The following is a 72,089-nucleotide window of genomic DNA, read 5'->3' as shown; positions in this document are numbered from 1 at the left end:
GGTCAACTTTCTCCTCAATCCTTGGATCGATTTCCTTGTCAATTTCTAAAACCGTCCCATCCTTATTTTGTATGATAACGAGTGCTTGAGCGCTCGTTTGTTTCTTTCCCCTCAAAGAGATGCTGTAACACTCTCTCCCTGCCAATTGATCTCCCCTTAACGTTCTAACCTCGCTCGGAGTTGGGAACTTAAGGGCTAGATGCCTTACAGATGAAACTGCCCCTAGCCCAACCAGGGCGGGTCTCCCGAGAAGTACATTGTAGGCAGATGGTAACTCTACTACCACGAACTCCATCATCTTGGTCACCGAGACTGGATAGTCTCCCAAGGTCACAGGGAGTTCGATGGACCCCATACAGGCGGTTCCTTCTCCAGAAAAACCGTACAAAGTGGTTGCACAAGCCTTCAGGTCGCGAAGGGAGAGTCCCATTTTCTCTAGTGTTGCTTTATAAAGAATGTTAACTGAGCTCCCATTATCTATGAGAACTCGGCGCACTCTTTTGTTGGCAAGCTGCAGGGTGATGACTAATGGATCATGATGAGGGAACTGGACATGAGAGGCATCTTCCTCGGTGAAGGTTATAGGTTGAGTTTCAACACTCTGGATTTTTGGTGCCCTTGGTTCGGGTTCATAAGGAGACCCGTCCCCTGTCTTCAGCTCATTCACGTATCGCTTTTGAGCATTTCTACCCCCTCCTGCGAGATGAGGACCTCCCGAGATGGTTATTACGTCCTCTCCATCTATCGGTGGGGGCCTGTCTTCTTCCCGAGATCGGGAGTTATTATTCTGTGCCGCCGAAGGCGTGACTATTCTCTGGCTTACAGTAGTCTGTCCAGTACTCTGGTTTTTGACATACTGCCGGAAATAACCTCTCGAGATCAACCCTTCGATCTCGTCCTTCAACTGTCGGCACTCATCAGTTGTGTGTCCGGTGTCTCTATGGAACCGGCAATATTTGCTGGAATCCCTTTTGGACTTTTGATTCCTCATTGGGTCCGGACGCCTCAAGGGGACCTAGTTTTCATTAGCCAAGTGTATGTTTTCCCGAGACTCGTTGAGCTCGGTGTGCACTTTATATACGGAGAAATACCTTTCTCCTTTCTTCTTCTTTCCTCCTTCAGCCTCGGGGTTATTTCCCTCGCTCTTTTTCCTCTTGGAGGGATTCTCCGAGGTAGGCTGTGGAGCTGCTGGGTCAGCCGAGGTTGAGGCGGAGTTAATGTTTATCGTTGTAGTTTCGGTCTGCGAGGTCGCCTTGAGCGTTGACCTCGCCTCCTCTACATTGACAAATATCTGCGCCCGTCTGTTAAACTCGGTTATTGACCTTACCGGTTTCCCTTGCATGTCATCCCAAAGGCCACTTCCGGGTAAAACACCAGCTTGGATAGCCATCAGGTGCCCACTGTCATCCACATCTCGAGCTCAAGCGACCTCTAGATTAAATCTTGTCAGGTAGCTTTTCAGCGTTTCGCCCGGCTGTTGTCGGACGTTAGTCAAAGTGGATGCCTCTGGTCTGACTCCCATCATAGCTCGGAACTGCTTCTTGAAGTCTCTAGATAACTGATCCCATGAAGTTATCGAGTGTCTCTTGTACTTCTCGAACCAACTCTTGGCAGGTCCGGCCAATGATGTTGGAAACAACATGCACCTGAGCTCGTAACCCACGTTACTAGCTCTCATAATAGTGTTGAATGTACTTAGGTGGCTGCATGGGTCGGTTTTTCCTTCAAACGCTGGGACGTGAGGAATCCGAAACCCTTGAGGAAACTGAGTGTTAGAAATATTAGGAGCAAATGGCTCGAGCTCCTCATCAGAGTCCTCGTATCGATCATTCCCTCGTTCATTCTTTAAAAGCCTAAAGGCTTTTTCGAGTTGATCAATCCTTTCTTGGACTGGGTCCTTGGGTGGTGTCTCGAATTGACAGTCATTAATCATGATCCCAGGCTCGCGTCTCCGTGAGGGATCTCTACGCCCATTTAGGTGATTCCTTAGGTCCGGATTTGTCTGATCTCCCTTCCCCCTGCTCTGATTCAGATGATTCCGCAGGTCAGGACGATTCTTGTGACTTCCAGTATTTTTGCGACCTCGGTCGCGTTTACTGATGGACCTGGTCTCTCCGGACTCGTCACTGGTGAAACTCATTGATCGGTCATTTCGTGGTGGATTCTTCCCACGTCGCCTCGTCTCCGCAGTGCGAGACCGAGACGTCTGACTTCTCTCAGATGGTGCGCCTCTCCGCTCCCGGAATGTCTCCCTGTTTTCTTGTCTTTCCCCTGTACGCCCTTGATCCTGATTTCGAACAGGTTGAGCGTTTCTCCGGGGAGGTGAAGGATATCTTACGGGAGACGGAGGGAACCGTATAGGCGATGGTGGTGGCCGCCCTTGCCTCGGCCTAGAGGGTCCAGAATTTGCTCGAGATGGGTCACTCGCGTTCGGTGCACTACCAGGAACCTGAGTCCGAGCCTTGGTAGGAGCTCGGTTATTCTCAGTTCCTGCAGGCACTTCCACAGGTGGATTAGGCGGGACCCGAGCTCGGGTACTCCTCTGGGGCCTAGAAGGAGCAGATGGCTCTGCTGGTGCCGGAGGTTGAGTCGGCCTCCTTGTGGCAGCATCTTTCCGTGGATGTCCGCGGGGCCTCCAGGGAGGAACATGCACGTCCCTTGGAGGAGGGACTTGGTTTTCGCGCGGAGGCGGGGGCTGAGCCACCTGCGCCTCTGCGGCCATCCTAGTCAACTCCTCATTCCATTTGTTGGCTTCAGCCAGCAGCTGTTTCAATTGCCGTTTTCTAGTTCTACAATAGGAACATAACGCTCAGGATTGTAGTACATGTCCTCATCCCTTGGTTGTGGAGGTGATCCCCGGGAATCAGAGGATCCACTTCTTTCATCAGCATCCGGGTTCTCCATTGGTTGTTTTCCAAGACGCCTTGGGTAATTTTCTTCAGGAGTGTTCTGATTGTTTGCGGCCATGAATCTCTCAGGGATGAATGCTTAAGGCTCTCAATGAAAGCACCAAACTGTTGACGCCGTTTTTCGTCAACAGATAAAAGAAGAGCACAAAAACAATGAATAACGATGGACAAACGGAACAAACAAATCAAGCACACGGTTTTTTACTTGGTTCAACAATTAAATCTGCCTAGTCCACGAGTCTTTGTTATTAAACTCAAGATTATCTCTAGGAATTCTTCAAGAATAAATTCTCCAGAGTTTTCTCTCAAGGATCAGAATTTCGGTCCATTACAATGGGGCATGGCTTCTCTATTTATAGAGAAGGATGCAGAATACTATCCCACATATTTTGGGTAGTTACTCTTTTGTGAATAAAATAAATGCCTTTAAATGCCTTTAATCAGATAAAAAAGGAAACGTCCCTGAAGACCAGGAAACGCATAACTGACTAAATAATATCCCACGATTCTTGGGGATTTACATCAATAAATGAGGATTATATCTCATGTTTACAATACTTGTAGATATTCAAGGTGGTTATAGCGTATCTCCAAGGCTTTAGCATCTCAGGTTTCACGTCATTGTGCGAGCCACTGACATCTCCCGAGCTAACATTGCTTTCGAGATAGTACATCGAGCTCAAGACCCCTGCTCCGAAGTTGTTCCTCAAGATGAGGGTGTTCTCAGAGCTACCTTTCGAGATCGAGATCATTTCGAGGTCACCACATTCGAGATCATATATCATACTTTGCAGACTCGATATACCATCCTGGAGCATACCCCAATCCTTGCGAGACCATTTGTTGCGAACTCAGCTTTCGAGGTCACATTCACTATGGCTCGAAATCTGGGTATAACACCTTATAATAATTTCGTCCTCGAAATTCATTCAAACACATCAGATAGTAAACCTCGTACCTCTAACCATAATTCCCAAGGTTCAAGGCCTTTACTTTACTCCTCGATAACACGCTTACGAGAGTAACAATCTTGTTCTACAAAATCTTGTCTAATAGCCATACTTTCATTAATCCCCCGCATGCATCACAGTATTGCTGACACTTCAGGGTCTGCTTAGTTCACAACGATCACTTCATTGTCTTGTTTTTGATACCAGAAATACCTATAAGTCAACATCCCTACCAGAGTGGAGCCAGTTTATAGGCCCCTCCTGCCTAGCCCTTGGTACAACTTCAAATTTCTGCCGAGTCGGGAGTCAAACTTCCCCCTTCCTTTCTCTGAATATCATACTTTTCCTTTTCTACACTTACTTGGAGAGATACAAATCTCTCATCCCGGGTCTCTGTATTCTGAAATTGACAATTTACAAGTTCTTATGTCACTCTTGGATAGGCAGACACTTCTGCCTTAAGAATTCCTATAACCTCTTTGGTTTTTCCTTTTGAATGAACACTAAATCGTAGTATCCACTGTCTTTCATTTCTTTACTTCGCATAGTACCTTTTACTTCTCATCTTACCATGTCTTATATTATGTCACCTTAATTGTAATTCGATTTTCATCACCGTGACTAACTCATCAAGGACTACACCTTCTTAATATCTCAAGCATTCACATACTCAATGCTTAATTTCTTAAAATAACTGTTAATCTTTCAGATTGCCATTTCATCAGCAATCAACCAATAATTCTAGGTTCCCATCTTGTTCTCTTCATTCTCCAGTTCCTTCCCAAGACTTGGAAAAAACTATAGGGTCTCATTCCAGTACCATCAACGTTCTATCCCATTACCAGTTCACCTGAACCAATTACATTAACTCATTCAGCTAAGTTAAAACTTTTCTCTATCCAAACACCTTACTTATAGTCTAATGCGGTTCATTCCTATGATACACCACCATATCACTTTACCTTCCAATATCCAAGTGTACTAGATTCTGTCACCCACTCAATCCCCCCCGGTACAACGCACCCTAGGAGGAGGAACGATATCCATTCAGAATTCTCATTTCCACGTCAAACTCTCATTGGATCATTCATTTGATCTTGATATCTCAACTTGTAATACCTTATTAGGGTTCTTCCCTGTTTCCACCAAAGCCAGCACTTTGGATTCCATAGGCCAAAGAATACGTACTTGTTCACCACCACATACTAACGCTATACCAATTTCAGTCGTTACCTTGTCCACTCCGTTACAATATGTGGCATTCTTTTGACTGACACACACCTCCCAATTAAGAGATCCGCCTCTAGTTAAATTCTTCCCCTTGTACCGTCGAGGATTTCTAACACCAACCACCCATCCATTATATTTCACTAAATCTGGGTCTCAGCGTTATCTTTCTTACAGATGACCAAACGCTCATTACCTTTCGCTATGCATACACTGTCCACCTATTACACCAGGTAAATTGACCATGTTCTTGTTTTATCTTCTGCGAGACTCGATTCATCCTTTCATCGGTCTGAGCCTGGGCGTGCCCCCAACCTATGATGCACCCCTCACAGTTTCATATCTTTATTAAAAGTTAGGTCCTTTATACTGCAATTATATATCCCACTATAACTCGCATATTCCTACATCACAAAATGCTAATCAATTCCTACTCTGTCTTCTGAACTTCTGATTTAACACTATCTTTCAGTCTAACTTCGAGTTTTGTTGTTCCTCTTACTTCTGGTGTAGCTGTCTGCGAAGGCACTTATGTGGTAGATGACGCGTTTATAAGTCTTGTTGTGCTTCCTATCCTTCTAACATTCTTAAGTAGCTTCTCTGTGGCTTCAAGTCAAATCTCTTCATACCTGTTCCCTCTTCTTGTTGAAGCATTATTCTGAATATCCCTGGCGAGACCAAACTGACACTTCATGGAGCTTCACCTGGACCCTGCCTCCTTAATACTAACATCTTCACCGTAGTAGTCATTCACTTTCTACTTCTGACTGGGAGTAGTCCATCATACCTTCCATAAACCTTGAAGGAGATTTGTCCGTACTGTTCCTATATCTTTTGCTTGTAGAACTTACCCAAGTTACTGACGCTTGAATCAACTAGAACCTTTGTTACCAATTCATCACACCCTACCCCGGTATAATTCTTGAAATGTCTCTTTCCTTGATCCCTAGCTGGTAATAACCAGATTGTAGATCAATTCCTTGAGACATTGTCCTGTCTTGAAACTAGGTATTTAAATTCTTTATCCTTAACAGACGATGCTTTATTTGATCCACCCTGAAGTCAAGCTTCTTCGACAGCTTCAGTAATTCTTCCTGTCAAGCCAATCTCATCTTCCATAATGTCCCTGATACCGAACCTATCTGTAGCTGAGTTCTGAAGCGTACCCAATCCTTCCTTGTATATCTATTTGAATCCCTACTGAGCAGCTTAATTTCAATTCAATCCAAATAAAGTACTTCAAATGACATCGCCTACAATCCATGGTTGTCTCTTAACAAATTATCTCTCACCCTGGCTCAAGGCTTCCACATGAGAAGGCTTATTGCTCTCCCACGAACCACTCTTTTATTTGTATTCCATTTACCCTTCCAGAAGTATCTAACTTCTTCTTAACAAATATTAGTATCGTCAGTCCCTTGCACGGTACCCTTGAGGCATATTCTCTATATCTGAATCTTTCTTGGGACATTCTCAACACCGAACTCTTCCAGCTTGTTATAAAATCAGAAACGTGAACTTTCCAATTAACCGATCAACTTCGAGGAACTAACCCCAGCTTCAAATATAACAAGACATTCCAGTCTTCCATCCCCTAACCATGGGAAATCCATCCTAACATATCGAATCATTCCATGTAGAAATCGTGCCCTCACCTAACATCCTCCTAGGTGGCATCTCCTGCCTTTGGTGCATAACAAATAACTTCACTGGTCCCCATCACTATCCTGATAGCTATCTTGTCAAAACCAGGAGCCATAGAACTGTCAGGGGTTCTTCTACTAGATTACCGAGAATTTGTCCTTACTAAACTCCACCAATGGAAGCACTGCTGTCTGCAACTCTGGAACTCATGCTCTATACCTCATTTCACAGATCTTCAATAACATGGCCCTCTTTGCTACCCAAATATAGATGATGAGTTCTTACATCAGAGTGGCCCACACACTCTGGACTATTCCAGAGTTTAATCGTTAAATGGGTCATCATCATTTCCAACTACATCTGCCTATATGAGTTTCCCAAAACGAATTACCCAACTCACAAAACTCATTGACATCCTCTGTTGTCACCTTATCATTCCAAATTGGGCTTATAAGCCTACCAATCTCCACAACTCAAACCTTATCTTTATAACCTCTTTTATCAATTCACTATCTAAGTCCTTTCCAACCCATCATGCTAATTTCTCGATCCGAGTACCATTTCCAGGCATTCTTTTGCCACAAATACTTAACACAACCCCTTAGTCACAACCTCTCATCTCCATATAACCAATGATGGAATTAACTTCGCCCATCCGCTGACCAATTCTTAGGCAATCCAAACTATCCTAAAAATCAAGGGATTACACCTTTTAGGCCTTCCATAAAATACCCTTCTATGTCCATAATCTCACAACAAACCAGCACTGATAGCCTCACTGTCAAAGCATACAAAACAGCTCTTTTCCCAGAGAAGTCCGTTGTTCTTCTACCTAGTCTCAACTATTAAACCCCACAACTTACTCACATACTAGCGATCATCTGCTGCAGCTTTCAGGGACAGATGGAGGTCTCCAACTCCAACTATTATCTGAAGTCCCCCTATAAGACAATGCCAATTCCACTTAAACCATCCTAGGCACAAACCATTCGAGTTCATCCAGCACTACGGACTAGACTCCTCAACCCTGAGATTCACACTCTGAACCAATCCACAACTAGGTCCCAAATAACCACAGTTATCATGCACACATAAAGCATATTAAGCACAGATCCACAATACTATACATTTAGCTACCGAGTTCTTATTACAACCTAGTATACTCGCACTTTACCACGCTTCCTATAAGCCAATAAACAGATATGACCTATGAATTCAATTTAGGAAATTAACCACATACACTCAGTACGCAAACCATTTTCCAAATATTCATCCACAAGCAACAGCAATGCTAATCAGCACGCTTCAATCTCATCATGCAATAGTCAAGGGCCAGGCCCAATCAGTATCTCATGCTCCCTATTAATAAAGCAGATATCAACAATCATATTCCATTCTATCCATCTAAGCATATAACCATATACACAATTACCAAACCCTGAGTCGAGCTTGTCTTTCACGGCAAATGTACATGTCCAACCAGTCTTCAGGAACCCTTAAACCTAGGACGCTCTGAGACCAAGTTGTAACGCCCTGGATAGCCAAGACCATTACACTGTGTGTTTATGAAAGTGCAAGACTTGCTAATCAAGTCATTTAGTTAAAAATGTGTTGCTGAAACTATAATTGAGCTAGGGTTAAATGAGTTTGGCAACAAAAGTTTCTTTTCATATATTTGAACATTTTAGTACATGGGATCCCAAAAGTATTAACGTTTTAAAGACAATTTACAAAAATTCAGAACAAAAGTACAGCTACTAGCCATTCTAAGGGAAAAACAGACATTTAGGCTTTTCCCGTCCTGTGTCACTCCTCGACCGTGGCGGCCCATCAGCTGACTATGTACATTCAGCCCCAAAGCTCTCCATCTCAGGTCTAGTCCACTTTGCTCTTTCATTTACCTGTACCACGCAGCTCCTGTGAGCCAAGGCCCATCAAGAAAACACAATAATAGAACATAATCATCAAATAGGCAACCAGATAACTCATACAGTATACTCATATACTCAACATTCCAGATATTCACATTAATCAAGTATTCAACACACTAAGTGCATCACTTCATATCAATAATCAAACCACATATAATAACCAGGGTTAACGCCCTTAGGCCGCACCCTTTGCTTATCCCACTGACTCTGGCCCGCTTAAACTGAGCTCAATGAATATTAAGCTGTCCTCGGCTACTAGTGGTCAAGTCGCGCCCTGAGCGCAAGTATTATTTACAGCACCCTTAGGCCGTTTATCACATGTCCCATGGAATAATAGCATCCATGACATTATACAGATATAGGGAGCTCTTAGTCCCATCACAAACACATAACTGGGTGTAGTTTTCTTACCTTTGATTCCGCTAGCTTTATTCATTGAGAACAACTCTCAGGCAAGATCCCTTTCGAGCCCTAGCATTCACCTAGTCACAGCCACAAATTAGAATCATCACCAAACCTCAATTTCAAAACCCAACCTCAGGACCCATCCCGAGCCCCCGGGAATCCCTAATTCCACCAAACGGGGTGGTGCAACCAAACCCTGAGCCCCCGGGCAAAAACCATAAGAAATAACCCAAAAACCCTCTTCTGGAAACAGGATAGCGCTACAAAGAGGGCTCTATAGCGCTACAAAAAAAACCAAATTCACCAGAAAACCCAAGCCTAGCGCTGTAGATTCCAAAGGCTAGCGCTACAGCGCTAGTCACAGACCAGCAATACCCTATTTTTTTCCTTCTTCGATTTTCTCGTGCCAAAACCCCTTGGAACCCTTTCAAACCTCATCTATACTTCAAAACAAGCCTACCAATCACTACACCTCATCCCAAATGGCCCAACAACCTAAAACATAGCCACTTGCACCTTTAAACAAAGTAAACCAAGAATTGACTCCAAGACTCAAGAACTCAACCAGAAAACTAGAACAGCCTAGAAATTCAAGTTTTCAATCTCAGAATTTCTTACCTCAAATTGGGAATTCGACCTTGGGTTACCCTTAGCATCCCTCCAGCCTTTAGCTCCTCAATTCTTCAAGCTTAACTCCCTAAAATTCCCATTCAAAACTCAGTTCAAACACAACTCATCAAAACCAGCAAAAAATCCTCAAACTAAACTCTTTAAGCCTAACCTTAATTTGATGGTTAATCCCAGCTAACCCTCTACAAATTCTTCAAGGATCAAGGTTCCAAAGCTTAGCTATGACTCCCTCAGAATTTACAGCTTCAAATTCCTCTAGGAATGGTGAAGAGGTGACCCAACCAAGAGAGAGAAAGTGATAGCTCCGAGTGTTATGTTTTTCTTTCCTTCCTTCCTTCTTCTTTTCTTTTACTTTAGCTTCTGAGTCTATCTACAACTTCCACTAAATCAAAAAAGCAGAGTATAACCTATCCCTTAGTAAGCCAAATGACCAAATTGCCCTCCTAATACTAACTAAACCTTAAAATCACAATAAGGGCATTTTGGTCATTACTCCCAATTCCCGCTAATTCGTCGAGTGTCTTTAATATTTACCGCTTACTTCCCAATACCTAACTAATCGTCAATTATATTTCTCAATATCAAATAATCTCCAATATATTTCTCAAATTCCCAGATATACCCCAAGACTCACCCCGAGCCGGGTATAAATCCCCGTGGTGACTTTCCCGCTAAACCTCTTGCTAGGATCACCTCGAGCCACAAGCTACAAATATATCCACATAATAATGTGGTCTCAACATTTATCACAAATATTTACATTTATGCCCTCAACAGGCCAGAATTACAAATATACCCTTATACCCTAATCAGAGCCTACATGCGTACTAATACACATAGTCATGCATCACATTAATCCAAATAATCATATAAGCATGCATTTGCACCATAGATTCACATAACCTCCAATTGTGCCCTCCCGACACACTATCAAGGCCCTTAAACCTTATTAGTAATTTTTGGTTCATTACACTTTAACTTCAGCATCTTCATTCTCGAGCCTTGATAGATGGTCCGTTACAAAATTCTCACTCCCCTTCTTATATATGATCTCAATATCGAATTCTTGGAATAGTAACACCCAACGTATCAATCTCGATTTAGGATCTTTCTTGGTAAAGAGATAGCGAAGCGTTGCATGGTCTATGTAAATGAGGACTTTGGAACACAAAAGATATGGTCTGAATTTGTCACATGCAAAGACTACTGCTAACATCTCTTTTTCAGTGGTTGAGTAGTTACCTTGAGCATCATTGAGAGTCTTGCTTGTAGTATATGGCTCAAAAAACTTTGTCTCTTTGCTGTCCCAATACAGCCCCCACCGCATAGTCTCTAGCATCGCACATAATCTCAAATGCTTGACTCCAATCCGGCACAATAATTATTGGTGCTGTCACCAACTTCTCTTTGATAGCCTCAAACGCCTTACTACACTCCTCATAAAATTCAAAAGGTGTGTCTTTGTTAAGGAGATTACAGAATGGCTTGCTGATTTTTGAGAACTCCTTTATAAATCTTCTGTAGAAATCGGCTTGCCCAAGAAAACTTTGTATCCCCTTAACATTGGCGGGTGGTCGTAGTTTCTCAATTATTGATATCTTGGCTCGATCAACTTCAAGACCTTCCCTTGATACTCGGTGTCCCAAGACAATGCCCTCTTGGACCATGAAGTGGCATTTTTCCCTGTTTAGTACCAAATTCTTCTCCTCACATATTCGAAGGACCAAGGCTAAATGGTGAAAGCAATGGTCAAATGAAGATCTGAAAATAGAGAAGTCATCCAAAAATACCTCAATGATTTCTTCCACCATATCTGAGAAAATGGCCATCATACAATGCTGAAAAGTAGCTTGAGCATTGCAAAGGCCAAAGGGTACCCTCCTTTCAGTAAAGGTGCCTTAGGGGCATGTAAAGGTTGTCTTTTCCTGATCTTCTGGCGCAATGCCTATTTGATTATACCCTGAGTAGCCATCTAAGAAGCAATAATGTGAATACCCCACCAATCTATCAAGCATCTGATCAATAAACGGTAGTGGAAAATGGTCCTTCCTTGTGGCTTTGTTCAATTTTCTATAATCAATGCATACTCTCCACCCTATTACTGTTCTTGTAGGAATCAATTCGTTGGCTTCATTCTTGATAATTGTCATCCCTCCTTTCTTTGGTACAACTTGCACTGGGCTCACCCAATTACTGTCAGAGATAGCATAAATAATCCCAGCCTCTAAATGTTTAAGAACTTCTATACGTACCACTTCCTTCATGGATGAATTTAGCCTCCTTTGGTGCTCGATGGAGAGCTTATAATTTTCTTCAAATAAGATTTTATGCATACAAACTGAGGGGTTGATTCCTTTTAAGTTTTCTATGGTCCATCCGATCATCGATTCATGTTATCTCAAAACTCTTAATAACTTCTCTTTTTCTGACTCGCGAGTTTTGTAAAAATAATGACCGATTCTGAGCAATTGCTTCCCAAAAATTCATACTGCAAATGATCAGGAAGCAGTTTGAGGTCCATCTTACTTACACTTTCTATCTCCCTACTTTTTGCTTGTAGAATAGACTCCTTCGGTACAATCCCACTAAGGCTTGGTGTAAGGCCCTGGATAACTAAGACCGTCACACTGTGTATTTGAAATAGTGTTTAACTCACTAAACAAGTCATTAGGCCAAAAACGTGCATCTAAGAATTATTAATGTCCAGGGTTAAAATTTATGTCAAAAGGAATGGATATTTTATTAAAAACGTTAAGCTGTACATGGGATCCCATAAAAATGTTTACAAAAGTGTTTACAATCCAAAATGGTCATTACAATCCGTCGACCTAAGCGACAAAAATAGGGTTAAACCCTAGTTCCCCATAAACTCCTTGGCTGTGGTGGTCAAGCGGTCGCATATGTACACGTTGCCACCTAAGCTCTTCACTCAAGGCTGGGTAAGCTCTTCTTTCCCTTTACCTGCACCACATAGCACCCGTGAGCCAAAGCTCAGCAAGAAAAATTATTACTGCATGTATACAAGTATGAATAAATGATCATGGGGTGGTGTGCTCTGAATAGATGACTGTTAAGTCATCCTGGGGACATGTGCCCTAAGCCATGTGATCATCTAGTCACATGGGCCATTTAGCCTTGGCTCTGAGTAACTAGCCATAGACTAGCCAAGCACTTTTGTTTTCTTTGACCATAGGGTCCAACGAATGTATAGTTCTTTGTTGATTAGATCTAATCATATCGACCAGCGCTCGTTGCGCTATTGCTGCTCTTGACTCATAAGTTAATGCCATATGACCAGAACTCAACACTATTACTGTTCCTAACTCATAGTCAGAGCTTCACGACTAGCGCTCAACACTATTGTCGTTTCTGACTGATAAGTTAGTGCGTTTCTCAAGTAAACAATGCAACCAAGCATTCATGATGCAACAAATATCGATATATAGAGCACTCAACATGCTTCATCAATAATCATGTATGTCACATAATTGGTGCAGCTTTCTTACCTCAGACTCGAGCTTAAAATAAGTTAAGAATGACCCTTGAGAACGATCCTGACCTTAGGCCCTTAGCGATAACCTAATCATAATCAAATATGAAATCCCATCAATAAAATGAGTAATAAAAGATTCTTGGGCCATGTCTTAGCCCCCGAGACCTCGAATTCTACCAAACCTGGTAGTAGATTCGATCCTAAGCCTTAAAGTTTGAGAACCTGCTCTAAAAACTAACGTTGGCTCAAAAAGAACAGGCGGGCTGTGACCTGCCCCCAAGGGCCATGGTTCGCCCCCTAGAAAGACAGACCCCCTGTTTGGGTACCAGGGGCAGTCCACAACTTTTTCTTGAGGGTCGCGGCATGCCATGTAGACAGAGCCCCAACAAGGCTCTGGGGTTCACACAGGTCGCGGCGCCCAAGATCTCAGCCGCAACTTGACCCCGCAAACCCAACTCCCCTGCATTTTCTTCAATTCAAATTCATCCTAAAATACTTCCAATCAATCCCAAAATCAAAACCATAACTTACAACAACATTATCATCAATCCAACAACAAAAACCAAGCTTAGGAACCCTCAAAACACTATCAAAAACCCAATTCCATAATCAAACTTCCAAGCTTATAAACAACATAAAAACAGAGAAAAACTCAAAGTTCAAGCTTAGAATCATTACCTCAATCACTGAATTAACCCTAAGCCTCACCCAACCAACAACCTAGCTCAACTTAGCTTTGATTCTCCTAAACTTCAGGCTTCAAAATCAAACCGAGAGAGAGAGAATGATCGAACCCTGTTTTTCATTCAGTTCATTCCACATCCTTCCCCCTTTGTCAAGTATATCTAACTTTGACCTAAAATGACTAAAATACCCTTAAGGCCAACCTAATCCCTAAAAGCCACCCAAGGGCAATTTTGTCATTACCACCTACCCCTTTAATCATAATTAATGTTGACGCGATTTTTCGCCAACAATGTATTACGAAATTTAGCTGGAATAAACTAGTGCTTAAGGGTAAACCGTAAGAATAATAATCCCTCTCAAAGATATTTAAAGATGATATAGTAAGAACACTCATTCCTTTTTACGTGGTTCGGAGGTTAAAATCCCCCTAGTCCACAAGTTGATATTATTATTGTATGTCTCACTGTATTTTGACAGAGTATTTTCCTTACACAGAGAAAACCAAACCCCTTTTCTATCCAAGGTCTTGGTATTTATAGGAGAATGATCCCTGGGTAGGTGTTGGGGTCATCCCGTGATCACGTGATCCCTCACATCATCTTTGTGAAACTGATGATTAACATTTACATTTTATATTGAAGTGTGGTATAATCATTAGGTAAAATGGATCATGGATCACATGGTCTAAATCAGGCGTGTGAAGTCTGATTACGCACGTTTATATTGCGTATCCGGGAATTCGGGAGTAAATAGACACGTGATGTCTGTTTACGCACGTTTATATTGCGTGGTCAACTTTATAAAGATCCTGGGGTACGTCAGATCTCTGGCGTACCACGAGCTAGCATAACGTCAGCTCATGCATTTTGATGTTATACTCCACAAATAGTTCCAGGCAGTATGTTGCTTTGAACTCATCAGCTTGAGCTATTTGTCTAGGGCATCGTGCTATATTCCCCTAGATGGAAAGTGAACGAGTGGAACATCAATTATAGCCTTTTACTAGCCAGCTGTACCTGAGCTGCCAAAGAAGGTACGTGCTAATCTTCAGGGAATACAATTAACTTCTTTCAATTCCCATCACTCCCATTACCCGTTCAATCCTGGTAATGCACTAAGTACCAAATTACCCCTAGGCTCACCCCAAGCCCAGTAATTAACCCCATTATGACTAAACCACTAACTTGCTTCCTAGGATCGTCTCATGCCAAATATCTCAAATATATCAACATAATAATGTGGTCTCACCCATATATCACATACATGCACATAAATATACAAATACGCCCTCAACATGCCAAAATTACGAAAATGCCCTTCTTATAAGAAAGGGCCCACATATATGCAAATACCGTCATATAATAATACAACACACATATTCATGCAAATAATCATATAATAGCACATTAAATCAATTATTGCCCTCCTGGCCTCCTAATCCAAGCACTAAGCCATATTAAGGAATTTGAGATGTTACACTTGGACTAGCATCAAGAGCGTTCACGCATTCAAAATCTTCATCTTCTTCGCATTTCCCACTCTCCACATGATGTTCAAATCTTGTGGCGCTAGTAATGAGACTATAATCAAGGGGGTCCGAACTCAACTCTTTCCTCATTGTTTCTTCCACTAACACACCAATTGCTTCAACTCTGTGACAAGTAATTGTGCTATCCAGAAGCTTCAATGCTTTGTATATGTTGAACTTCCCTTCTTCATTATTAACTCTAAGCATAAGCTGACCTCCTTGAACATCGATAAGTGCATGTCCTGTAGCCAAGAAAGGGCGACCAAGTATAATAGTAATTTTTGGAATCGCTGAGGGTAAGGTAGTGGTGGCTGATATGGTGAAGGCAAGTCTTTCTTCACTGTCTTCTCATTCAAATTCTTCTTAACTGCTTGTTCTTCCCTATCAACCTCTCACTCAATTAGCTTGTATTTCTTCTCACTAGAACCTTCTTTACCCCCTTTAGTAGTCTTGCCACTCCTTAGTAAAATGGCTTTGCATTGCTCCTTTGGGTTTATTATAGTGTCACTTGGAAAATCCCCCTTCTGATTAGAACTGACATCATTTGCTAATTGGCCCACTTGAGTCTCAATTTTCTTCGTAGAAGCACCCATGTTAGTCATATGGGTCTCTATGTTGTTGAGTCTTGCCTCATTTTTATCGAACCTCTTATTAGAATCCATAGTAAAAGTGCCGAAGATATCTTTCAATGATTGCTTCTTCTCTTGTTGCTGTTGAGTATTGAACTCCAAAGGTGGTTGCAGAACATTTTTAGCATTGGCATAAGAGAAATTCTCATGGTCATGCAATCCTGGATGATAGTAATTAGGTACATTGTTGCTTTTTTAGTTGTTGTTGAAGGGACGGTTGGCCATATATTGAGCTTGCTCTAACTGATGATCATACTCTTGCGATAAAGAAACCGCTGCCACACTTTCCATGATCGATGCAGTACCTTGTGTTGATAGGGAAGCCACTTCATTTAGTAAAGCAGTAATCTAAGTATTCATCGATGTAAACTGGTTGACTTTTGTACGCCCTGAATATCAGCACGTACTTTGTTGAGGCAGCTCAGGTCAAGCGAACTAACAAAAAGCCATAACCAATGCGCCACGTGTTCACCATTCATTCGGGGAAATTCGGTACGATCCCCTAAACAAATAGCTCGAGCTGATGAATCATTTGGCAGCTTATCACCTGGAACCATTGTATAAACATGGCACCAAAAGACACGAGCTAACTTTAAATTAAGCTCGTGGTACATCAAAGGCCTGTAATACCCCAGGATCTTTGTAAAGTTGACCATGCAATATAAACGTGCCTATAACAGACATCACATGTCTGTTTAATTCCCGAATTCCCGGGTACGCAATTTAAACGTGCATGATCAGACATCACACGCCTGATTAAGGCCATGCGACCCATTACCTTTTGTTATCTGATTGATTAGACCACAACTCAGTGTAAAATTTAGATGTTAATCATCAATGTCGCATCAATGATGTGAAGGATCAATAGATCACGGGATGACCCCAATACCTACCCAGAGATCATTCTCTTATAAATACCAGGATCCTGGGTGGTGCAAGGGGTTGGATTCTTTCTGTAATGCAAATACTCTATAAAAATAGCAAGAGAGAGAAACAGTAATAATATTGACTCGTAGACTAGGGGGATTTTAACCTCCGAACCATGTAAAAGGGAGTGATCATTTTTCTCTTCGTTGTTGGCTCCCAACTTCCTTGAGTATTATCATTTTGTTATTATGGTTTATCATTAAGCACTAATCCATCCTAGTTATTCATATAATTCACTGTTGGCAAAAAACTGCGTCAACAGTTTGGTGCTTATATTGAGAGGATTTAGATTAGTGCTATCAAAAAAAATTTATCATGGTAGTCACTCGTTCAAGACATGGTAACGAGGCGGATCAACATGGTGGGTAGGAGGCTCACCATACCACCGTATCCAACGAACAAGACCTGGAGATCCAACAACGATCGGGGAAACAGCCGATGGGCCATGACGACACCGGGAGTACAACGCCCGTACCGCCAAATCCGAACTCGGGTTACCTGACGGCGGTGGAAATGGAAAACATGCAGTTGAGAAGCCATCTAGCCAAAGCAAATAAGGAAATTGAGGAAGTCTTGGCCCGGCTACCCCCTTTCAAAGCAAGACTCACAAGTTCTACCGGGATAGTCGGCCCAGGCCCAGTCGATCGGTTAGAACCTCAACCTTGAGTTCTGCGCCCATGTCGCACCATCACCAGGAAACTATGTTTGATGATTTTCCCAGGGTTCATCAACGAGTCAGCCAGTTAGTCAGAACTTTAACCCCAAGTTCGGCTCCACCATCGAATGCACTCAGGAGAGCTTGTGATGGTTCAAGGAGGAGATCTGGGGGAAGCTCGTGTGGCCAACCTACTCCGGCAGGCGCAGCGATCGGATTGCCAGAAGTAGAGGGCTGGAGGAGCTGGAGCAGAAAGACCGCGGGCTAGTTTGGTCTGACCTGGCGGAACTAGAATTGCATCACCGATCAGACATCCTCCTTTGCCGATAAGATATCCATCTCATTCTCATCCTGCTCGAGACATTCCTGCATACGGAAACTGTAGGAGGAATCTTCCTCCCATCGTTCTTTCTCATCGCCTGCGAGCACCCGGAAATGTCCCAGATCCTCACCCTCGACAGCAAGCTATGAGCTTTTCCAATGGGAACTATTGGACCAAAAGCCACCGAAGTGGAAGATCTGGTGGGGACCTGAGAAATCATCTAAGTTCGGCACAAAGCCCTCGAGCTGCCCCGCGGACCGATCTTCGAGATCGCCTTAACTCGCAGAGGGGAGAGCCAACCAGAAACGAAAGTCATGCTCACTAAGAGGATGGTCCTTCTGAAATACGTGACAACGGGAATGTCCCACCAAACCAAGCTCAAGCTTGGAGGGACAATAACCCGCCTAACGCGTACAATGGGATGGGAGCTGTTGAACAGACCCAGAACAACCCAGGGATCAAAGACCAAACCCTCGAAAGGTTAGCTCAGATGGAGGAACTAATGAAGAGGGTCCTATCAGAGAAGGGAAAAGACGAATACGACTCGGGGGACGAGATTGAGCTTTTTTCCCTCAACATCGCAGCAACGGCGTTCCCACCGGGTTTTAGGATGCCCCATCTATCCAAATTCAATGGGGACGGAGATCCGTTGGATCACTTGGGGATGTTCAACACCCTGATGATGGCCCATAATATCAGACCCGAGCTGAGATGCCTGGTATTCCCTTCGACTTTAATTGGGCCAGGTAGGCAATGGTTCAAGCAATATAAGAAACATTCTATCAGCTCGTGGAAGAGTTTCTCTGCCCCTTTCAAGAGGGCATTCCAAGCCTCTCAAACAGTTCGTGTCAAGTTGGATTCCCTGGAAAACGTGAAGCAATAGCCTGGAGAACCCTTAAAGGCTTATCTGAGTAGGTTTGCCAACGTTGCCGCTTGAGCTAGAGACGCGGACGAAAGTTCCAGACTCATGGCTATGAGAACTGGAATCCTTGTTGGGGGCGATCTGTGGAAAGAAATCCAGAGGAAAGGTGTCAGCACCGTGGATGAATTCTTGAACAAGGCCCAGAGATGGATAAACTTGGAAGAAGCACGAGCATCGGTCGCGGGAACCGGCCAAGTCTCTGACTAGCCCGCTGGAGCGGAAACGGACGTCGTAACAATGACTCAAATCGTTCCCCAGAATAACCAGGGGGGAGGAAGCAAGAGAAAGGGAAGTGGTGAGGGCGGCCGGCACGGTCCAAAGAAGAACAAGCCCATGGAGATGTTCAAACCGGTCTACGCGGCTTATACCGACCTCACAGACACTAGAGAGTGCATTTTCCTAGCGAATTCTACCCGCCTTCCCTGGAAAAATCCAGAGCCCTTGAAAAATTAGAAGGCAAAGAGAGACCCTTCCAAATTCTGTTGATTCCACAATGACATCAGTCACAACATCGATGATTGTAGGCATCTGAAGGATGAGATCGAGAAACTCATCCGGGCCGGACCCCTAGCTCAGTATGCCCAAAATCGGGTCACTACTAATCCACCCGCTAGGCAAAACATTCAATCAACTCAGGAAGTCCCAACAAATCCGACCGGTGCCCAGGTGGGTCAGGACATCCCTCCTCCAATAATAGGAGGAGAGATAACCACTATTTTTGGAGGCCCTCATCTGGCAGGCTTGAGCAGAGGTGCCCAAAAAAGATACATCAACGAATTGAGGTCTCACAACGGAGTTGAGTTTTTCCCAGAGTAGCACATACCTAAACAATAGCGATTGGAGAGACAACCAATTAGTTTTACCTAAGGAGATGCTAGTCATGTCTAGTTCCCGCATAACAATCCTCTAGTCATAACTGCCCAGCTTGCCAATCAGAGAGTTAGGAGGATACTAGTTGATAATGGGAGTTTAGTGAACTTGTTGTTTCGGTCCATACTAGAAAAAATGGGGTTGTCGGTAACAGAGCTGAAGGCCACCTCCATCATGTTGTATGGGTTTTCTAGCGAAGGGTTGGATGTGATAGAACAATCGAGCTGGTAATAACCTTGGGAGAGGGACCCCGAATTGTCTCCAAGCTCCTCGAGTTCGTGGTCATCGATTGTCCCACCGCGTACAATGCAATTTTGGGTCGGCCTACGTTGATGGCATTTGAAGCCATAACTTCTATCCGCCACCTCCCAGTCAAATTCCCCTCCTCTACGGGGATATATACGGTCTGAGGCGATCAACCCGCTGCTAGGGAATGCTATAGCATTTCCATGAAGGGAAAATCACAACCCGAGCAGCCGACGATGGCCATTTAGGGCAGAAGCGAGGAACCCCAGGAAGTGAGAACTGGCCCTGGGATAAAGGAATCTCAGCCAGCCGACGATGTAGGTACCACCCTGAGTGACGATATCAACCGTAGAATTGGTGAAGATAGGTCCAAGCTCCAGGCCATCGAAGAGCTCGAAGAGGTAAACATCGATCCTAAAGACCCTTCGAGGGTGGTTAGGCTCGGGAAAAACCTTGGTGATGAGAGAAAGGAGAAGCTGCTGAAATTCGTGCAAGGAAATCTAGACGTTTTTGCCTGGTCTCATGAAGACATGGTAGGGATCATTCCGAGCATCATCATGCATATCCTCAACTTGGACAAAAGCATGCCTGCAAAGTCGCAGAAACAGAGGCGTCTAGGCACGACCCGAATTATAGCCCTGGAAGAGGAAGTCGCTCGACTTTTAAAATGCGGCTTTATCCGCGAGGAAAAATACCCGATCTGGGTCGCCAATCATGTTCTTGTCCCAAAACCTAACGGAAAATGGCGGACCTGCAATGACTTCTCTGACCTGAATAAAGCATGTCACAAGGATTGCTTCCCCTTACCATGAATTGACCAGTTGGTGGACACCACAGCAGGGAACGAGCTCATGTCCTTCATGGATGCATACTCTGGTTATAACCAGATCGTTATGAATCCCAAAGACCAGGATCATACCAGCTTCATGACTTCAACCAACGTTTATTGTAACAAAGTCATGCCCTTCGGGCTGAAGAACGCGGGAGCTACATATCAGAGGTTGGTCAACAGAATGTTCGCTAATAAGATCAGGAAAACATGGAAGTGTATGTTGACGACATGTTGGTCAAGTTAAAATTTGCTGACGACCATGTTCTCGATCTGAGGGAATGTTTTGAGAACCTGAGGAAGTATGGTATGAGGTTGAATCCCCAAAAATGTACCTTTGGGGTGGCGTCAGGAAAATTTCTGGGTTTCATAGTCAACACTAGGGGGATAGAGGCGAACCCTGACAAAATCAGATCGCTACTCGAAATGCCATTACCCTGGTCGCGAAAAGACGTCCAGATTCTGACAAGAAGGGTGGCAGCCCTTAATCAGTTCATTTCCAAGTCTACCAACAAGTGTTTGCCATTCAATAACCTACTCTGGGTGAATAAAAACTTTGAATGGACCGAAGAATGTGAGCGGGCCTTCCTCGACCTAAAAACACATTTAGCCAAGCCACCAGTGTTGTCTAAGCCAACGGCAGGAGAGCCTCTTTTATTTATTTAGCCGTTACGGAAGATGCGGCTACCGCCGTTCTGGTCTGGGAAGAGGATTAGGCTCAAAAGCCAGTCTATTACATTAGCAAAAGCCTTCTTAGAGCTGAATCGCAGTATCCGTTAATTGAAAAAATGGCTTTCTGCCTTATCACGACCTCCAGAAAGCTTAGGCTGTATTTCCAGTCCCATTTATTCAACGTCATGACTGATCAATCTTTAAGGTAGGTACTATAGAAACTTGAGGCATCGGGACATCTTTTGAAATGGGCCATTGAGCTCAGCCAATTCGAAATACTGTACGTACCACGGACTGCAATCAAAAGCCAAGCCCTAGCTAATTTCATGGCTGAATGCACTGGATTCCGAGAGGAACCTGGGGAAGAACCGGTGCAGACTTTGTGGAGAGTCTTTGTGGATGGTTCATCTAACGAGAACGGGTCTGGGGCTAGAATTATTTTGAGATCCCCGGAGGAACATCGTTTCCACTCCGCGTTACGGTTCGGATTCGAGGCGTCCAACAACGAGGCCGAGTACGAAGCTCTATTGGGCTTAGAGTGGCCAAGGAGCTGAAGGCCAGGGCCATCGAGTGCTACAACGATTCCCAGCTCGTGGTAAACGAAGTATTAGGGGAATACCAAGCGCGGGGAACCAAGATGGCGGCCTACCTGGCCAAGGTGAAGAAGGAGCTGTCCGAATTTGAATACAGCCTAATCGGGTAGATCCCACGTGAGCAGAACGCCAATGCTAACGCTCTGTTAAAACTCGCCACCTCCAGGGAAGCCGAGACCTTGAGCCTGATATCGGTGGAATTCTTGGAAAGACCAAGCGTGGTAGAGGATACAAGGGAGATCGAGATGATCGATGCTAGGCCAACCTGGATGACTCCCATAGTCGAGTACCTTACAACAGGGAAGTTAGCCGATGAGCAAAATAACGCAAGGAAAATACAGTCATAGACGGAACATTGTACCTACGTGGCCTCTCTCTGCCTCTTCTACGATTTGTTCTACCAGAGGAGGCTAAAACTATTTTGCAGGAGGTGCATGAAGGCTTTTGTGGAGATTACGCTGGGGGGGAAAACCTGGCCTTGAAGATATTGAGGCAAGGATATTATTGGCCCACTCTATCAAAGGACTCAATTTCCTACGTCCGAAAATTTTACAAGTGCCAATGGTTTGCCACGATCGTTCGAGCTCCACCAATCGAGCTGAAGATGATCTCGTGCCCATGGCCATCGCGGTCTGGGGAATTGACTTAATTGGAGTCCTGCCCACGGGAAAAGGAGGAGTTCGCTATGCAGTAGTGGCCATAGAATATTTCATGAAGTGGGCAGAAGCAGAGCCCCTGGCAACGATAACGTCAAAGAGAGTCCTTGATTTTGTGGTTAGGAATACCGTCTGCCGGTTGGGACTGCGAAGGAAGATCGTGTCAGACAGTGGAACCTAGTTCAATAGCGACCTCTTCACCAAATTTTGTGGAAGACACGACATAATTAAGAGTTTTTCCTCAAGGCTGGGCGAGGCCAAGGGAGTTTGGCCCGAGCAGCTCTCGCAGGTGCAAGGGAGTCCGCCGGTTGGGACTGCGAAGGAAGATCGTGTCTGACAATGGAACCTAGTTCAATAGTGACCTCTTCACCAAATTTTGTGGAAGACACGACATAATTAAGAGTTTTTCCTCAGTGGCCTACCCCCAGGCTAATGGGCAGGTCGAAGTTGTGAACAAGACGCTCAAGGCAAGCCTTAAGAAGAGGCTAGGCGAGGCCAAGGGAGTTTGGCCCGAGCAGCTCCCGCAGGTGCAATGGGCGTACCAGACCTCACACCGAACTTTAACGGGGCACACCCCTTTTTCCCTAACTTTCGGAAGTGAGGCTGTCCTTCATGTCGAAACAAAGATAGCCACGCATAGGATGTAGACCTTCATCCATGAGCAAAATGACAAATTGCTCAACGCGTCCCTCGATCTGATTGATGAAAAGCGAGAAGATTAACAGCTATGGCTCGCGCATCATCAAAAGAAAATCACTCATTACTTTAATTCAAATGTTAAGAAACGTATCTTTGGATTAGGAGACCTGGTACTCCGAAGGGTGTTTCTAGTGGCCAAGGACCCCAAAGATGGTGCCTTAGGCCCGAGCTGGGAAGGGCCCTATCAGATCATCGAAATCGTACATGAAGGTACTTTCAAATTGCCCCGGCTTAATGGAGAAATGGTACCACGGACCTGGGATGGTATATATTTGAGAAAGTATTATCAGTTGTAACGACCCAAAATCACTAATATTGCTTAAGGGCCCTGATTAGTGTGCCGGGAGGGCATAATCGTCTTATGAGTGAATTTATTGATTCAATGCGTGCTTGTATGATTATTTGAATATAAATGTGGTTAAATACTGTGTCTGTGAGAACCACATTATTATGTGGGTATATTTGCAGTGAGCGACTTGAGGCGATCCTAGGGAGCTAGATAGCGGGAAAAGTCACAACGGGGCTTAGTATTTGTCTTTGGATAAGTCAGGGGTGTTTAAGGTGTCGGGTAGTTATTTAGACTATTGGGCTATGGAAATAAATATATGGAGATATATTTGAGGTTAGGAAGTCTAGGCGGGAATACTGGGGAATTTTACTGTTTTGCCCTCGGGGACGTTTCCGACACCCCGAGCCTCAGGATTGACTTAATTAGCCAAGTTAGGCTTAGCCAAAATAGAAGCAACTGGAACAAAAATAGACCGACCCTTTATTGTTCAGCCTCTTCTCTCTCAAGAAAATTAGTGAAAACCAAGGTGAATTCAGCTAGGAATTCAGTGATTTGAGGATAGAGCTTTGAGGAAATAACTCAATTTTAGCCAGGGAATTCAATCATAAACTAAGGTAAGCACTGAATTTCATTTTGAGTAATTGATTATAAGGTTCAAGGGTTGAAAACTAAGAATTCTTGGGTTCTTAATCTCAAGGTTGAATTAAGGTGGAAAGCTTGGGAGTTGGCTTGGATTTTTCTTAGAGAAGTGATTCCGCTGTGGAGGTAAGCTTGAATCCATAAGTTAATGATTGAATTCTGGTGTTCCATTACTAATTTTTGTGTTCTTAAGTTCTTGAGTTTCAGAAATTAAAAATGGGATTTTAATGAGTTTTAACCTAGGTTTTCTGTTGGATTATGTTGTTAGGGTCATGATAAAAGTGTTGTGATTGATGGGTTTTGAATTAGGGAGCTTTGGAATGGTTTTGGATGAGGTTTAGATGTTTGATATGGTGGGTTTTCTGGGCACGAAGAGAAGGGTCGCGGCTCTGTTCTAGAGCGCTGCGGCCCTAGGATGCAAAGGAGCCAGGGAAGCACGGCCAAAGGGAAGCATTGCGGCGCCCAAGGGCAGGGCCGCGACGCATGTCTGCTTCCATGGATGGCCTTGGCTTTGTTTTAGGGTAGGGCCGCAGCTAGGTTTCAAGGGTCACAGCGCTTAGGTGCATACTTGAACATTTGGGGTTTTAAAGTGCGGGGATCTGGTCTAGGGGGGCTCGGGATTGACTTCGCCACCGTGCTTGGCGGAATTCAATTCCCCGAAAGCTAGTTTTGTACCCGAAAACCTTTATATGAATATTAATGGAATCCAATATCTTGGTTGTGATTAGGTGTTAAACTAGGGCCCGGGAACAGATCGTGCTTGAGGAGCGTCGTTCGTAATCAGTGAACGTAGAAATTGAAGGTAAGAAAACTGCACCTAGTGGTATATCTTTAATGGGATTAAGGGTTCCCTAATGTGTATGCTTGAAAGGATGGTATCACGCCATGTAAACTAAATAGTGAACCAACAGCCTAAGGGTACCAAGGGTTACACTAGCGCACAGGGCGTGGCTTGGCCACTGGTAGCCGAGGACAGCTTAATATGCACTGAGCTCAGTTTAAGCGGGTCGGAGTCAGTGGGGTAAACAGAGGGTGCGGCCTAAGTTGTCGGCCCTGACTATTGTGTGACTTGATTATTATGAGACTTGAATGTTATCTGTGATTAGTTGCATCCTTAATTCTGAGTATATGCTGAACGGTTAATGTGGAATATTTATTGATTGATCATGCTTAAAGAATTGAATATTTGAAATTGATGTTCGTGTTGCGCATTATGTTTTCTTGCTGGGCCTTGGCTCACGGGTGCTACGTGGTGCAGGTAAAGGCAAGGGCAAGCTTGATCAACCCTGACTTGGAGAGCTCTGTGGGCCGAATGTAGATGACCAGCTGCTCAGCCTCCACGGTTGGTGTTTAGGTAGGGACGCGGGAACCAGAATTGTCTATTTTGCCTTAGTATGGCTAATGGTTGTCTGTATTTTGGGAATGTTGTATGTTGAGGCTCAAAATTCCACGCCCTCGAAGGATCAAAGGCACGCACTAAGGCCCCATAAGCACTTAATTACGTGATGGGGGCCGCGATGCCCTCGGGATCCCATTGTCCCGCACCAACCACGTACCCAGCGAAGCCACGCTGTAGTTACATCTGGTGGCTTCACTGGTGGTGGCCTCGCTGGTGGTGGCCTCGCTGGTGGTGGCCTCGCTGATGGTGGCCTCATTGATGATGGCCTCGCTGATGAGGGCCTCGCTGGAGGTGGCCTCGCTGATGGTGGCCTCGCTAGTGGTGGCCTCGCTGGTGGTGGCCTCGCTGGTGGTCGCCTCGCTGATGAGGGCCTCGCTGGAGGTGGCCTCGCTGGTGGTGGCCTTGCTGATGGTGGCCTCGCTGGTGGTGGCCTCGCTGGTGATGGCCTCGCTGATGATGGCCTCGCTACACATGGTGGCCACGCTAGTGGTGGCCTCGCTGATGGTGGCCTCGCTGATGCAGGCCTCGCTGATGATGGCCTCGCTGCACATGGTGGCCACGTTGATGGTGGCCTCGCTGGTGGTGGCCTCGCTGATGATGGCCTCGCTGCACATGGTGGCCACGCTGGTGGTGGCCTCGCTGATGGTGGCCTCGCTGATGATGGCCTCACTGATGATGGCCTCGCTGCACATGGTGGCCACGCTGGCAGAGCGTCTCGCTGGGCACGGTGGCCTCGCTAGTAAGGCACCTCGCGAAATGGTGCCCCAACCATGCCTCGGCCGCGCGCATGAGGTCCAGCACCAAGTGGCCTCACGAGATGGCGTCACGCACACGCCTATTCTTCGCCCCTAACACTTCAAGTGGACGTCTCCTCTAAGGGTCAACCATGACTTCAACATTTAGAGGGAAAGGCCTAAGAATAATTCAAAAGGATCATGTTGGTACAATCTTGTACGGGGTAAGACCGTTAGGACCGTACGCATGATCCTGACACTCTTGGTAGACGAGTAGTTGGAGAATCGACACCACTACCTCCTGCGCCACTACACCTGCCACTACCCATCAGACACGTGTACAGACAAGTAGTGGAGACATCATCCTGACATCTGCTCCTATACGGGATGTACGACCACAACCTCTGAAACCACTCCCCTGACATAGTACATATGTACCACTTGGTCTCTTGGACCACCATGTATCTAAGACCATTAGAGCCTACTATAAAATAAACTCTAAGACCACCTGAAAAGGGGTTGGAAAATTTTACTGTAGCAGAGGTTTTGAGTGTGAATGAAAGTTTGAATTCTCCATTATTGTTCTATCCTAGTTCTTGGGTTATTGTTCAAGTTTTTACAGCTTTCCGATTAGTGATCTGAATTTGATAATTTTTCCAACTTAACTTCGTTGACGAGTTCTCACCGTCAATAGTTTGGTGCCGTCTGTGGGAACGTTAGTTTCAAGCTACTGTTCCACCATTGTTTCCGACAAGAAGAAGATGCCAAGACGCTCGAAGCGACTGAGGGAGACGCGGGAGGTAGAAGTTCACTTGAACGGAGTCCAGCTGAAGGCCTCCATGAAGGACGCTCCTCCACCTAGGGACGTAGAGCCCTCGAAAGACCCTGAAGTTCACAGAGGTGATAGGGTGGCCTCATCGCCAGCCGCTCCACCTGGAGGGAGTCCTCCAAGAGTGCCACCGGTACACGCTGATGAGTTCCCTCCTCCAAAACCTCCGCAGGCACCGAACTCCGGCCGGCAAGACCCGGGCCCTTCTGCCCGTAGGCCTGACAAACACCCCCGGGTCCACTCCGTGAGCTCGAGTTCGAAATCCCGGTTTTACGAAGAGGAGATACGTGAGCTCCACCGCAAGAACCAAAGATTAGAAACCACTTTAGAAAACATGCAAGAGGTCCTTAACGGCCTGCTGCAGGGTAAGTCCAGCGTAACCTTGCCTAAGAGGAAGGAGAAGGGCAAGGATGGGGTGGAGACCACGGTACCGGTAGATGATGGGAGAACCCGACATTCAACTAGTAACACCCCCCGCGTGAAGCAACGCGATCACCCCGAACCGCCTAAGCAGGCCCCGAAGCCAGCGCCGAGGACCAACGCTGCCCATCGCCATGAGGATGAGGTCACCTCCAAAAGAACACCCTCAGACTTGCGGGAGGAGCTTAATAAGAAGAGGGCGGGCAAAGGGACCACGCCCCCTGTGGCGCCTCGAGAAGGCAAGGGAAAGGCGGATCTCAGCCCGTCCGCTTTAAGGGACACTTTCAGCAAGAGGAGGCAGGACCTAGACACGGAGATGAGGAGCTTGCGGAGCAAGATCGTCACCGCATCAGGCGGCCAGGCCTTTGAGGAGGACTTCGACCATGAGTCGCCCTTTGTGAGAGAAATTCATGCAATCCGACTCCCTGCCAATTTTAAGGAGCCCAATATGACCCCTTACGAAGGGAGCACGGATCCGAAATACCACCTGGATGCGTTTAATGATCTGATGAAAGTGAGAGGGATCGGAAGTGGTGCCAGGTGCCATTGCTTCGCCGTTACTCTGAAGGGACCCGCCTACAAATGGTTCAAAAGACTAAGGCCGGGGTCCATCAGGTCCTGGCAGCAGTTTTCTGACGAATTCCTCCAGCAACACCATGCCGTGCGAGACTACACAATGCCAGGCACCAGCCTGGCCAACGTGAAGCAAGGGGAGAATGAGAGCCTGAAGAGCTACATTCACCGGTTCAATATGGAGGCCGCAAAAGTGGGGTGCCTAACGCATCGAGAGTTAAAAATGGCCATTACCGCTGGAGTGCTCCCAGGAAGCAAGTTGTGGGACAACATGTTGAAGAGGGAAGTCACCGACTTAGATGACTTCTATGAGAGAGCACAGAAGTACATCCGTGTGGAGGATGGCCACGCAAACCTAAAGGCGGGAAAGGAGGAGCCCCACGCGAGGCCCCCAACTAACGACGGGTCGAACGTAGCAAAGAAGAAAAGGGCATACGATGGATCAAGAGATGACCACCAGAGGAAAACCAAACATGGGAATGATCACAAGAAAGTGGCTTACACTTACTACACAGACCTCACAGATACCAGGGAGCACATTTACCTCACCAATGAAGATCGAGTTCCTTTCAAAAGGTCCCCACCAATGAGAAAGGACCGGTCCAAAAGGGACCCTAGTAGATACTGTCGGTACCACAAGGATATCGGACATACCACGGCAGAGTGTATCCATTTGAAGGAAGAAATTGAGGAACTCATTCGCAGGGGACATTTGGGCAGGTATGTGCGCAAGGATAACCAGAGGCCAGAAGGAGGAGTGTCCCCGCCGCGGGCACGTGAGGTGGCCCCGGAAGTGCAAGGAGAGGTCAGGACCATCTTTGGAGGACCAGGATTTGGAGGCGATTCTAGGAAAGGACGAGACAGGTACGCCAAGGAGGCCCAACGAAGTCCACCACATTGCGTTTTATGTTTGGAACAACGCCCCCCGGAGAGCTTCAAGGGTGAGAATGACTCAATAACTTTCACTGAAGAAGATGCACAGGGGGTGCACTTCCCTCATAATGATCCCCTTGTGCTAACCGCCCAGCTAACTAACATGAGGGTACATCGGGTCATGGTGGATAACGGGAGCTCCGTGGACATCTTGTATCGACAGGCGCTGCAAAAGATGGGGTTGAGCCTCCGTCTCCTAAAGCCTTGCACTACGACTTTGTATGGGTTCACGGGAGATTCGATGCAACCCCTGGAGACAATCGAATTGGCCCTCACCATGGGGGAGCAACCCAGGCAAACCACCATAATGGCTAACTTCGTCGTGGTAGATTGCACCTCAGCCTTCAATTCGGTATTAGGGAGACCCTCCCTGAGAGAATTGAAGGCGATAACTTCTGTGTATCATCTAGCCATGAAATTCCCTACCCCTGGGGGAGTAGCATGTGTGAAAGGGGAGCAGAAGGAAGCGAGGGAATGCTATAACATGTCCCTCCACGCAGCCACCAAACCATCCATGTCAATGACGATGGCTGTGCATGAAGGAGCGACTCACACAAGTTAGATCCGCACAAGATGGGACAGGCTACGGAGCCTTTCGAGAAGCGCTACCAGCAAGGCTTCAGCTCTTAATGCCAAAAGAACCTATGTTTAGCTTGTTCTTCGTTATTGTAGTAAGAATCAAAGAGGCTGCCCTAGGTAGCCTCCTAGTTAGATGTAACCCCCCCCCCCCCCCCCACTTTTTTTTTATTTTCAAAGTTAGATGTAAACCGCGTTCTATGAATGAAACCGTTTGCTACTTCCTGTGTTTATTTTCTTCGCTGCACGAGCATCAGCCAAAGTGCCCAAGCACTTGGGGGGCAGGAACATGCAGCCAATAAAAGGGCCCCTAAAAAGGGACCTTCTAACGGAGGATCCTAAAAAGGACCCCTTGCCTTCCTAACTCCTAAGGGAGACCCTCTACCAAGAGGATCCTCAAAAAGGACCCTCCATCAGGAGGACCCCAAAAAGGACCCTTCAACAGGGATCCCAGGGGGACCCCCTATATCAGGGCCTTAAGCGAAGTCTTTACAAGGCATCTCCTGAGATCACAAGGATTAGCTACCCGTGTGAATATCAAGGAGGCCTTAGGGACTCACAAAAAAATATATGGTATCGATGATAATAAGTCTAGAGCGGCCACCAAGCCGTCTAGCCAATAATAAGTCTAGCCATTATATGGTGACGACAATAATAAGTCTTGAGCGGCCGCCAAGCTGCCTAGCCAAAAAGGATCCCAAAAGAGACCCTTGTAAAAATAGTACTATGCATAATGACGAGAAGGACGCTTCTCGCAACAAATAATAAGCACACGCAAGAAAAACATAAAAGGATAACTAAGACCCAAGGGGTCAAAATATCCTTATGAAAGCAACCATGAGGCACCAAAAGAGGTCCCAGCGAACCCTTTCACATGGGCTCCAAAGGACCTCCAGCCTGATAGATAAAAGAGGGGAACCAACTAAACCCCGGGCTTAAAAAGGCCTCGAATGCAATAGAACAAGAAATAAACAGCAACATATGTATTTATACATTAAAAAAAAAAGAGTTCTCAGGATAGTACAGGAGTTACTAATAGAAAAGTAGCACTGGTAATGATGTTACAAAATAAAAAGAAAACAAAAAAGGAGCGAGACTATTTCAAGGTCTCCCGTAGTGGGCACTCCACCAGGCCGCTCGGGCAACGGCCTGTTCGCCAAAAGAGGAGAAGTCGAAGTTGGGATCCTGCTTCCACACATTGTAAAGAGCACGGTCTATAGACTTGCGCTCGGTTATGACCCTCTCCGCCTCCAAGGAAACGACCTTCTCCTGAGCCGACTGTAGTTCAGCCCTAAGGGCCTCAACTTTAGTCTCCAGTTGAGTAACCCTTTCCTGCGACGCGGTCGCAGTGGCCTTGGCCCCCCGGAGCTCGCGCTCCAAGCATCTAGCCTTGCCCTTTATCTCCTTGATCTTGGCCTTCAGCTTCTCCCTCTTTGAGTCCAAATTGGCATACTTAGTCCGGGCCTTTGACAATTGGACCTTGGTTGCGCTAAGCTCATTTTCGAGCTCCTGGACCTGGGCCATGAGGTCGTCCCTCTCGGCAGTAGATGCAGAGAGGACGTCGGACGTGTTGGCATGCCGAAGGGACACGATGTAGATCTGCACAAGAAAGTCAATGGCGTCAGCAATAAGCAACAAAAAGGAAATCACATGTACATCTATACATAATATTAATCAACACAAGGTGCAAGACCTCACCCAGGCCGCGGCACGCCTTAGGATTTCCCCAAGATCTGGTTGGGTCACATTCCCTAGACCTCTCCAGTCGGAGGTAGGGAGGTCCGAGGCAATCTGAATGAAACGCTGGGCATAGGATGAGGCCATCCTAGTCACCCAAGGCTCCGCCTCCACACTAGGAACATCTGGTTGGACAGGAACGGATGACCCACTCGCCGAAGCAGGAGGAGGCGCAGGGAAAGGGAAAAACTGAAACCCTGGTGCATTAGAAGGGGGCTCCGCGAGGTCGACATAATCAGCATCCGGCAAGCCAATATCATGAGGGACCTGAGGGAAGGCGTCATTGCCACCAAGGCCAGGAGGAGCGTAACATCCCGCTGTGGCCTGCAGGTCCGGAGATTGACAGGCCATATCCTGGTCATGGGAATCGTAAGGAGGGCATCCTCCGAGGGACAGGGGGCGCTGATGAGACCCCCCACATTCGAGGGGAACATCCTCCATCTCCACCTCAGCCTCACCATCGTGTAGTGACGGCCCAGCCGGCATAGCCATAGCCTTCTTAGACCCAGTAATTGACCACAGGAACTTGGGGTGAGAGACCGGGGAAAATTGGTGGCGGTTGAGATTCACCACAGTAAATAAGACTGCTGCCTTCTTCAGGTCGGAGTCTATAGCAAGGAGTTTGCCTATGGCCTCCGCCTCCGGCCCAATGACTGAGGGATCAGTAAATTGCCCTACAAGAACCACGCCAATGTCAGTACAAGCAAGAGTGCAAAACAGTAAGTTCTAATAAGAAAAAGAGAAAGACCAGGGTACTTACTAGGGCCGGCGCGAAAGCCTTCACGAACCGAGAGAGGCCCCTCTACCAAGAAAAAGTCTTTTTTCCAAGGCCCTGTGTTGGACACTGAGCCCTCTATTAAGGGAAGATCACTGTTGGCCTTCTGCAGGTAGTAGAAGCCCTTGGACTTGGGCACTCCCATAAGGTTATACAAGGAATGCACCTCCTGTGCCGTCGGGGCGCGTTGGACATTATCCTTGAACCAAATGAAGAGGCAACTTAAAGTCAACCAACTGTTGGGCGACAGTTGAAGAGGGGCCAAATCAAAATAGTTGAGAACCGCCACGAAGAACGGGTGCAGAGGAATGGTGCCACCCGCCTTCAAAATCTGCTCACTCAAAGCCACAAAGCCCTTCTCAGGGCGGTCGGCCCAGCAGGCCTCCTGAGGAGCATGCAGGGCGTATTCTAGAGGAGCCCGGTAGTGCTTCACGATTGCCTTCAATTTTTTCGGAGACACGTGTGACACTAGACTGGACGCCAGTAGGGGGCGTCGTTCTCTTTCTGGGCGGACACCTGTCTGCGTGCTTTCGACATATCTGCAAAATCAAAAGAAATATGTGAGGAAGGGGCAGAACACTTAACCCTCCATTTTTTCTTCCTAGCAAGAGTTTTCCATCGAGGGAGCGATGGCGGAAGCACTAAGCTAGGATAAACTGAGACTAGGGGCTGGGGAGAGGAGCTAGCAGCCCCATGGCTGTCATCAGGCGAAGAGGGAGTAGGAGGTTCTGGCGGAATGTGTCCCTCCATAAATTCTAACTCCCACCGTAAGTCCAAAAGGGTCGTCCTAAGACACGCTATATGGTCACTAAGGCCCAGGGGTGAAGGTCCTCCATCTCCTCTCGACACCGAGTCAATTTCGCTCTCCACCACCCAAATTTTACGCCTAAGATCGGCCATGCACTCGAGGTGGCAGATGCGGGCTTGCCTTAAAGAGTCATAGTCGTGGTGAGGGTTGCCCTCAGGGGACTCTGAGTCTGAGGACAAGTCAATAAACTCAACCTTTGGGGGTATGTCGGACGGGCCGTCACTGGCCATGAAACCACGTCCCAACAGCAAAAAGAAGTTCACGTATAAACGAGGGGAAGGCTACAAAACACAAAAGAATAGGCTTAATACCTCTAGATGCAAACGCCCTAAATGGCCTACTACAGGGTATATATAGAAAAGAAAAAAACAACGAGGAGGAGGGGCGTGCATATGGTCAAACTCACTACAAGCTCAGACTAATGTACCCCATCCCGAGTACTACTAGTTTGGACCCGATAAAATAAAAAATAAATCAATAAAAGGGAGAAGGAAAGAAAATATACCTCAAGCGATTAAGAAAGCGGGGTGGGATCCAAAGAAGGTCAGGGAGCAAAAAGCACCACAGAGTCGAAAGTGCGTGTCTGCAAGAATGAACCAAAAAGATGTGTTAGCCATAAAATAGACACACCAAGAAATTAGCTCATATATAAAAAAAAAAAAAAAAAGATGATGAAACTATGGAAAAAGTGTGGCTATGGGGGATTGAACCCTTTACCTCTTGAAAGGAGAAAGGGTCTAAGTGCCACTAAGCTAAGGAGATGGAGCGAAAATATTAGGCCATGCATGAGGGCCAATTTATAGGAATCATGGCGAATAGTTTACAAGAGCACCTAAAGGTACTCTAATAGACTAGGGGGCAAGTGTTGAGGCTCAAAATTCCACGCCCTCGAAGGATCAAAGGCACGCACTAAGGCCCCATAAGCACTTAATTACGTGATGGGGGCCGCGATGCCCTCGGGCTCCCATTGTCCCGCACCAACCACGTACCTAGCGAAGCCACGCCTTAGTTGCATCTGGTGGCCTCGCTGGTGGTGGCCTCGCTGATGATGGCCTCGCTGCACATGGTGGCCACGCTGGTGGTGGTCTCGCTGGTGGTGGCCTCGCTGATGGTGGCCTCATTGATGATGGCCTCGCTGATGAGGGCCTCGCTGGAGGTGGCCTCGCTGATGGTGGCCTCGCTGGTGGTGGCCTCGCTGGTGGTGGCCTCGCTGGTGGTGGCCTCACTGATGAGGGCCTCGCTGGAGGTGGCCTCGCTGGTGGTGGCCTTGCTGATGGTGGCCTCCCTGATGATGGCCTCCCTGATGATGGCCTCGCTGATGATGGCCTCGCTGCACATGGTGGCCACACTGGTGGTGGCCTCGCTGGTGGTGGCCTCGCTGATGATGGCCTCGCTGCACATGGTGGCCTCGCTGGTGGTGGCCTCGCTGGTGGTGGCCTCGCTGATGGTGGCCTCATTGATGATGGCCTCGCTGATGAGGGCCTCGCTGGAGGTGGCCTCGCTGATGGTGGCCTCGCTGGTGGTGGCCTCGCTGGTGGTGGCCTCACTGATGAGGGCCTCGCTGGAGGTGGCCTCGCTGGTGGTGGCCTTGCTGATGGTGGCCTCGCTGGTGGTGGCCTCCCTGATGATGGCCTCGCTGATGATGGCCTCGCTGCACATGGTGGCCACACTGGTGGTGGCCTCGCTGGTGGTGGCCTCGCTGATGCTGGCCTCGCTGATGATGGCCTCGCTGCACATGGTGGCCACGCTGATGGTGGCCTCGCTGGTGGTGGCCTCGCTGATGACGGCCTCGCTGATGATGGCCTCGCTGCACATGGTGGCCACGCTGGTGGTGGCCACGCTGGTGGTGGCCTCGCTGATGGTGGCCTCGCTGATGATGGCCTCGCTGATGATGGCCTCGCTGCACACGGTGGCCACGCTGGCGGAGCGTCTCGCTGGGCACGGTGGCCTCGCTAGTGGTGGCCTCGCTAGTGGTGGCCTCGCTAGTAAGGCACCTCGCGAAATGGTGCCCCGACCATGCCTCGGCCGCGCGCATGAGGTCCAGCACCAAGTGGCCTCACGAGACGGCGTCACGCACACACCTATTCTTCACCCCTAACACTTCAAGTGGACGTCACCTCTAAGGGTCAACTATGACTTCAACATTTAGAGGGAAAGGCCTAAGAATAATTCAAAAGGACCATGTTGGTACAATCTTGTACGGGGTACGACCGTTAGGACCGTACGCATGATCCTGACACTCTTGATAGATGAGTAGTTGGAGCATTAGGAAAGTGGACAGAATCGACACCACTACCTCCTGTGCCACTACACCTGCCACTACCCATCAGACACGGGTACAGACAAGTAGTGGACACATCCTCCTGGCATCTGCTCCTATACGGGATGTACGACCACAACCTCTGAAGCCACTCCCCTGAAACAGTACATATGTACCACTTGGTCTCCTGGACCACCATGTATCTAAGACCATTAGAGCCTACTATAAAATAAACTCTAAGACCACCTGAAAAGGGGTTGGAAAATTTTACTGTAGCACAGGTTTTGAGTGTGAATGAAAGACTGAATTGTTCAAGTTTTTACAGCTTTTACAGCTTGGGTTATTGGGTTATTGTTGACGAGTTCTTGGGTTCTTGGGTTAACACTTCTAGTTCTTGGGTTATTGTTCATGTTTTTACAGCTTTCCGATTAGTGATCTTAATTTGATAATTTTTCCAACTTAACTTCGTTGACGAGTTCTCACCGTCAACACTGTAAACTAACTTTAAAACTCTTTTCTTTTTGGGATCCCATGTATTAAACTGTTTAATTATATAAAATAAAACATTTGAGACCAAAACCTTTTTAACCCTGGCTCATTCATGTTTAGTGACACGTTTTTTTAAATTAATGACTTGATTAGCAAGTCCTGCACATTTATAAGTACACAATGTAGCGGTCTTGGTTATCTAGGACGTTACATCAGTAATCAAACCTCTTGTCTATGTAAGGCTTGCATTTAAAAGCCAATTAATTATAAAAAAATGAGGATGTGTATGGTTTCATTTGTGTCTGTGTACTGTTTCATTTGTATGTTAGTTCAAAGTAACCCAGCAAGTCCACTTCCTGATTACGTGGGGGGCAGATCATCCAACAACCAGGTTCCAAAACTTAGAAGTTGGTTAAATTGATTGACCAGTGATTTTTCTAAAAAACACGGTGTCGATAAAAATAACGCGAACTAAGTTTTTAAAATTAAATATCCTGGACACGACCAGGTTCCCAAACTTAGAAGTTGGTTAAATTGATTATCTAGTGTTTTTTCTAAAAAACACGATGTCGATAAAACTAACGTGAACTAAGTTTTTAAAATTAATATTCTGGACACGACCAGGTTCAAAAACATAGAAGTTGGTTAAATTGATTATCCAGTGTTTTTTCTAAAAAAAACACACAGTGTCGATAAAACTAACGCGAACTAAGTTTTTAAAATTAATATCCTGGACACGACCAGGTTCCAAAACGTAGAAGTTGGTTAAATTGATTATTTAGTGTTTTTTCTAAAAAAAAACACACGGCGTCGATAAAATAACGTGAACTAAGTTTTTAAAATTAAATATCCTGGACACGACCAGGTTCCAAAACTTAGAAGTTGGTTAAATTGATTAACTAGGGTTTTTGCTAAAAAAACACGAGGTGTCGATAAAGTTAACGCGAACTAAGTTTTGCCTAGCACATCATAAAGGACGAGAGATTGGAAAATATGTAAAACTTGGATAACTGAAGTTATTGTACAAATTGTCTCGAGAAGAATAACCTCATGCTTAGCATTTGCAAATAAAATTAAATGTACAAAAATTATAAGCTCCTTGAGGCCGCTCTGAGGACATCACCTCCTCAGTGTCTTGCTCGCCCGCAGCGGAGGTCTCCCCGGTCTCAGTCGGCGCCTGCATCTCCTGTTGTAGCTGAACCTTGAACTTCTCGAGGTAGTGCCCCCACGCATCGGAGGCCATAAAGGAGAAGTTTCCGTCCTGATTGAAGGCCCAGCAGTGGTAAAGCATGCTCTCCATGGAGGAGGTCGATGCATTTTTCTCCTCCAGAAGGGCCACCTCGACCTCTAGCTGTTTTGCCTTGGCCCCCTCGAGCTTGGCCTGAAGGGCTACCAAGACTGCCTTCGCCGTCTGCTCGCCTTCCTGAGCAGTGGTTAAGGCAACCTTCGCCGCCTGTTCACTCGCTTGGGCCGCCACCAAGGCATCTTTGGCATTCTGCTCGCTCTGTTGAGAAGCGGTGAGGGAAGCTTGGACCACAATTAGCTCGGCCTGGGCTGCCTACAAAGAAGCAAAGAAACAGTTAGGCGCATACCAAGGGGAATAATTAAAAAAATTAGGTTAGGAAAAGTGCTTACTGTGAGGTTCATTCCTAGGGCTGACTCCATGACGTTCTCTGGGCTCCTCTCCTCGATCCCCTTCAGGTCTTTGGGTTTGGCCTTGTAAAAATGTTCCACTGCGTATTTCGCCGTCCCATAGACCGTCCCTCGAAAAGTGTCTGGAATTTTCTCCAGGTCCTGGGGGTTGATATGAATGCGGATGGAGGCGGAAGGGATCGCTGGAGCCGAGGGACCAGTTGGTGTTACCTAGTCCCGAGTAGGAACTGGGGGAAGGCGAGGAGGGGGTGCGGCCGGACCCCTCTTCTCCACAGGAGTGACAGGTGTAACTCCCGAGTTCATGCCTGTCCCTTTGGCTGGGGATTTGAAAGCAGTCGCGGCCGGAGGAGTTTTCTTCAATGTGGGTCAAAGTTTCTTGACCAGGGGGCCACTGCTGGATCTCCCCTCCTAGAACATCAACCGGATGTCGAGTTCCCCTCGTTGTGCGATCTCCTCAACTGAAAAAGAAAGGAAAATTTGTTACATATACGTGCATACTCATTAGTTTGCAAGGAAAGTACATACAAAGTATAAAAAAATCCTACCCTCCGAGCTAGAGGAGGAGCCTCTTTCCACGATCTCCGGCCTCGAAGCTGCTATGGGGGAAGGAGAGTCTAAGTCAAACACTTCTTGGATTAAGGGAGGTTTTGGGTTAGACTCTACCTCGGGGCTGGACTCCTCTACGCATTGCCTAAGTCCTGGGGCTACAACACCTTGGAGAAGGGATGTCCACTACCTAAGGTTGGTTCCATGCTCTTCAAAGAAGGTCGACCTAAAGGACAAGGTATTGTCCACCACTACGGTCCCCCTAGGATGGCCCATATCATACCGGAGAACCAAGTGGTCCACACACTGGAGCAAGGTGATATTGCAGTCTGGGTCGTCAGGGGTACAGTGTACGAGCTGGTTGGGGTTGAACCTAACTAGCCTAAGCTCGACCACAGCCCTATCTAAATCCCTAAAAGGATATGGGTTACCTTGGCCAGAGGGGCCGGCTACTGCCCTTGATGCGGCTCGCTCAGCAATGGGATCCCCGGCGGCCTCAGGAGCTCGCCTCTTTCTCACGAGGGGTACCCCGTCCTCCTCCGACTCCTCGCCGTCGGCCTCAGTATTCCTTTCGGGAATGGGAGGGAGCTTGCGGATTATGGGAGCAGCGGCCTGTGTCCTTCTCAAGGCCAAGTTCTGACCTTCAGTAATCAGCTTGCACGCCAGCATCGTGTCATCAGACACGAGCTTGCGGTAGTCCTTATCGTTGGGCGAAAGCCTCGCCAAAGTCTCGTACTAATCCCCAAGGGTCATTGATCTGTCCGTCCTCGCAAAAATGGCTGCGCGAACACATTCCAATCAATATACACACAAGGAATACTAAGTATGAAAGGAATTTTATGCGAGCTGAGAAAAGAAAACTTACGGGGGCGGTTGAAGTATTTCTGTTCGCAGTTGCAGAACCCGTTCGACATGAAGAATTGATCTTTGAAGTCGTTGAGGTGGTTAGGCAACTAGATGACTGCAAGCGAGTTCGAAAATCGGGTCAAATAATAGAACCCGTCCCGTCGTCCCCTCTTGTCCGGGCTAGCTTTGAGGAAGAAGAAATAGAGGATGTCTGCCAGAGTGGGGACCTCCCACTCATGCTTCAAGAACAGGTATTTCAACCCCGCAAGCACCCGGTACGAATTGGGGAGAGCTGGAATGGCGCCAACCTCACATAATTGAGGAAGTCCGCAAAATATTGGTCGAGGAGGAGAAAGGCCCCAGCCTTCAAATTTTCGTCACTCTTGGAGTGGTGAACAGCTCCACTCCCCCTCATAGGAAGGTCGGGCGATTAAGGTCCCTTTCCCAGCCTCAATGTTGTTGGACAGGAGGATTTTGTTGACCCTTCTTTGGGTCGTTATCTTAGAGATGATCCTCTCAGCCTCGAAGAAGGCGCCAGGAGCAACCGTGACCTCTACCTCCACCACGGGACCAAACTCAGGAAGGGGGGAGTCGGGGACGACCTCCTTCCCCTTGCGAAATTGTTGGGACGATGAGCCATCCGCGGTCTTCTTAGACACTCCTTTCTTTGGTGCCATCAGATCGCCTATCGAATAAAAACGATGGAGTTTTTAGTGGGTGACGTAGAACTTTTGAATATGAGAAACAAAAACAAAGGCGAGGTGCCCTAACACACGAGCTGACGCAATATCAGCCAGTGTGATGCCACGCGTTGCCTGTGCCACGCGCCTAAGTTTTCCAACAGACCCCTGATATTCAGGGATCCGTGTGTCAGTCGAGTTAGGCCACTACTTGCCTTTGGAAGAGAGTTTTTAAGAAAAACCGCCCAAGAAACGTGACCCTTAAGCTACCGAGTTTTCTACCCTAAAAACCTCTCGCCTTCCATACCCCGAGTGGGTATTTCCTAAGTTTACCCATAAATTTACCCAGAATTTTACCCATAAGTCTCTCAATCTTAGACATGTTTTAGGATCTACTCAATACGCCTAAAATTGAAACCTATGCACCAAAGTTATTCAGGAACAGCCTACTATTTATGAATTTGAAGTGTAAATTGAAATGGCAAAGAAAAAGGAAATTGAAACATACGAAAAACAGGAAACTTACAATATATTTTCTAAGCGAAGGTTGCAAGCAGCATAGAGGTAGGAGTCCTGGAGAAATCCTCAAGACTGGGCTTCCAAAGGGTTTCTGCGACAAGAATATAGGGATTTATGAGATTTTAAGCAAAAGAAGAAAATGAGTTTTTGAGACTCGGAAGAGAGGAAATGGAGAAAATTTTCAAATAAAAGGTGATAAGTACTGAAAATGGCCAACCCTATTTATTCATAAAAGACATTAGGATACGAGGACCGTCCGATCAAACAAATACGAGATACGAGGGTCATGATTTGGAAGATGAGACAGCGGAAAAAAGGTGGCCAGGCCATTTAATGCAATCCTCGAAGCCCGAGCAGGCGCCAATCACGGCGTTCCACGTGTTTAGTACTCAAATGGTGGGCAGGGGATGGATAATCGAAAAGGGAGTTTAAAAGCCCCCACCGTGAAAGTCAAAAGTGACGCCATAGATCACGAGCAGGGACTTGGGGGGCAAATGTACGCCCTGAATATCAGTACGTACTTTGTTGAGGCAGCTCGAGTTGAGCGAACTAACAAAAAGCCATAACCAATGCGCCACATGCTCATCATTCATCCAGGGAAATTCGGTACGATCCCCTAAACAAATAGCTCGAGCTGATGAATCATTTGGTAGCTTATCACCTGGAACCATTGTATAAACATGGCACCAAAAGACATGAGCAAGCTATAAATTAAGTTCGTAGTACATCAGAGGCCTGACATACCCCAAGATCTTTGTAAAGTTGACCACGCAATATAAACGTGCCTATAACATACATCACGTGTCTGTTTAATTCCCAAATTCCTGGATACGCAATTTAAACGTGCACGATCAGACATCACACGCCTGATTAAGGCCATGTGGCCCATTACCTTTTTTTTAATCTGATTGATTAGACCACACATCAGTGTAAAATTTAGATGTCAATCATCAATGTCGCAGAAATGATGTGAAGGATCAAGAGATCACGGGATGACCCCAATACCTACCCAGAGATCATTCTCTTATAAATACCAGGATCCTGGGTGGTGCAAGGGGCTGGATTCTTTCTATAATGCAAATACTCTATAAAAATAGCAAGAGAGAGAAACAGTAATAATATTGACTCGTGGACTAGGGGGATTTTAACCTCCGAACCATGTAAAAGGGAGTGATCATTTTTCTATTTGTAGTTTGCTCCCAACATCCTTGAGTATTATCATTTTCTTATTACGGTTTATCATTAAGCACTAATCCATCCTAGTTATTCATATAATTCACTGTTGGCGAAAAACCGTGTCAACAACTTCGTACGACCCTACTACCTTCTTAGCACTCGATCTCTCACTATGAAACTTATAACTATTTGTAGCCATTTCTACCATTAAGGAAAGGGCCTCATCTGTAGTCTTGGCCAATAATGCACCCCCAGCTGCTGCATCAATAATAGTCCTAGTTGAACCATTCAACCCCTTATAAATGAGTTGTACTTGCATCCAGTTTTGGTATCCATGTTGTGGGCAGCGGAGTAATAAGTCTTTGAACCTTTCCCAAGCTTCATAAAAGGGCTCTTAATCTTGTTGTCATAATTTCCCAATTTCACTACTCAATTGAGCAAACTTTGATGGAGGGAAATTTTTTATCAAAAAATTCTTAGCCATTTCATCCGATGTTCTGATTGATCCAGGCTGTAAAGATTGTAGCCAAATCCTCGCTCTATCCCTCAAGGAGAAAGGGAAAAGACACAATCAGATGGCGTCATGAGTAACACCATTCATTTTGATAGTGGCGCATACCTACATAAAAATGGCCAAGTGAATGTTGGGGTCCTCAGTAGCTAGACCCCCGAACTAATTTTGTTGAACCATATCGAATAGTGCTGGCATCAGTTCAAAATTGTTGGCCCCAATGGTAGGATTGACAATTCCGGTGTAGTTGTCATTAACAATGGGCATACAAAAATCTCAGACTGCCCATTGTATTGGAATAACCTAAATAGCTGGAGCTGCAGGTGGAACTTCATTGTTCTGTTTGTTGTTGTTATTAGTATTGTTCATCCCGTTATTGACCATACTAGGTTCTTCAATTTTCTTCTTCGCTTTTAATAAATGGAGTGTGTGCTCCATTTCAAGATTCAAAGGCTCGATAAGGGTAGAACTCCTACTCCTTCGCATATACTATAAAACCAAGCACAAACAGTAACGTTAGTTACTGAAATAAAGAAAATCTAATTTAAAATCAAGACTTATAGAAACAATATTAGCAAAAATAATTTTTTATTCCCCGACAACGAGCCAAAAACTTGATTCATATTTTTCTACTACAAGCGTAAAATGTATTGTAATATAGTCTATATTCAAAGGATGTCGAACCCACAGGGAATAAATAGGTAATAACACCAATTACTATACTTTTAAAGTCTACGAATTTAATTAGATAATTCAAAAATTTATTGAAACGAGAAATGTAAATGAATAAATGAAAGAAAACAATGTTGGAAATTGACTTTATAATAAAAGAATGTACTGAAGTAACGATTTCACTATCTTAAATAATGAATCACAGTTTCTATATTATTCTAATTAATTCTCCTTATTTGTAATCTCAAGAACCCTAATGTAAGGCATCTATATTTCTCAAGCATACATGCAATTAATCTCAATTAATCAATATGATATCTCTATTCAAAATTAATCAATCAAGACATCATTAAGCAATTGATTCTTTTTAAGGAAATCCATAGAATTCAAGGGATCTCTCGATCTCATAATCACCCTATGTCATGTTCTTCCTAAGTCCAATCTAAGGCTATATCTCTCAAGCATAAACTCTAGATTTCAATTCACAATAATGGTGGCAAAACATTAATATGATACAAAATAAAGCAAGAAGATATGAACAAATAAGAAGAATTTCATATGAATAATAAAAGAAACCATAATCCAAAATCAAAATAAACCCATCAATTACATTAGCACAAAAGAAGTTTAGTTCTTCATTACAAACACAAATATAATAGCAATGTAGTTGTTCATAATTTAAAACTAGATTGAATGATGATGATGTTGATTAAGTCTAGCCTCTATTCTCCGAGTCTAATATTCCCAAATCCGAAAAACTCCCTTTTCTCTCCTCCCCATCACGTTTTAAAAACAAGTTAATAAAAGTCTGCAAACGCTTGTCGCCATGGTTCCTAGCATGCGGCGCAATTACACCATAATTATTTTTCTCGATGTTCCGTCATTTGCACATGGAGCATTTCCGATTCATACACAGGGCTATTGCACCAGAAATAAATTTTGATTGATTTTTTGTGTTTCTTGACTTAGTTGCTTTATGGTTTTGGCACTTTTCTTAATTATGCACAGTGTACTCCAAATTCACTATAAAATCATCATTTTAAGCTCGACACTGCACACTACAGAGAACACATCAAATTTATACAAAACCCTTAAGAAAAACATGATAGTTTATATTATTAATGATCATGAATGAGTGTACAAATGTGCATTTATTAGTCTGAGACATCATTTCTTTCTCATCCACTCAATGGGGTGCAGACACACCTGTGTGGATTACAGGTGACAGTTACATGAATGGCGGGGAAGTGAACAGTACCCGATGACATTCAGGGTTGGAGTAGGCCCATTAGGCAAGGATAACCATTCTAGTCCTTGGAGAGGTTGCGACCATTCTCAAGAACCAAAAAGATTGAGTTGAGAGAAGCTTTATGATTCACTGAAATGACGGCAGGAGGGTCCTTGATCTATCAATTAAGGAAGTAAGCTTGCTCTCATCTAAGAGAAAAGGTAGCCCTATGGGACCCTCATTCTCTTAGATGAGAGTATTAAGCTTCAAAAAAAAGAGTCACACTCTCTAAACGCCCTAAGAAATAGGCTTAAGTAATCATTTACAATCCTTTTCTTCTTTTCGGTATGCCATTCTGCGATAAGAGAGAATGAAAGCAAAATCCTAATAGCATGAATATCGTTCCCCCGATATCTCATCATCTTCCTATTTATAAGCCACAACTCACTTCGATGGTTCCAATTTCCCATAGAATCTATGGGGCTTTCTTAGCCACTATAGTTTGATTTATTTTATCTTCTTTGTCTTAAAATATGGTGGATTTTCTTCAGCTGTGAGAATTTCTACCAATTCTTCTTTTATTCATCAAATCTCATCCCAATCTCCGTCGAGATTACTGCCTTAGCACTGTCCTATCATTTGTATCATGGGGTTCATCATTTATTGACGAATTTTTGGGTCTTAGAATTGGAAGAAAATGATTGAAATGAGTGTTCAAAATTTCACATGAGATTAAAAAATATATATTTTCTTATGTAATGTTTATTATTATTTTATTAGCATGGATAACTCTCTTCTTTAAAGCTTATGTCGTAGAAGCTGACATCAGATTGTTGGTGTTTTATCTACATCTTCCCGACCAAGACCCAGAAGGGGTTTGCTTTGTTTGGGATGAACTCGCAAAGGCTCGACCAGAGGACTTCCCTTGTAGAATTTCATCTATTATAAGACTTGAGTTTCTTAGTTGAACTAAAAAAAAAAGTGTGTGAGCTCTTTTGGCTTACTTTTAGCCACGTGGGTCATGGACTCCTTTTTGTTTAAGAACCCCATTTTACATTCAATTATTTATTGAGCCTGGTGTGGAATCACCATCATTACACATTCATTGTTGGTCTGGTTGCTGGTCTAGCGATCCATCCTAACTTCCGCCTAGAGTGTAGCCTGCCTGTTGAAGACCGTAACTTAAGTAACTTAGTGCTCCATATGGGGGAAATGAAAGCATAATTCCTTGGATCCTCCCACATGTTCAATCATTTTTTAGCTGTTTCCCCAGAGATCTTTATCATTAATGCAACCTTCATTTTGCTCATTCATGGAGTTGTATTTAGTACCTCTAAGAAATATTATTATCAACCGTTAGTCAGTAATGTTGTTTGGCTTGGATTACTTAGTGTTCTGTGCCTAGGAGGGCAGCGCGCTTTGGGATGCAGAGGAGATATTATCATCCAACTCCCTAACCTAATGTGACATCGAGTTCAGACCGCAGAGAACCGTAGCATGGGGGGGGGGGGGGGGGACATCTAATCCTTTTGAATCCACAAGACTGGTTAATCATAAGAAATAGGCTTGATTACCCTTGGTTCTGGATGGCACATGAGTTCGAATGCTATGTTGAATGTGCGATCGACACTACACTACATAGGTACCTATGCAGGTGAGGTGTCAATTCCTTCCCCACCACACTTTATCTTTCGTCATTATTGTTTTAAGTTGAAAAACCAGTGGGGCATTGGAATTGTAGTTGTTATGTATGGATTCTTGTTGTTTGGAATATCTTTCTTTGGCTATTTTATTCGGATCTATGTGTTTTCTCACGTAGGTCTGGGTTCGACCTCGTTGTTCCTTCTAATCTTGGGGGGGGAGGGGGGGCAAGCTTTTTCTCTTTCAGATCCTTCCGACATAGGGAGATCATCCCAATATAGTGAAGATCCATTAGACATCAATGTCTTATTGGAACTGTTTTCTGAAATGGAAGTGGCTTCATATCTATGAATTCTTCGTGAATTGTTCATTCTACGGGGGAATCTCCCTCTGTGGCCCAAGACCAGGAGAGGCATCGGCAGCAAGAGGCCTCGCTTCTTCTTTATATTCTTCTTTGTTTGATTACACCTCGATTCATGAATAACAAGTCGCATATATTCTGGCAGATCTGACAAATAGAAACGAATTGTTGTTCATCGAACAAGAAATTACCAAATATTATGTAACGTCCTCCTAATCAAGGACTGTTACATTGTATACTTTAAATTGTGTCAGACTTGCTAACCAAGTCATTTGGTTGAAAGTGTGTAACTAAGGTTAATGTCAAGGCTTAGGGTTAAATATTTTGGTTAAATGAACAGTTGACTTTTATATAAAAAGTTTCGTACAAACATGGGATCCCAAAATATTACAACTAAACTTTTAAAAAGGTGCATATTTTTCAAAAATTACATCCAGCCAGTCTAAGCGGATAAAACAGGGCTATAACCCTAGTTCCTCTGAGATATCCCCGATCGTGGTGCCCGAGCAACCGAATATGTACATGCCGCCATCGAAGCTCTCCAACTCATGGCTGGTCAAGCTTACCTTTCCCCTTACCTGCACCACAAAGCACCCGTGAGCTAAGGCTCAGCAAGAAAACTCAACATGTGCATAAACAGATAATATTAACTTCCAGATACTCTTCTAACATGGCCAGTGATATCAACCTACAAACATCGTCATTCTGTTACAAACAAGTGGTCATTGGACCAATTTGGGGCTGTTGCCCTAAACAGTTGGTTTTAGAGCCAACCACGAGGCCTATGCTCTAGCTACGTGACCATAGAGTCACCTAGGGCCCTCGCCCTTAGCTCTATATCACTAGCCATAGAGCTAGCCCAACCCTTTGGTACACCATTGACCTTAGAATAGACCAACGTAATAGTACATTGCTGGTTTAGGCTTTCGACCAGCGCGTAGCACGCTATTATCGTCCTTGACTAATAAGTCAAGCCTTGATCCAGGTTTACAGACCTCAATATAGAAACAGATATGGATAGGCATATCCCAACAGAATACACACATATGCATGTTAATAACATAACACCATCGAATAATCATTCTCACAATGCTAATCATACCTATGTAATGGGGCCTCATGCCCTAACCACATAATTCACGCAACAGCCATAAAGCACAAAAGCAGATATCAAACAACATGTGAAGCAAAAGCTTAAATATAAATGTCCTTGGGATCCAAGCCCTAGTCAAGATAATTGATAACATTCAGGCCAAGTTCTAATCACATATAACACGTATTGTGTGTAGTTTTCTTACCTCAGGTCTGAGTAAGCGTTAATAAGAACAACCCTCGAGCGCGATCCTGGTTCCGAGCCCCTAGTGGTAACTTAGTCACAACCATAAAATAGGATTCTATCAATAACGAGCGAATAAAGGCTACTGGACCGAATCCTAGCCTCCGTGGCCTCGAGTTCCACTAAACCGGATAATGGAATCGATCTTGAGCCCTAAGGAAAAAATTTCCAATTCTAAGAAAAAACTTCCCAAGGCCAAAATGCCCAGGCGGACTGCGACCTGGCCCTGAGGGTTATGACATGCCCCTCCTACAACACGCCTCCTCTCCTCTGTCAAGAGGCACGGGCCGCGACTTGCCCTATAGGGTCGCGGCGCGCCTCCCAGATAGAGGCCTCCTACGGCCCTGGGTTCTAGCTGAGTCGCGACCCCTCAAGAACAAGGTCACGACTTGGCCCATCGAACCCATAATTTTCACACTTTTCAGCAGCTAATTTCAATCCAAAATAATCCAAATTCACCCCAAAACCATAATTCAATTACCATAATAGTTCTAACATCTTCTCATCAACAAAACCCAACAAAAGTCTAGTCATAAAACTCATCAAAACACTAAGCCAATTCTTCAAGCTTAAAGCTCCAAGAACACTCTAAACCAGCCAAACAAACTCATAATTCAATTCCAAAATCATAGTCTAGAGCTTACCTCAACTGATGATTAATCCAACAAGTTGCACTAGAACTAATTCCCCAAGTTCTAGGCTTCAATTCTCTGATTTCTAGCCAAAAATTCCCATAGTTTTTCAATGGTTAACTTAGTGAAGTTTTGTTTTAAGAGAAAGAGAGTGAAGGAGAGAGAAAGGGTCAGTTAGTGACAACTTCTAAATGTTTTTTGTCTTTAGTTTCCTAAGCTTAAGTAACTTAAGCTCATCGAGAGGCTTGGGGTACCAAAAACGTCCCCGAGGGCAAAATGGTCGAATTCCCCAATATTCTCTCCTGAACTCACTAACTTCAAATATATCTCCAATTATTAATTTCCATTACCCGATAACCCAATTAAATACCTGATACCTAAAATACCTCTCGACTCGCCCCATGTCAGGTATTGGGTCCCGTTGTGACTTTCCCGCTAACTTGCTCCCTAGGATTGCCTCGTGCCGAGTAACCCAAATAAACCCACATAATAATGTGGTCTCTCACATATATCACAAATATGCACATAGATAAATAATTATGCCCGCAACAGGCCAAATTACCAAGATTTCCCTTCTAATAAGAAACAGACCCACATGCATATTTAATACCCCTAAACATGCACAACTAGTCATATTATCACATAATTCACATAATTACAGACAAGTGTAACAAATAAGCATATAACTCCATATATTTCCATCCTGACCCCCTAATCAAGGCCCTAAACCTTATTAGACAATTTTGGGACGTTACATAATATATTGGAAACAAGCTTCAACTTGAGCCCTTTTTCTAGAAATTGATTTTGATTCCCTAAACTATGGGGAATTGGTGAAATCCATGTTAAAAGACACTCCATTCTCTATCCAATATCAAGAAGACTTAGACGAGGTTAGCAAAATGGATTCTAAAGTTAAGGGCGAGTTTCACTATTTTTTAAACAAGATGTTTTAGACTTGAAGAAAGGCTAGCTTCTACACGGAAGCAAAGACTTTCGAGAACAAATATTGGACCATGAATAAAATATTCACACTTTTTTTTTACTTGACATTGGGAAAAGGAGGAAAATAATATATAACTAATGGAATGCTTAAAGTATCTCCATTGCCCGATAAAATGATCTTTTTAGTATCGGTATAAATGATCTTTCCCACATGTTCGGCTATAGCAGGAACTCTGGAATCTAGAGCCACCTGGGCTTCCAACTCAGTTCCAACATTGCACTTTTTCGATCGAGAAAGAGGAACTGCTTGACGTTACATATTATAACTCATTAAATCATGATTCACATCATTATGCTCGATAAAAGAAATGAGGGAAGCTCCAATAGAAAAATATTGGAATGGAAAAATATTTCAAAGATGAACCTCTTCCCATTCAATAGTCCGGAATTCTTGACGGTATTGAGCTGCCAAAAGCAAGAGAAACCCCATCCTGATCTTTCCTTTTTTATGCCCCCACGTCGCCACATGGGAGGGACAATGCGAATTTGACACAGCATGGAGAACCAACTATTTCAAATTAATCATTTATAATTGAAAAGGGGGTTTCATCCTATCTTATTTTTGCATATATAGCAAAATGATACTGCAGGTTCTCAAAAAAAAAAAAATCAGTACCCCACTTCATCAAATGACTATTCATCTATTGTATTTTCATGTAAATAGGGGCAGCCATCTCTTAGGAGGTATTGTTAAAAGATCATCAATTCCTAATGAAATAGATGTAGCAGTGACTTGCCGGAACCCAGAGTCTTTATTTGATCTAGGATGTGGGATGTATAGGCCATTCCGAAGTGATCTATTACACATCTTCTTTTTGTTTCTCGAGCCTATAGTGAGTTACAGACAGAGTTCAAAAGGGTCAAATCTTTGATGATTCTATCATACATGATTGAGTTGTGAAAACTTCTGGATAGGTATCCTACATCTAAAATGAATTCTTTATGGTTAAAGAACCTCTTTCTAGTTGCTCAAGAACAATTAGGAGATTCTCTAGAAGAAATATAGGGTTATGCTTCTGGCAGCAACACGTTTAGAAAAACTTTTTCCCCATGATTTGTTGCAGGAAAAGGATAATCTAGAACTTAGATTTGTAAATTATATTCTTTATCGAAATGACGAACCCATTTTGGGAATTTCTAGAACTAGTATTCAATTAGTTCATACTTGTTTAATGTGGAGCTCGGATCAAGACAACTAAAGTTCTTCTAGCGAAGAAGCCCACATTTACTTTGTTGAAGTAAGTACAACTAGTAAGATATTGTATGAAAGTATGGTTTATTCTATTCAATTTTAATTTGAGAATTGAAGGGGTTTTGGTGAGTTCAAATCAAAGAAGGTTTTTTGGTATAGCTAATTTAAGTTCTTTTTATTCAGCTTGCCTTATATCAATAACTCGCCTTATTAAACACTCAATTAAAATAAATACAATTACCCTCAAGAGTAAAATATTTGTTATGCTTAACATAATGTAAAGGATCATGTACCCATGCCTCAAAGTTTCCTTGCCAAGCTACATGAAACAGATTTTCTGAAGTCCACAAAAAAATTATTGCTAATTTCCCAAAATGAGAGGCAAAAATATTTTGATAAAGACATTCTTCAGTAATATCATCATGACTCTCGAAGTCATGTGTGGTAGCAATAACAAACCAAATACGAGTAGTGGGGTCCTGAGCTAAACCTTGGATATTGTAATGCCATAATGCCTTTCAAATCTTCCTAGCCATTATTCTATTGCAATAATTCTTGCTAAGAAGAATGCCTATGTTGTGCCAATTCCACCTAGAAGTATATATTTGTGTTTACGAGCCAAAGTTTTAACACATGAAAGTCAAAGTATATATTTTACTCGATACAAAACCTTTTTTATGGAAGATCCGCTGTAATAATTAAAAATATTTATGCATATACATGCAAATCAGTCGATAATATCAAAATCTGATAAATCGGCCCAAGTCGACTCACTAAGAGGCTGCCCTACAATGCTACGAAATTTATTTTTAGAAGTTTAGACTGCTCATAGTAGTTCTAACAATAGAAAAGATCATGAAAGAGGCGGTCAAAATGGTACTTGAATCCATTTTTTATCCCAATTTTCTAGACACTATGCACTTCCGCTCAGGACTAGCTTGCCACTCGGCCCTAAGACGGATCAAAGAAGAGTGGAGAACCTCTCACTGGTTTTCAGAATTCAAAATTAGGAAGTGTTTTCACACCATCGACCGACATTGACTCATCCCAATCTTTAATGATTAGATCGATGATCCCAGGTTCTTTTACTCCATTCAAAAAGTCTTTTCCGCCGGACGACTCGTAGGAGGTGAGAAAGGCCCTTACTCCGTTCCACACAGTGTACTATTATCAGCCCTACCAAGCAACAATTACCTACACAAGCTCGATCAAGAGATAGGGAGGATTCGACAAAAGTACGAAATTTCAATTTTTCAAAGAATCATATCGATTCTATTAAGGATAGGTTGTATTAATGACCAAGAGAACTATGGAGAATAAGCAAGCTTCAACACTCCCCAAGACAACAGAGCCATCATTGTGGGGAGGGTAAAGAGATTCCAACACAAAGTGGCCTTTCATTCCCTTGTTTCGTTGTAGTACACCCCCCGACTAAAGGGGGACTAGAATATGCCTTTTGTTTTCCCCCCAACGTCAATCCTTGCCGCTTTCCTTAACAAGCCTTGGAGCCTCCTTTGCACTGCCTTCCTCATAGAAGCGGTCGGGTTCACCCCGAAGGACGAATTCTATGGTGAAGAACGCTATAATAATAATTGGGCCATGAGAGACCTTATTAAGTTTTGCAAAAGAAAAGGCTTGCTGATAGAGCTGGGTGGGGAGACGATACTAGTTATCAGGCTAGAGAGACGCATATCCCGTAAGCTTGCAGGCCCCTTAAAAACCCATTACTTAATAAGGACTTATTATGTGCGATATGTTGACAACTCACTACTAGGAATCATCAGTGTCGCACAACTTCTCATAGAAATACAAAAACACATCACCCACTTCCTACAATCAAGCCTGAACCTTTGGGCTGGCTCTGCAGGATCAACAACAATAGCTGTACGGAGTACGGTAGAATTCCCCGGTACGGTCATTCAGGAAGTCCCTCCGAGGATGAATCCCATACAATTCTTGGGAGAGTTGGAGAAGTGTTTACGGGTAAAGCAATACATCAATATCACTGCTTGCCACCTATGCTCCGCCATCCATTCCAAGTTTAGGAACCTAGGTAAGAGGATCCCGATCAAACAGTTGATGAAGGGGATTAGCAAAACAGGGAGTCTTCTAGACGGGGTTCAACTAGTGGAGACTCTTGGAACAGCTGGAGTAAGAGGTCCCCAAGTGAGCGTATTATGGGGGATTTTCAAGCACATCCAGAAAGGATCAAGGGGGATATCGTTGTTGCATAGCTACACGTCATCAGACGTTCAATAGGAAGTCTCATGATCTGGCATGATTTTCCGAAAGTTGTCATTGTATACTCTCATGGGTTGAAAGGCAGTGGGGGGAGGAGGAGGACACTGGGAGGGATCTATCAACAGCGAATTCCCCATACAAATAGAAGCGCATATCAAAAAATACTCTGAAGGCTTCGGGATTGAGGTATCATTAGCCTTAGAAGACTCTTCCCAATCCACAATGCCTCCTTGATGAACATTAGCGATAGAGACATCATAAATTGGTCCATGGGCATCACGATAAGTCCTTTGTCCTAAATCAAGTGTCGCGACAACCCTTACCAAGTCTGAACAATTGTCAACCACCAGATCTGCAGGTTTGCAATATTCACCCTAGCCCACAAGCACAAATCCTCGGTGCATAAGATAATCCCAAAGGAGTCCAAAGACTCAAATATAGAAAATTAATAAGGTGTTGAGACCCTTGCAGAGTTCCCCAAGAGTATAGAGCTTGGGAAGCTCAGACTCGGTCAAGATCCGAACAGCAAGGAGTACTCAACTACTGGTCTAGTCTAGTAGTTGTTTTTTTTCTTCTATTAGTTACGGTAGCTTCTGCGCCAGCAAGCTATGGCTTTGATGAGCAGCAAGCACCTACTCCTAACAAAATAAAAAGCAGCAAGCTCCGCTTGATGAAACAAGCCCCTATTAGAGAAATTGCACACTCATTATTAGAGAAATGGGAGCTTATTCTGATTATTTTAAATTGCACGCTCATTAAAGAATAAGTTGGGAATCACAAGAATTGAGAAGTCCTCTGGGTGGGAAAGACAGGTTCGAAAATGGCCGGATTAGTAGGAGGAAGACCTTGAAGATCATGAAACAAAGGTGTATGTACATAAATAAGAAGGTTGTTTGTGGCCTTTACTTGATAGGGTTCCTTCCCATCTATCTTGACTGGGAAGAGAGGGGAGGCCCTTGCAAAAGCCCTGCCCAATCTTACTCTATTTTGAGAGATCCCTAATATTATTTAGGATTCAAGGCTTTCTTGACTCATAATAGACGGCTAGGAACATAACAAGAAGATGGTCAGTAGTCTCTGCTGTTGCAGGTCCTTCTCCTTCCGCTGAGATGACCCTTTTCTTTTTGTTCTCTGTGGCACGAAATCATGAAGAAGCTGGAGCTTCTGTTGTCTTTGTAGAGAAACAATATGATCTTGTACTGGCCCCCTTCGCATGACCTAGAAATAAAAATAAGCCAGTGCTACTATAAGGCCTTTAAACTCCCCCCTCACGACACTGTTGCGTTGCACATGGGGTCAGGGTAGCCCCGACTTCCATAGGTCCTTGGTTCAACCTCCTAATGAGAATTGAGGTCCTAGAGCGAGCATCTCACCCCTAAGACTTGCTTACTCTATATGGAGTGTTGCGTGGTTCCTTGAGTTTGTTATCCTAACCGTCTCCTCTGCTCCGCCGAGAGCCTGGACCCTTATTCTATCTTATCCACTGCCTTGTTCCTTGGCACCCTACATTTCCAGCCGCTCGCTATAATACCTTCCTTCTCAGGTGACTCAGACCTCGGGTGGTGCGACTGAGCCAAAGTGGGCTCAGCACTCGGTCTATGTTTCTGGGCGCATGCATAAAGGCATGATTAGTTCCACAAATCTCACTGCATTGACCATAGCAAACTCCTTTTCATTGTAACAAAATAGAGATTGCATAGTCTCATCTGAGAGTTTATTCTTTTTTCTTTGCACTTCTTTTTTTCAAAGAAAAAAATAAATAAAGAAGGGGTTTGATTTAGGCTCCTTCCCTTCCACTACATAGTTGTGCTAGCAGTTACTTAGAGCCCTTTGTCCCACACATTTAACCAGCTCGCGTGGTTCACTAGTTCCACTGAAAAATCTAATTTGTTGAAGTGGAGCATAATGCGCTTTAGGCACCGAGCGAGAAAGGTCTAATCTTTCTCTTCAATTTAATCACTGATCTGATTAGCACTTGTTTTCTTATTGATTCAAAAGGAGGAAATGTTCTTGAATGAAGTCTATCCGAACTGAATTATCACTTCTCAGATCAACCTATGCCTCTCCATCTGAGCTGGGCACTGGGGCCCTGGATGCGATAGCGATCGGCACATAGGGGAGTGGTTTCCCGGGTTTCTCAGCCTGGTATCCTGCACCTCGCATTCATGATATCTACATTCAACTTTTCCCCAAAGACATGGTCAAAACACGCCCGCCCAATTTTCTTCTTTCACATAGGGTGTCTTCCCATTGTCTTCTAGCATTAGAAGAATTCATGTCCGTCCCGAACATTTGCAACATCCTCCCACACTTTTTTTATATAGGACAAAATGAAGGAAAAGGCTGACCCATTCGATGAATTTTTGCTGTCCCCCTCATTGAATCGACTTGAATCTGAACTATGATTCAGATTAAGTCTTTCCGAAATCATATTTCTTTTTCATGACATATGCACTTAGACTTTACTTTTCCCCCCTTTTTCTTCCTGATCCAATATTTGTTCATGATCACATTGGTTTACCCTTTCTTTTGGTAGTTCAATTGATGGTCGCCCCTCCAACAAGAAAAGGTGCAAATACGGAAACTTCTCTTCCATTTAGATTAGAGAATTGATGGAGGAAATCGAGTTTTATTTTTTTGAGAAACCACACGATTATAAAGCCATAGGGAGTACACCGTGCCTAAAATCATCCCAAGCGTTGCTAATGTGGCTACTAATCATCCCAAAAATTATTTACATAATGGTTCATGCTTCCTACCATAGTTAACATGTATCTCCCCGGGTCATACTTGAGCATCACATCATAAAACCCCCAACTCTATCTTCCTTATTAGTGAACCTGGAATAGTGCATAGGTAATCTTCAATGTAGCAAGACTGAGACGACGTGACATACCACGATCACGTAAAGAAGTGTTGCCCTCCCTTCGGCTCGGCAATATGGAACCTTTCAACAGATCTCGTTCCTTTATGAGGTTCTATCAAGATATGTAGGCCCAAGTATTTCTCCTCCACTCCCCTTGATCGAGCAGTAGTTCCCCATAATTGACAAATAGGAGTTTAGGCAATAAAAGAAAGGCATCGACCCTCATTCTCTCCCCCCCCCCCCCCCCTCCTCAACTGGGATTTTTCTTTCCTTATCTACCTGCGCACTATGTCAATATTAGCAAAAAAGAGGTCGGCATACTAAAGAAGAAGAGGCGGGTCGGGTGCTTGTGGGCCCCCTCTGCATCAAGTGCTTGTTGGAGTCCCACCCCTGTTTCCTAATAGGGGTTGTGTTTCCCCAGCGGTCGGCTAGTGGCGGGAGAAAAAAAACTCAAGTGGGCGTTGTTAGGAACAAATTTCCTAATACGCAGCGGAATGGTGGTGGGGTTGGCCAAGTGTACAACAAAAATTTTGTAACATATTTAAACTACCTTTAAATATGCAGATCCATTAATATAAATACATTAATCATAAGCAAGTTAATGATAGAATTCATAGCTCTTGAAGCCTATCAAGTGTCCTTGCTATCTTTTCGTATTTAGAACGATCTTCCTATCCAAGCCGCTCCCAGGTACTCACACCAAGATCTTCCAAAGTGTTCTCTACACCTCAAGAAATGTGTGGGCACTTAGAGTATAAAGGATAGTTTATTTATGATTCTACTTGATGTACTTAACACATGAGATCAAGAGAATAGGCCTGAGAATTGGTTCTTTATTTTTCAGGGAGAGAAAACTATCGTTCTATTTTTCACAGAGTGAATCTTCTTGATTTTTTGAGATTAGTTGGTTATATGAATTATATTCTAATAAGTCATACTTAAAAGAAAATATTCAAATTTAAAAAATAAATCTATAGCCAACTATTAATTTACTTTTAAAATAATTAATTATTTTATTAATGAAAATATCCAAAAACCAAATTTTGAATTATCCATTAATTAAATAAATAAAAATGAAATCCTATCCCAGAAAATAGCAGTACACACCACACACAGTCCATGGACTCTGTGTGCACGTGTAGCATCCCTATTTTTAGGAATGTTGGTTTTTTCAATTTTTATTTTATTATTTATTAAAACTTCTTTGTCAGATAAGATCTAACAACCTGATAACTAATTCAAATTTAAATCAAATACATTTTTAACTAATTATCAAATATAATTAATTATTTGAATAAATATTAATCTTTTACATTCAAATCCAATTTGAACTTATCAGATTATTATCTCCCACTCAAATAAATATATTTAATTAATTCTACCAATTAATTAAATCCAATATTTTCGAAAATAAATATTTAATTAATTATAATTTTGAAAATTATAATTAATTAATTATTTAATTAAATTTCAAAATTAATTTAATTATTTAATATAATTTCGAAAATTATACAATAATTAAATATTATTTAATTTTGTTAACTACAACTAATTTGTAATTAATTAATTAATCACTATTATCATATAATTGCATATTTGGCCTGAAGAATAAATTTCTTCTTAAATATGTCTTTAAACTATTTTTCCCTTCATATCAACTCTTACCTTGAATAGTGTTCATAGAGCCGCTATGGGGACCTATGGACCTATAATTCAAAGCTCCAATAAATTTGAGATTATTAATTAAACTCTTTAATTAAAGAATCTTAATTTATTAATCTCATGATTATTCCACTATAAGTATGAGACTGCTATCTTGTATTTATAGACATTTCATTTACTGAGTACGTTATAATTATAAAGTGTCCATAGATATAATCATTGCATACAAATTGATCCTCTAATAATGGTTCATAATTAATCGGGAATAAAATTACTATTTTACCCGTTTAATTATCTTTTGTTTCCTTAAGTACCATTGACTTTAGTAGTGAAGGTTAATTCATAACTAAATTATGAATTTGAGCTCAATAACCTTTCAGTCCCAAAAGTCAACCCTTAAGAGAACCATCATTCAATCTCTTGCGAGAAGGCATAGATTTCATATCTGTATACTATGTCCCCAGCCATCTACATTAATGAGTTCCCAAAACAAAAGTTTCTAGCCTAATCATTCTGACAGACCCTAACAAGTGAATCAAAGAACTCATATAACATAAACAGGAGTTCATAGTAACTTCAGAATTAAGATCTATTTGTATATGATCATTAGTTGATAAATTTAATTAATACTTCGAAACGGTATTTAACTAAGTATTAATAAACATATCTGGTCCAGTTCTATATATTCTCTAATATATAAAGCACCTCCACTAAAGTGTCCTTCCACACTAGTGATCCGGATCTAGATCACATGCATTCATAATACTAGTGGACCGTACTTGCAGTAATTAATCTAAAGATTCCATAACTTTATTTTACTATGAACTATTCAAGTTCATTTATCTCAAACACAATTCTCCCATACCAATACATGTTTGAGATCACATATATGAACTTAAGAATTTTTTTGATATTTACATAATATTATCATAGAATAATATAGTCCATAAAATATATGCATAACAAATTCAATTCATTTATTTATTTCATAAAACAATGTCTACTACATATGCTTTCAGGGCACAATTTCCAACAGGCGTAGCGTGATTGTCTTTTTCTTGTGTTGAGAGCATCTCATTCTCTTATAGAAGCTCTCGTCCATGCTGGGGACGGGTAAAGCCCAGTGAAGCAGTAAGGATCACTGAGCAATGAGGGGTGAGGAAAAAAACAACCATTGGTTGGACCAAAAGCTGAAGTCCTTCCACGATAGAAGAACGACAACGTCCTCGTTGTTGGACCGAAACATGAAACAGAAGCTAGTTGTTGGAGGGAAGACAAGGCTCATGGAGTGTGACTCCACAAAAGAGCCTTACTCTATAGGGGCGATAGCGTGCTACAACTAGCACTTTGAAGCCAGCTGAAAAAATAGATGCGCCCTAATAGTGCGCAACCTTTTTCAAGCTTTACTAATAGGGATTTATAGAGAGAGGCGAGTAAGGGGATCTCTTCACTTTTGTTGCGGAGCTCGCAGCCCCAACCCCTCTTAGCATTCTGATGGGGGTTTTAGGCCATAATTTAAAACCAATTTCTTTGTAATCTCATTTTACTATCAATAAAAGAATAGAAATCATATTTGACTTGGTCAATCACTTTGCTGACATGTTTTATTTTTCATGATTATTTGTTTAATATAATCTTTTAATTTTTTTTTGAGCATATAGCTAATCATATTTATAGTGATGTAATCACAGTGGAATATAAATATGATTATATGTTCAAAACTAAGTTAGTCCTAAGATTAGTCAGTACACAGGATTTACATTGACTTGCCAATCTATGATATAATCTACTTACACATTGTAGCGTTATGTTCTTTCTAGAACATTGGCAAAGTAGATAAGATCGAATTTATTTGTTACATCGGACTGGACCGACATTGATAGTATATAAGATAAGTAAACATACCATTATTATGTATTCTATTCATATCATATAGTTGACCATAGGTCAATTCAATCTTAATTTTGAGTGATTACTATTCTAACTTATTATATTATTTGAGTTATTTAACTTGTTCGTTACCAGCTTACCCTACGGACTAGCCCATACTTACTTGGGAACTCTGTAGTATAATTGAGAGGGAGTGTTAATCATAGATATGAAAATTCATAGCTTCTGATGAAGAATTAAAACAATAATTTCCTTTTAGTTTGGTTTGAGGTGCTATATGATAGAGATCTCATTTCAGTAATTAATATTAGTTTACTGAAATATCATTTACAAGGAACTATGTGTTTTAAGGATAAAATACAATGAGGGGTAAAACAGTATTTTTTGCCCCATCTCATTATAGACCGTCTATAGAGGATTGCGTGATAATTATGGTTGTAACAATGGATAACTAATAACATATCTATATTGCTTATAGAGTGTTCTATGAATTCAAGAGTGCAATTCTGAGTCTTTAGTGGAGTCATGAGAAATTAATAAGTTAGTAAATTTAATTGTTAAATTTATGATAACTTATTGAAGCTTGATTTCATAGGCCCATGGTCCCCACTGTACCTTGGATAAAATTATCTTGATAGTCTCAATTAATTGATTTAAGTATCAATTAGAATTATCAAAGTTGACCAGGTCAATTTTGGATAGTTTCACAGAGTTATGCAATTTAGAGAAGAAAAGAGATTTTAGGGGAGATTTATTAATTAAGAAAAATCTATGTAAATTACTAGATAAGTTTAAATAAAGTTTCTAATTACAAATAATTAATTTTATAAATGATTTAAATAATTATTTGATTAATTAATCAACATAAAATAATACGGGTCTTGATTTTAAGTCCAACGGGCTTATAATTAAATGGAAATGTCATGGGCCTATAGCCCATGAGAATTTTGAACTAATGTTGATATTACTTATTATTTTATTGATTTTTTAAAAAAAATAAGTGACCTAATTGAGCCTTTAAAAGGAATGTTAAGTGAGAGTTGAAAAAGATGACCAGAAGATCTATTTTTGATGCTTTAGGGTTTTATACTCTTTCTACAACAAAATTCCTTTTCTAAGCCTCGATATTATCTTCTCTTCTTCTATCTCTGTATCTATCTCATGTGTTGATAATTTCTCACTCTAGTCTAGGAGATTCTAAGGATACTTTGGAAGGTTGTGAAGAAATTTGAAGATAGGTTCAGTTTATTGGTGATACCCTGCGCCAGAAAGGATGCAAGGGTTAGAGAAATTGAAGGAAGGACTTTGTTGACGCAGTTCTTCGCCAACAGGTAATTAAGAGAATGAGAGAAAAGGATTAGTGCTAAATGTGAACCGAAATAGATGTATGATCTTAGGGGACGAGAGGGGTGACTCAAGACACGGTTTTTAAGTGGTTCGAAGGTTAAAATCCTTCTACTCCACTAGTCAATATTATTGATCTATACTGAGTATTTGGTTACAAAGTATTTCTTACAAGGGATTATTTTTCCAACCCCTATCAACTCCCAGGGTCTCCATATTTATAGGAGAAGGCACTTGGAAGTTGGTAGGGAGGTCATCCCGTGACCTTCTTACTTGTCGTATCAATTCTGTGACATTCATGATTAATTCCTAAACCTGACACATAAGTATGGTCAAAACAATAGGTAAGGAAGTAATGGGCCACACGGCCCAACCCCATCGTGGGTGTCTGAACACGCACGTTCCTGCTGCGTGTCCGAGAAGTCAGGGGGATATCAGACATGTGATGCCTGATATATGCACGTTTACCTTGCGTGTGTTTACTTCTCAAGGGGTCATAGCTCCACATGCAGCTCGTACCGCGAGCTGCATGCTGGACTCGACCATCGGCCTTCAGAGGGCCTGCTCCAGTCTTGGACAATGTAGGCGAGCCCTTTGGGCTTCCTCGAGCTAATGACAGAAGCTCCGGTTTCGGGGGAGTTCATGAGATAACTACGATTAGTCAGCAGCTCGGCTTGCTAATCAGCCCGTGGGAAAACCAGGGCGTACATCTGCCCCCCAAGCTCCTGCTCGTGGTATACCACGTCGTACATAAGACCACAGTAGGGGCTTTTGGACTTCCCCATGAACTCTTCACATTCCACCTTTTATGCAGGCGTCTGATACGTGGAACATCGTGGGTGGCGATGGTACATCTTACGAGAACCGCATTTAATGGTCTAGCCCATGCCCAGCCGTCGTTTCGTATTTCGAGTGGAGGGCCTCGGATCCCCCATCAGGGCCATCCAACGACCCTCTATACGTGATTCTTTACGCATATAAAAAAGGGGTGGCCACCCTACGAATGGGCCACCCTCTTATTCGAAATTTTTCAAGCTTCAAGCTCCTCTTCTTCTTCTCTCTATATCTCTAGAAGAATAAAACCCTCGATCCCGTTACTGCTACTTTCAGCGTTCAAGAAGCTTAGGCGCACGGACTTCTCCAAAGCTTTGGAAGCCACTACACCGACGAAGCTCTTACCAACGCAACACCTTCGTCTACCTCCCAGCCATACACTGTAAGTTTCCTAACCCTCTATGTTTTGAAAATATGTTACTGTAGCTTAGGTAAAAAATATTACTGTAGTTGCATGCAAGGGTTTGCTGAGTTTTGTGGATATGGAGGGTGACAGCCTTTTTTAGGTCTTAGCATATTTGTTGTAGAAAATCGCTTTAGAGCAAGGGTTTCAGGATGCTTTTTCTGGGGAAAATTTCTGGGTAGGAGTTTTGGGAATTTTGGGTGCAAAACCGGGTAGCTTAGGGAACACGCCTCATAAGCGGTTTTGCAATTTCCTGCCTACTGAACCTTTCCCCCCAAGGCAAATTCTATCCTGACCCTCCTGACACACAAATCCCGAGTAATCAGGGATCGGTTGGGAGCACAAGCGCGTGTTCATCCAACCGCGTGGTCCCACTCTCCACGGCCTGGGCTTACTCTAGCTCGTGCAAATAATAATTGCTTTTTCCTCGTGCTTGGGTCGCCTTTTTCTGAAATGTTTTCTTTTGTTCGTTAGGCGACCAGATGGCTCCAAAGAGAAACCTCCCACAGAAGAACGTCAGCAGCTCGGCCCCCCAGCGGGACAAAGGGAAGGCGGCGCTGCCCAGCTCCCCGATCCCTCGCTTCGGGCCGATAGTGGAGAAGGAGGTCGAGGTGACCCCTGATGCCTTCTTTGAGGCGGAAAGGATTGTCTCGAAGATAACCGACCAGGCGAAGATTAACAAAATCTTCCTTTCCCACAATATCTCCCTGGGGAAAGCGTCTGTGGTGGCCCGACCTGCTGCAGAGGGCGAGCGGAGCTGTTCGCCGCTCGACGAGTCGTTCGCGGCCTGGAGCGGTGAACACTTTAAGGCGGGGGCCTTTCTTCCATTGGATCAGTACTTTGCAGATTTCCTTAACTATGTGGGGTTGGCCCCATTTCAGCTCCCCCCAAATTCCTACCGTCTGCTGGTAGGGTTGAGGTACTTGTTCTAGAAGCACGAGTGGGAGGTCCCCACTCCTGCAGACATTTTATACTCCTTTTGCCTCAAAGCCAGCCCGGACCAGCGGGGGGCAAGGTGACGGGTTCTACTATTTAACCCGGTTTCCCAATACGGCGGCGGTCATCGAGCTGCCCAGCCACCCCAATGACTTTAAGGACCAGTTCTTCATGTCAACTGGTTTCCGGAACTAGGAGCACCACTATTTCAATCGTCCTCGTAAGTTTCTTCCGTCCTTAGCTCGCCTCTTAAGTGTTATTTTAGCTCCTCCCGTACTCCATTCTGACTCAAACTAATCTTGCAGCCATCTTCGCGAGGACAGAGAAGTCTGTGACCCTCGGGGGCCAATATGACACGCTGGTGGGCTTGCCCCCCAGTGCGAAGGATTATCGCGCGCTCGTGACGGACGAGACAATGGTGTTATGCAAGTTGATTTTTCCAAATCAGACCCTGAACCTAAAGAGGCCCAAGGGACCGCCTCCAGCTCGGGACACCAGACCTATCATCGTGGAGGAGGTCGTGGGGGATGAAGATGAGGAGGACGAGGGCAACGAAGTTCCGCTCGTGAGGAGCAGGAAGAGGACCTTGGAGGTCGCCCAGAGGATGGGCGAGGAGAGGATCCAATCCGGAGTAGCCGCGGGTCCTTCTGGCCAAGGTAACCCTCACTTGTTTAGAAGTCTAGATAGGGCCACTGCAGACCCCCGGCTGGCTAGGTTCAATCCTAGGAAACTCGTCCATCGTCACCGAAGCGATCCGGACCTGAACAAACTCCTGCTCCATTGTGTCGACCGGCTCGTGCTGGATCACCAAGAGAGCCGGCCAAGGGGTACCGTAGTAGTAGATAACACCCTAGCCTTTAGGTCGATCCTATTCGAGGAGTATGGTACCAACCTACGCACATGGCCATCACTCCAGAGGGGTATCTATGCTCCGGGGCTTAGGCAGTATGTAGAAGAATCTATCCCTGAGTCAGAACCGGACCTAGAACTTGCGCCAATTCGGAAAATAATCGTCTTAGGTTCTTCCAGCTCGGGGGGTAGGGCTCCCTTAGTATTCGCACACTTTTTATATTTAACCCTTTATCCTTGTCTGTATGGTTGCTAACTTGTACTAACCATGTTTTTGTTTTGACAGAAGAAATGTCTCAGCCCGAGGATAGCTTGCGAGGCGCTGTCTTCGGGGGAAACCCTTCGGCCGAACCAAGACTAAAAAGGCTTCGGGGGTCCAGGAGCGTCACTGGGACCTCCACCAAGTCTCCGGCAAAGGAGAAGGAGAAAACCCCAGCAGCCCAGGACACGGGAGCAATTCTTCCTGCCGCAGGAGGAGGCCAAATTCCTCCCCCACCTCTGCGAGCTCCAGCCGCCATTCAGGATGGAGGAACGGAGATCGGGACTCCAGTCGTGGCGGTCTCCAATGTGCGCATCCAAGTCAACCCTCAGGACCTGGAGAAGATTCCAGAAGCCTTCTGAGGGACGGTGTATGAGTCGGCGAACTACGCCGTCAGCCATACATACAAGTTCACCGAGAAGGAGCTCCGGGCCATCGAGACCATGAGCCCGGTGGACGTGCTGGAATCTTCAATGGGCATGGCCATGACAGTAAGCCAACCTAGACTTGTGTTGTTTTTTTTTTTTTTACTCTTTGATCTGCTTGTTCCTAAGGCAATTGTCTCTTTGTCTTTGCAGAGCATTGTCGCCCTACACCGGAGCATCATCAGGACCAAAACTCAGCTCGAGGATATGAGGACCGAGCACCAGGCCTCCCTCCGGGAGGCTAAGGCGACTGAAGATGCCCTGGCGACCACGAAGGCCGAGTTAGAGAAAGCCCTCTCGAAGGTCCAGGAGCTCGAAACCTCCCTTGCCACCTCGCGGGCGGATCTTGAGGCTGCGAAGACTGAGATCCAGACCGCCCAGGTCGCCCTAGAGGCCGAACGGAACACTTCGGAGCAGTCCATGCAGGATCTGTTCTATCATTGCTGGGCTTACAATCCGGAGGCGGGCTTCTCGTTCATGGAACCGAGCCTTTGGGCGCGCTTGCTGGTTAAATTCCAAGCTCGCCTTGAGAAAGAGGCACCGCCTTCGGATATTGTGGAAGCCTCTGGCGCAGCGGAGCAGGGTGAGACAACGACCTCCAAGGGGCCATCTGACAAAGCGTAGGGCGTTCTTTCCCTGTGGCCCTTGAAAATTTGTAAGTATATTTTTTTTTTGTAACCTTCGCATGAGGTGTTTTCACCTCGAGACAATTTGCTTTAAAATTTTTAATTTATGCTCTTTCATGCTTTTAAGCATTTCGGTTATAATTTATTAAAAAACTTAGTTCGTGTTAATTTCTATCCATATCTCGAGTTCTTTAATAAGAACAACGATCAATATATTTAAATCAACTTCTAAGTTTTATGACCCGGTTAAAACCAGGAACTTAATTTGAAAAACTTAGTTCGTGTTAACTTTTATCCATATCTCGAGCTCTATAATAAGAACAATGATTAATAGATTTAAATCAGCTTCTAAGTTTTATGACCCGATTAAAACCAGGAACTTAATTTGAAAAAAAACTTACTTCGTGTTAACTTTTATCCATATCTCGAGTTCTTTAATAAGAACAACGATCAACGGATTTAAATCAACTTCTAAGTTTTTATGACCCGATTAAAACCAGGAACTTAATTTGAAAAAACTTAGTTCGTGTTAACTTTTATCCATATCTCGAGCTCTTTAAGAAGAACAACGATCAACGGATTTAAATCAACTTCTAAGTTTTTATGACCCGGTTAAAACCAGGATAGGACTTAGTTAGTGTTAACCCTTATCAATATCTCGCGTTTTTTAGAAAACCACGGTCAATTGATAAGAATCAACATCTAAGTCATTAAGGAGACCTGGTTATATCCAGGTACCATGTGCCCCCCAAGTAACTGGGAAAGGGTCTTTCGTGGTTACTTTATATTACACTTGCAAATATGCATAAAAAGTTGATTTTCATTAATACATAAGAAGTGGCCTTCCAGGCCTTACAAGTAAATCATTGGTAATATCTCTTTAAGTGGAGGGTGTTCCAAGTTCGCGGGACCACCCCTCCATCAAGTCGAGCTAGCTTATAAGTTCCCTCCTTGATGACTTCGATGACCTGGTATGGCCCTTCCCAGTTCGGTCCCAAAACTCCGTCTCTGGGATCTTTTCTGGCGAGGAAAACTCTTCTCAGGACTAAGTCACCTACGCTTAAGGTGTGTTTTTTAACCTTGGTGTTGAAGTAGCGGGTGATTTTCTGCTGATAATGGGTGAGCTGAAGTTGCGAATCCTCCCGCCTATCCTTAACCAAATCGAGGGAATGGCACAAGAGCTCGTGGTTTCGATCTTGGTCGTAAGATTGGGCTCTATGCGAAAGAACCTTTATCTCCATGGGGAGGACTGCCTCACTCCCAAAAGTTAAAGAAAAGGGAGTATGACCCGGAGGAGTTCGATGCGAGGTCCGGTATGCCCATAGGACCTGGGGGAGCTGTTTCGGCCAGACCCCCTTTGCTTCGTCTAATCTTTTCTTGAGGCTCGCCTTTAAGGTCTTGTTGACAGCTTCGACCTGGCCATTAGCTTGAGGATAGGCCACGGAGGAGAAACTTTTCACAATCCCATGTCTGTCACAGAACTCGGTGAACAGGTCGCTATCGAACTGAGTGTCGTTATCGAAGACGATCTTCTTGGGCAGGCCGAAGCGACAGATGATGCTTTTAACCACGAAGTCAAGCACCTTTTTGGACGTGATTGTTGCCAACGGCTCTGCCTCAGCCCACTTGGTAAAGTAGTCGATGGCTACCACGGTGTAATGGACCCCGCCCTTTCCAGTGGGCAGGGCGCCTACTAAGTCTATTCCCCAAACGGCAAATGGCCAAGGGGCCGAGATCATTTTCAGCTCGACTGGAGGAGCTCAGGTAATCGCAGCGAATCGCTGGCACTTGTCGCACCTCTTCACGTATGAGATCGAGTCTTTGGACAGAGTCGGCCATTAATACCCTTGTCTGAGAACTTTTAAGGCCAGGCTCTTCCCCCCAGTGTGGTCTCCGCAGAATCCTTCGTGAACTTCCCGCAGGATGACCTTTGCTTCACTTGGATGAACGCACCGGAGGAGGGGTAGGGAATGCCCACGTCGGTACAACACCCCATCGACCAGCGTATATCTCGGAGCTTGATACAAGATTCTCCGTGCGTCGTTACGTCCTTCAGGCAGCATGCCCTCAACGAGATACTCAAGAATGGGGGTCATCCAGGTCGGCCTAGCGTCAATCATTTCGACCTCTGCCCGATCTCCCTCTATACTTGGTTGCTCCAAGAATTCTATCGGCATCGATCCCAAGGTCTCCGCCTCTCCCGAGGTGGCGAGCTTGGCAAGAGCATCTGCATTTGTGTTCTGCTCCCGAGGTATTTGTTCAATCGATCCTCACTCAAATGCGGACAACTCAAATTTTACCTTCGTCAGATAGGCGGCCATCTTGGGTCCCCACGCCTGATATTCGCCCAGGACCTGGTTTACCACAAGCTGGGAGTCACTGAAGCACTGCACGGAGATCGCCTTTAACTCCCTGGCTATCCTCAGGCCGGCCAGCAAAGCTTCGTACTCCACCTCGTTGTTGGAGGCCTTGAACCCGAACCTTAGCGCCGAGTGGAATCTATGTCCCTCGGGGGATATCGGAATGATTCTGGCCCTGGAGCCGTTCTCGTTGGACGAACCATCTACAAAGATCTTCCACAACGATTGGGGCGAGGTGAGCTGAGATGAGTCCTCTGCTGGATTCTCCTGGAATCCCGTGCATTCTGCCACGAAATCGGCGAGGGCCTGACTTTTTATAGCAGTTCGCGGGGTGTAGAAAATCTCGAACTGACTGAGTTCGACCGCCCATTTTAACAAATGTCCCGATGCTTCAGGTTTTTGTAGAACCTGCCTTAGAGGCTGATCGGTCATGACGTGCACTGAGTGGGATTGGAAGTACGGCCTGAGCTTTCGCGAGGCCGTGATCAGCCAGAACGCCAATTTTTCCATCAGTGGGTATCGTGATTCTGCCCCGAGAAGTCTCTTGCTGATGTAGTAGACTGGTTTCTGAGCTTGGTCCTCTTCTCGTACCAGTACGGCACTAGCTGCATCCTTAGTGACAGCTAGGTAGAGAAAAAGAGGCTCGCCTGCCTTGGGCTTGGATAGCACAGGTGGTTCAGCCAGATGCGCCTTCAGGTCGAGGAATGCGCTTTCGCACTCTACTTTCCATTCAAACTTCTTGTTTCCTCAGAGCAGGTTGTAGAAGGGCAAACACTTATCGGTTGACTTGGAAATAAACCGGTTCAGCACCGCCAGTCTTCCTGTTAAGCCCTGGACATCTTTCCGCGACCTAGGCGAAGGAAGCTCGAACAGTGACCTGATCTTGTCGGAGTTTGCCTCGATTCCTCGGGTATTGACTATAAACCCCAGGAATTTTCCTGACGTGACTCCAAAAGTGCATTGAGCTTCATGACGTATTCTCGTAATATTTTAAAGCACTCTTCCAGGTCGGAAACATGGTTGTCGGTAGTCTTTGACTTGACTAGCATATCATCAATGTACACTTCCATGTTTTTCCCGATCTGGTCCACGAACATTCTGTTTACTAATCGTTGGTAGGTAGCTCCGGCGTTCTTCAGACCGAAAGGCATGACCTTGTAGCAATAGACATTAGTCGGGGTCATGAAGCTTGTGTGCTCTTGGTTCGCCGGATTCATCGCGATCTGATTGTAGCCTGAGTACGCGTCCATAAAGGACATGAGCTCGTGCCCCGCTGTGGCATCCACCAGCTGATTGATCCTTGGTAATGGAAAACAATCCTTGGGGCAGGTTTTATTCAGGTCGGAGAAGTCAATGCAGGTTCGCCACTTCCCGTTGGGCTTTGGAACTAGCACGGGGTTGGCGACCCAAATTGGAAACTTGGCTTCACGGATAAAGCCGCATTTTTTGAGTCGGGCCACTTCTTCTTCTAGGGCTTCAGCTCGGGTTATTCCTAAACGTCTTTGCTTCTGAGACTTGGCAGGAACGCTTTTATCCAGATGGAGCGTGTGCATGATGACACTCGGGCTAATTCCCACCATGTCCTCGTGGGACCAGGCAAATACATCTAAGTTATCCCGCAGAAACGTAATCAGCTCCGTCTTCCTCTTGCTACAGAGGTTTTTCCCGAGCTTGACCATTCGTGATGGATTTTGTGGATCAAAGTTCACCTCCTCGAGCTCCTCAATAGCCTGGAGCTCGGATCTGTCTTCGCCTACTCGGGGGTCAATGTCCTCACTCAAGGAGACATTTTCCCCTTTGGCGTTTTGAGGTTTTTCAATCTCAGGAGCCGCCAAGGGTTCTTGGGATTCCTCTTCACTCAGAATGGCCATAGCCAGCTGCCCGGGTTTAGATTTTCCCTTCATGGAAATGTTGTAGCATTCCCTGGCAGCGAGCTGATCGCCCTGGATCGTGCAGATTCCCGTCGAGGTGGGGAACTTCATGGCGAGGTGTCGGATGGAAGTGATGGCCTCGAAAGCTATGAGCGTAGGTCGGCCCAAAATGGCGTTGTAAGCAGCGGAGTAGTCTATGACCACGAACTCGAGTAGTTTGGATACTGTTCGAGATTCTTCTCCTAGGGTGATCACCAGCTCGATCGTCCCTATCGCTGCTGATCCTTCTCCCGAAAAACCATACAGCATCATGGAGGTTGCCTTTAGATCGGCGACAGTCAGACCCATCTTTTCTAATGTGGATCGGAATAAAAGGTTCACCGAACTCCCGTTGTCTATTAGCACCCTTCTCACTCTCCGGTTGGCGAGCTGGACTGCTACAACCAAGGGATCATTGTGAGGGAACTGGACATGGCCTGCATCTTCCTTCGTGAAAATGACCGGTTGTCTTTCCAATCGCTGCTGCTTTGACTGGCGCTGCTCCGGGACGAACTCCACTCCGTTATGAGCCTTTAGTTCATTCACGTATCTCTTCTGGGCGCCTCTGCTTGTGCCAGCCATGTGTGCACCTTCCGATATGGTGGATATCTCTCCTCCGAGCATGGGAGGAGGGACGTCCTGATCTACCCGGGACCTGGGCTGACCTGTTGGGACCTCTGGAGTACGTCAACTCGCTGGGACCCGGTTCCGCGAGTATTGAGCCAAGGGGCCGGCTCGGATGAGAGTCTCGATCTCATCTTTTAAATGCCTACAATCGTCGGTATTGTGGCCCACATCGTTATGAAAACGGAAAAATTTGGAAGTGTCTCTCTTTCCCTTGTGGTGCTTCAATGGCTCCAGCCTCTTCCAGGGGACCCGAGTAGAGTTGGCCAAGAAGATACTCTCTCTGGATTGAGTGAGCTCGGTATACGTCGTGAAGACGGGCTTGAACTTGTCTACGGACTTATTCTTCTTTTGGCCTTGCTGACTGTTTTCGCCATTGCCCTTTCTCTTGCCTCCACCGGGCTGGTTGCTCTGTGCGACGTTCGGGGTCGTTGTCGCAACCTCCGCCCCTGTCCTCGCAGGCTGATCGGGAACCTGGCTGGTTCCCGCAGCAGAGGCCTCGGCTTCTTCCAAGTTTATCCACTCTTGGGCCCTATTAAGGAATTCGTTGACCGAGCTGACTCCCTTCCTCTGTATATCCTTCCATAGGTCTCCTCTGACAAGGATTCCGGTTCTCATGGCCATGAGCTTAGAGCTATCATCCGTGTCTCTAGCTCGAGCAGCGACGTTTGCGAATCTGCTCAGGTAGGCCTTTAGAGTCTCACCGGGCTGCTGTCTCACGTTGTCCAGGGAGTCGGCCTGAACACGGGCGGCCTGGGAGGCTCGGAATGCCCTTTTGAAGTCAGTTGAGAAGGCCTTCCAGAATCTAATTAACTGTTTTTTACTTTGCTTGAACCACTGTCTGGCAGGTCCAGTCAGCGTGGAGGGGAAGATCAAGCATCTCAGCTCCGGGCCAATGTTATGGGCCATCATTAGGGTGTTGAACATCCCTAAATGGTCTGAGGGGTCTCCGTCCCCATTGAACTTTGACAGGTGAGGCATACGGAAACCATACGGATATGCCGTCGCTGCTATGTTGGGGGTGAAGAGTTCCATCTCGTCCCCTGAATCATATTCATCTTTTTCTTTTTCTGATAGAAGTTTCCTCATCAGATCCCCCATCTGGGTCAGGCGATCGAGGGTTTGGTTCTGATGTCCTTGGTTATTCCGAGGCTGTTCAACAGCTCCAGATCCATTATACACATTTGGTGGGTTATTGCCCCTCCTATCTTGAGATAGGTTATTTGGGACATTCCCTCCGTTGCGTATTTCAGACAGGACCCCCCCTGAACGAGCCTGGCCCCCACTTCCATCTCGGTCCTCTCTGTGGGAGTTGAGGCGATCTCGAAGTTCGCCTTCCTGGGTTCTCTGGTGACTTTGCGCCGAACTTAACCGCTGACGCAGGTCTCCCCCAGAGAGATCACTCCGGCGACTGCCGGTCCAGTGGCTTCTGCTGGATAGGCTTGGAGTCCGCCTTTGGTGGTGACGATCTGAGTTTCCCTCCGGCGCCCTGCTACGCCAGGAAGGTCCAGCAGACGGTGGGTTTCTCCTACTACTCCCGTAGGCTGGGACATCCCGGACGGGCCGAGGAGGAGACGGATATCTGATCGGAGATGGAGGATGCCTGACTGGAGAGGCGATCCTAGTTCCGTCTGGACAGATCAAGTTTGGTGGGGCCTTTCGGCCCTGCCAGCCTGCTGGTCCTATGCCGGGCGATCTGGACGAGGCACAGGACGGTCCTCGGGGACGGGCTGTCATCGCGAGCCGTCCCCGGATCTTCTTCGGGAATTTCCTCGAGCTCCCCTTGGCGTCCTCGAGGATGGCTGAGAGCTAGGAGTTGACGTCCTAATCGAACGGCTGTATTGTTGTTGTCTAGTCCTAGGAACTTCCCCGAAGTCTGCCTCTCGATGGTATGATGAAGGGGTGTAGTTGGCTACTGGAAGTCTATCCGACCGGCTATACCTAGACCGGTTACCCCGGCGAGACTTAGGAGCCTCACCTTGCCTCTCTCCAACGTTAACGTCGGTTGTGAGAGGGGGTAGTCAGGCCAGGATATCCTTGATTTCCTGGCTGGCCATTGCTAACTAGCTCCTCAGTTGAGCGTTCTCCATCTCCACCGCAGTATAATAGCATGGGTTCGGATTAGGTGGCCGAGGCGCCGAACTACCGGTATCATCTTGGCCCGCCGGCTGTTTTCTTGGCCGCTGCTGGACTTCAGGAATTTGTTCATTAGGGATGGTAGTATGATGAGCCTCCTGCCCATCATGTTGTTCTGTCTCGTTGCCATGCCTGGACCGTGTAGTCACCATAGTTGGATGTTTGCAGCAGCACTAATCGAACTTGCTCTCAATGAAAGCACCAAACTATTGATGCGGTTCTTCGCCAACAGGTATTTAAGAGAATGAGAGAAAAGGATTAGTGCTAAATGTGAACCGAAATAGATGTATGATCTTAGGGGACGAGAGGGGTGACTCAAGACACGGTTTTTAAGTGGTTCGAAGGTTAAAATCCTTCTACTCCACTAGTTAATATTATTGATCTATACTGAGTATTTGGTTACAAATTATTTCTTACAAGGGATTATTTTTCCAACCCCTATCAACTCCGAGGGTCTCCATATTTATAGGAGAAGGCACCTGAAAGTTGGTAGGGAGGTCATCCCGTGACCTTCTTACTTGTCGTATCAATTCTATGACATTCATGATTAATTCCTAAACCTGGCACATAAGTATGGTCAAATCAATAGGTAAGGAAGTAATGGGCCGCACGGCCCAACCCCACCGTGGGTGTCTGAACACGCATGTTCCTGCTACGTGTCCGAGAAGTCAGGGGGATATCAGACACGTGATGCCTGATATATGCACGTTTACCTTGCATGTGTTTACTTCTCAAGGGGTCATAGCTCCACATGCAGCTCATACCACGAGCTGCATGCTGGACTCGACCTTCGGCCTTCAGAGGGCCTGCTCCAGTCTTGGACAATGGAGGCGAGCCCTTT

At 44.7% G+C, this 72,089-nt stretch overlaps 1 non-coding gene across 1 annotated transcript; it reads left to right on the top strand.

Annotated features, from left to right (window-relative positions):
- Window positions 1-41,634: 41,634 nt before the first annotated feature.
- Window positions 41,635-41,741, top strand: LOC133781191 (small nucleolar RNA R71). The gene has a single exon (XR_009869981.1). It is a non-coding gene; the product is annotated as a small nucleolar RNA R71 (small nucleolar RNA).
- The last annotated feature ends 30,348 nt before the right edge of the window (window positions 41,742-72,089 follow it).

The sequence above is a fragment of the Humulus lupulus genome, chromosome 5, assembly GCF_963169125.1.
Source record: "Humulus lupulus chromosome 5, drHumLupu1.1, whole genome shotgun sequence".
Classification (NCBI taxonomy): Eukaryota; Viridiplantae; Streptophyta; class Magnoliopsida; order Rosales; family Cannabaceae; genus Humulus; species Humulus lupulus.
This window is presented reverse-complemented; position numbering and strand designations above follow the sequence as displayed.